The 72,089-nt window shown below is 46.0% G+C and overlaps 2 protein-coding genes across 2 annotated transcripts; both read left to right on the top strand.

Annotated features, from left to right (window-relative positions):
* The first annotated feature begins 42,907 nt into the window (after nt 1-42,907).
* On the top strand, nt 42,908-57,904 carry LOC119455701 (uncharacterized). The gene is made up of 11 exons (XM_037717125.2): nt 42,908-44,232; nt 45,263-45,325; nt 45,408-45,476; nt 45,535-45,621; nt 46,231-46,460; nt 48,967-49,106; nt 49,246-49,396; nt 49,622-49,753; nt 49,875-50,009; nt 50,752-50,916; nt 54,956-57,904. Coding segments are annotated over exons 1-11 (1,479 nt in total). The 5' UTR covers nt 42,908-44,231; the 3' UTR covers nt 55,262-57,904.
* Nucleotides 46,510-48,969, top strand: LOC125946269 (uncharacterized). The gene is made up of 2 exons (XM_049668962.1): nt 46,510-47,286; nt 47,339-48,969. The coding sequence occupies exon 2, from the start codon at nt 47,397-47,399 to the stop codon at nt 48,855-48,857; it is 1,461 nt and encodes a 486-aa protein (XP_049524919.1). The 5' UTR covers nt 46,510-47,286; nt 47,339-47,396; the 3' UTR covers nt 48,858-48,969.
* Nucleotides 57,905-72,089: the final 14,185 nt, after the last annotated feature.

Raw genomic sequence — 72,089 nt, 5'->3', positions numbered from 1 at the left:
TGCTTCAATACTATTGTTAATCGAATAAGTGATGTCTTTTTGATTATAACACTTGTTTCAGTGGCCCGCTAATTGTGACAGTTTATTCTACCACAGTAATGCATGTTCCCTTAGAATCATAGCCAAATTGCCTGAAACCAGTTACCTTTGAATGAGATTTGTTAGTATCTCCTATATTCTGAATGCTTACCCATTCTTATCTGTGTGAACATACGCAAAACTGCTTTTGCCTTTGTGTGAACCTGTTGCATAAGTGAAAAGAAATTGTTGGCTTTTCTTTACTTTTTCAGGTGCCCTGCAAGCTCTCACCAAAGCAACACATTCCACTGGTTTTCTGTCAGAGTACCATTATAGAATTTTGAATAAACTATGCTTGTCAGATGTGCGACATGCCCCGTCTTAAAATCAGAGCGCTTCAGTAATAATGTTTGAATGGGTGTACATAAAAACACACGTATACTTATGTCTTTCTTTTACAAGTCCTCTTCACCCGACGTTTTTCCAACTTAAAATTACGCTTTGCTGTACATTTGTTTTATGCACAAACCATTACAGCAACACAACACTGCAGTAAAATGAGTACAAATGATAAAGCATGCAGTACACCTGCAAGAATTACATTTGCATACTTGTAGTACATATGAAAATGAGCTACCGATCTTTTTCAGGTTGCATACTCTTATAGGTCATACATGTCAAGCGCACTCATAGGTCACACAAAACTCGTTCAAGGCTGATCTCAAATCCATAAGTGCACCAAATAGATTTAAAGAGTGACTTATGTTAAGTGACATCGGACCAGTCTAAAGAAACCTGGCTCAAATAGGGAAATAAATAGGTTCGAACAGGGTCAAACGGGAGTGGACTAAACGGGGACAAACAGGTCTGGGCTAAATGGGTTCAAACGGGGGCAAACAGGTCTGGGCTAAATGGGTTCAAACGGGGACAAACAGGTCTGGGCTAAATGGGTTCAAACGGGGACAAACAGGTCTGGGCTAAATGGGTTCAAACGGGGTCCCGTTCCATAATCCTATTTGATGAAACCCGTTTGAAATCAAATAGGATTTTTTAGTAGGGTAGTGTCCGACAGGCCGCCATGGCGGAAAGAAACTACAGAAGGGAGCGTCACGTGACAATCTTGAAGCCTAGTCATAAAAAATTACAATGCAGAATTCGCGAAAGAAAATGCACAGTAGTCACGTGGCAGACAAGCGGTAGTTCTTTGCGCCCTGCATGATGTGCTGCATACGTGCGTGCATCGGTGCACCTGTTTAGTGCCGTGGAACGTTTACAGAAGGAACGCCGTTCCCTCTGCCATTCCTTCGTAAAAGTAACAAATTACCGTTACAGTTCCACCGACCCTTAAAGCAATGGTGGCATTCCTCCGTTCCTCCCAAAAGCAACTAGTTCCTGAAACGCCGTTCCGTACAACACTGCACCAAAGGGAATATATCGCTTTCGCATACCCACACGTAAACAGTTTGAAATGTGTCTGCCGAATTTCTTCGTTTTTTTTAACAGCGAAGCTGCTTAAGCCAGCCGTAATTTGTGGTGCGTATCAAGAAACTGCCAAGAAATAAAATAAACTTTCTTGCCGAGGTGGGTTTCGAGCCCGCGTACCTCCGGTCCCAAAGCGAGCGTGGTAACCACTAGGCTATAGAGCCACGCTGCCAGAACATGCATTTATGCGAATCATATTGTTACGGAAGAATGGGAGGAAAGAAAAGAAGAAGATCGAGAGACACTGGCTGTTTCTTGTTGTTGCTGGTCAGCTATCTTGACCACACTAACCCTACTTGTGCATATATTGTAAATACATCCAGTCTATACTCCCAACATCCCCGTAACACATTGGTGAGAGGTGCGGCGTACCAAGGCTGGAAACGGAGCTCCGCAGTGGGCGTCGCATCACCATCCCCACCATGACTGACGGTGAGCACGCGGCATCAACGTTGTTGCCACCCCCAACGTCAATGGCACCGTCTCCAGCTACGTCGTCGTCCCAATCGGCTGTGGTTGTACAAGCCAAAGATCCCGGAACTTTCTGTGGGACCGATGACGCCGACGTTGAAGAGTGCCTGGCCATGTACGAACGCGTGAGTGGAGTCAACAGATGGGACCCTACGCTTATGCTAGCTAACGTGTTGTTGTACCTAAGAGGCATGACAAAGGTCTGGTACGAAAACCACGAAGAGGAGCTGACCAGCTGGCACCAATGGAAAGAGAAGCTAAAAGAGTTGTTTGACCAACCAGCCGGCCGTAAGATTGCCGCAAAGCAGGAGCTCGCCTCCCTTGCCCAATCCCCCGCAGAATCCCATGTTTCGTATATCCAGGACGTGCTGGCGCTTTGTCGTAAAGCCGATCACGCCATGACTGAAGCTGAGAAGGTCGGGCACGTGCTGAAGGGAATCGCTGACGACGCCTTTAATCTGCTCATGTGAAAAGGCTGTTGTTCAGTTGATACTATCATTAAAGAGTGCCGACAATTCGAGCAGGCCAAAAGCAGCCGCGTCCTACAACCATTCGCCAGACTCGCCAATACTGCCGCAACGTCGACATGTGAAGATCAGCCCACACAGCAGCATGCATCGCCGTCAGAAGACGTGGTGCGAATCGTTCGGCGTGAACTGGAAGCAATGGCGCCCGCAGCTTTCTGTTCGCCTCGCCCTGAGGCTACCCCTCTTTCAGTTCCTCTCGTTCAAGCCATCGTTCGCCAGGAACTTGAAAGCATTGGTTTACATTCTGTCTGTGCTGTCGCCAACCCCAGAGCCAACGAACTCCCTTCTACTCTGTTTGATCCACCGCGACGCTTCTCACCGCGTTATCGCAACCCGACTGAGTGGAGAACTGCGGACCACCAGTCGATATGTTTCACCTGTAGTCGTATTGGTCATGTCGCCCGATACTGTCGCAACTCGTGGCCCTCAACATCTCGCATGCCGACCAACCTGAACCGTTTTCATGGAAATTCCCGCCGTGTTTTGCCGTCCGCCGAGTCTAACAGTGCCGACAACTCTGCCAGGAACACGTGGTACAGTCGCTCACCATGGCCTCGCGGACACCAGTCTCGTTCATCACAAACACGTCGCCCATCTTCCCATTCGCCGCAGCCACGTCGCCTTTCTACACCTGTGGCGTTCGACCGCGTTCCTTCGGAAAACTAAGAACTGCAGCCCTCGGAGGTGGTGCTGCATTGACAACTACTGCAGCAAATCCTCTTTCTGTGCCCACAAAGAGAAGTATAACTGACGTTAAAGTAGATGGCGTACCTGTCCAAGCACTCGTCGACAGTGGAGCCCACATATCTGTGATGAGTGCTTGCCAACGTAGACGTTTAAAGAAGGTCCTCACCCCAGCAGCTGCACAAGTGCTTCGTGTGGCCGACGGTGGCGTGCTGGTTGTTCTCGGAATGTGTACTGTACGTTTAAGTATAGCCGGCCGCCCTACTTCTGTTCTCTTAGCTGTGATCGACAACTGCGCTCACGACGTTATCCTTGGGTTGGACTTTTTATCCAACCATTATACTCTCATCGACTGCGCAACCGGCGTCCTTCAGTTGGAACTGCCTCAACTCGCTGATGCTCCAAGCACCGCGCCGCCACCGCGCCTGTGCTCGCTTCAAGATGTGCGTCTGTCACCCGAGGCAGTCACTTACGTCTCTTTGACCGCACAGCCACAGGTTCCTGACGGTGAATATGTGCTTCGCCCCATCGTCGACGTGCTTTTGAACCGAAACGTTGCTGTTCCACATACGCTGATCACGGTTACGAATAATGACGTCGTTCTCCCGCTTCTGAACTTCAGCCTGTGCCCTCAAGTGCTTCCGGCCGGCATGTTCTTGGCCAGCGTTTCTAGTACGTCTGAATTTGACATTGAGAGCATGGATGTCGAGAGTGGATTATTAGCACCAATTGCAGCTCACAGCTCTGATTCTTTCATGGATGACTTCGCCAAAATGATTGCAACTGACCTCACCTCTGCTCAGGCCAAGGACCTCCGTCTCCTGCTCGAATCGTACAGCGACATCTTTGATTTTGGCGACCGCCCTTTCGGCCAAACATCTGTTGTTCACCACCGTATAAACACTGGAGACATGAATCCTATTCGTCGGCGTCCCTATCGTGTATCACATGCTGAACGTAGAATAATCCAATCAGAAGTGGACAAAATGCTCTGCAAAGGGATCATCGAACCATCAGCTAGTCCTTGGGCTTTGCCAGTCGTCTTCGTGAAGAAAAAAGATGGTACCTGGCGTTTTTGCGTCGACTATCGCCATTTAAACAAGATCACGCGAAAGGACGTCTACCCATTACCACGCATCGATGACGCCTTGGACTGCTTGCACGGAGCTACACACTTCTCGTCCATTGATCTTCGATCCGGCTACTGGCAGATTTCTGTTGATGAAATGGACCGCGAGAAGACTGCCTTCATAACACCTGATGGTTTATATCAGTTCAAAGTAATGATCTTTGGCCTATGCAATGCTCCTGCGACATTTGAACGAATGATGGACTCTCTTTTGAGAGGCTACAAATGGACCACCTGTCTTTGTTATCTTGACGACGTTATTGTTTTTTCTCCCACGTTCAGCAGCCACCTTACGTGACTCGCTGCAATTCTTGCGGTCTTCCGAAAAGCCGGCCTTCATCTGAACTCTACGAAATGTCAATTCGGGCGCCGTCAGATTACCGTGTTGGGACATCTCGTTAACGCAACCGGTGTACAACCAGATCCGGATAAAGTTCGCGCCGTTCGCAGTTTCCCTGTGCCACGTTCTGCTTCTGACGCGCGCTGCTTCCTCGGCCTGTGTTCTTATTTTCGCCGTTTCGTCAAAAACTTCGCCGACGTTGCTCGCCCTTTCACAGATCTTCTAAAGAAGAACACGCCTTTCTCATGGGGCCTGGAGCAGGCTGACGCGCTCGCCGCTCTCATCGGCTTTCTGACCACCCCTCCCATACTTGCCCACATTGATCCATCTGCACCAACCGAAGTCCACACTGACGCCAGTGGCCACGGCATCGGTGCTGTTCTCGCCCAGCAGCAGAATGGAACCGAGTGCGTAATAGCTTACGCCAGCCGCCTGCTCTCACCTTCTGAGAGGAATTACTCCATCACCGAGCGTGAGTGCTTGGCTTTAGTGTGGGCTGTCGCCAAGTTCCGGCCATTTTTGTACGGCCGCACGTTTTCGGTCATTACAGACCACCATGCCCTCTGCTGGCTGTCTTCCCTCCGGGACCCGACAGGATGGCTGGGTCGCTGGGCTTTGTGGCTACAGGAATTTTCTTTATTGTCATCTACAAGTCTGGACGTCTGCACAAGGACGCTGACTGCCTCTCTCGTCATCCCGTGGATCCTCCTGATCCTGTTGCACATGATCCGGAGACCTGCGTGTTGGCTTTCACTGACATGTGCGACATGCGCGCTGAACAACATCGCGACGAGTCCTTGCAGGCATGCAGGCCATCATCGCCGCGGAGTGCAATCTGGCAGCACCGACGGCCCGTGCCGCGTGTTCGTGCTGCACGACGGCTGCATTGCGTTCGAGCGTCGTCGTATTCGTCCACAGCTGGCGCGTTTGTACGCTCCTGCTCTGCGAGGTGAAGAGGTTTTGCGTGCTATGAGAGCGAGAGAGACAGAGAGAGCGACGCATTCACGGAGCGGGTCTCCTGGAACGCGATGTCGGCATTGGAATGCGGTGTCGGTGTTGCAAGCTGCGCTGTGCAACGCGCAGTGTCGGCCGTAAATCCGAGACGCACGAAAAGAAATTATCATCTACATGAGTGATAAGATGAAAAGTTTGCGCGCACTTCCGGGAAAAGCTGGGCTACGATCACACAGCTTCGCTGTTTCATGCGTTGCGCGGCCGAGTGCAAGGTTTTTTATTAGCAATATGTGTGATATTATCGAACCGGGATAAAATTTTTGTGGATGATTGTGTACTTTGTGCAAGGGCATCTAATGAGTCATTGTTTTTATCGGCGGTCGACTTGAAGCGAGTATTAAAATGGCGTGTCACTAATAGCATGTTCCTAAACATAAATAATTATGTAGACATTAGCTTCGCTACAAAAATGTAACAAAATCAGATATAAGTATTTGTTAAATAGCCAGTTGAAATAAACAAATAATTCACCAGTGAAATATTTAGGTCTTATGCTGTCAGATCGAGGATGGCTAAAAAAATTTAAATTTAAAAAATGTCACAGTTTCGCCCTAAGGGCGAAGCAATGAATGCGATAGCAACACAGCAATGTCATACGAAGTAAGGTGAGCGGCTTTGGTAACAATATGAATTGTAGTAAACATGAGCTGATTAAGTAAGCAGGTGTGCTGCGGCGTAAGTAGACCGACATGAAGAGAGACTCGATGACCACGAGAAGGCGCGTGTGAAACGGTGGTGTTGATGAGAAGCGCTTCCCGTGGGCCGCGCGCGTGCGAAGGGACACACCTGTAGCGCTGCATTGCCGATCCGGGCAGCATTACATGTGTAGCGTGCGTTGGAAAATGTGACCCGACTATTACTAACTGAATGAACAAGCGTGGTGTGAGCGCGCACAAACAAACATGAAAAGATCACACTGAATGACTGCAGACGACTGTCAAAACGCTGGCAGCAAGCATACGCCGCTGCGGGCGAAGGTACGTGCGGTCTATCGCTTCAACAGGAACTGAGCCGCGAATGCACGGCTCATAAAGGTCAGAGCCGTGTGGAGATAAGAGACGGTGCGGCGAGCGACGAGCGCGGTTGTTGGCAGAAGAAAAGTGCGCCCCCCCCCCCTTCCTCCGGCGCTGGCTTCCCGCTTCCTTGCTTGCGCGCGGGAGAGATAAGAGACCGTGCGGCCGAGCGACGAGCGCGGTTGTTGGCACAGTAGAACTGCACCCCCCCCCCCCCCCGCTCCCTCCGGCGCTGGCTTCCCGCTTCGTTGCTTGCGCGTGGGGGATTGAGTGCGTTCGCTCTCAGTGATAGCGTGCGTCCCAGCACGCTTGCGCTCGGGCATACGGCGCGCGGTGAAGATTTTATCTATACGGAACCTCACGGCGACGCCGACGGCAGAAATCCGGTTGAAGTGTCCATCTAATTGCTATCGCAATAAATAATGGGGTTTTATGTGCCAAAACCAGTTCTTATTATGATCGAGGATGGCTCTTGGTCATAACATGTTAATACCGTAGTTAGAAATGCAGGGAATGCCCTTCACTTCTTGCAACAAAGTTTAAAACACAGAAGTATGGGGCTCTTGCGTTGCCCAGGGGGCGCTGCAAAAATGGTGCTAAAAAGCGCCCTCAATCCGAAACTGGGTAGTACCAAGCTCGGTCGTCTGCTTCGGGAAGCACGTTTACAATATGGACCCGCCACTTTCGGTTGTGTTGTACCACGGCTTGCAGCGAATATCGGGCGCCGAAGATTTTTCCATGGGTGGCATGCTGCGTAAAGGCAAGAAATTATGTAACGCCGAATACGTGTACGCCGTTCAAGAAATAAGCGGCGAAATTTTAGCGCGGTGTCAATCGCAAGTGAAGCGAGTCACGCACGTGCGAAGTTGAACTTCAGGCAAGGTTTCCACGCTGCTAGATTCAGCCGCACAAACGCGAGGAAATGCTTTCTATAAATGAATTCACAGCAGCGATAACAGACATGTGTACGGAACTGCTCGAGCGCACGACGGTACGCGCAGCGACGGCAGCGGTCTTTCAGCATGCCGCGGTGTACGAACTGCTCGAGCGCACGATCGTACGCGCCGCGACGGCAGCGGTCTTTCGACATGCCGCGAAACGGCGGTTCTCCTGCAATTTTTGTTGACTGCATGCCGCTAGACAAGTAATTATGCCTGCGCTGTAGTAGCGACCATCTGTCCCTTTAGCAATTGATAAATAACTGATGTAATGCATATGAGCTCGCAGTAACGTACGTACGTGCGAATCACGCTGCAGCGCGAGCTCGTGCGCTGCTCGCTTGATGTAGCTTTTAATGACAGCGCTCGAACATCGATGTGCTGTAATCAATACTACCTTGCTGTGCTGCCTCAACGTGCTGGCTAGAGGTCAAGGATGAGCACATTCAACTCTAACCTGTGCTGCTCGTAGTGGGGTAGTGAATTGTCACCGAATCAGCCCGACCATTTGTGGTCATTTGCACACACCTGGTCACTTCACCACTTCGCATCGGTCGAATTGTTAATTGTCGCTGTGGCCGGGTCTCGAATCGTGAATCACCAGCCATGCCTGCTGCTATGGCGGTCTTCCATTTCGCTTACCCAGCGCGACGAACTGCAGTTATCCAGCGCCCCCGACGCTCCACTTCGTGGGGCCTTGAAGGAAAACGGTAGAATCTGATGTTGGGATTCAGGCCTTCTTGTTCATGGCAGCCCAAGACGCAGCAGTAACGACGGTGACGCTTTTTCGAGGCTGAGCTAGGTCTCTCCGGATCGGCGTCGCCGATGTCTTCTGCTCCCAGCATTACGTCCCACGGCACACGGAGAGTCCGTTTTCGTATAACTATAGGCTGCGGCCAGCTCGCAGCCTGGTTCCCATGGTCTGTGAGAAGTGGCGAGCCTTTTCGCACTCGAAACAGGGCAGAAAAAAGTGCGAATTGACGCAAAACGCGGGCTAGAAACGTGCTTCGCCACAGCCAGGGCTCAATACTATCCAAGCTGGTACTACCCAGATGACGTTTTTCGCCGCCACCAGGCGCCGCTACTATACCTCAAACTCCAGCGCAAGACGCCCATTAACGTAAAAGAGTAGCGTAAAAAACAAGTTTTACCAATGTTGGTGTAGGCATGCCCTGTGTTGAATGTGGTTTCTGATGTGCATATCAATGCAGCATTGGGTGAAACTTAAAGAAACCCACGTGGACTAAATTAATTCGGAGTTCCCCACCCAGGCGTGCCTCATAATCAGATCGTGGTTTTGGCACGTAAAGCCCAACAATAAATTTTTTGCATAATAATGCTCTAGAAAAAGTCTAATCCGTCGCGACACTGTTCGACCTGGGGATATACAACCGCTTTCTAAGTGTAAGAGGAAAAAATAACGACTCGATCCTTTTGCATAAACAGGGAAGCAGGTTACGTCTCAAGCTGCTTTACTCAATCTTTCATAATCATATTGACACGTATACATGTTTATCTTTCACCGGTTACCGCTTTTCACCGGCTAACAAACGTTAAACGTATTCGCTAGGCACAGCACGCGCCTGCATGTATCGGAAGTCTCTCGAACCTTATCGATGCTTCTATCCGTTGTCTCTTGTCACCGACGCTCATGTAATCTGATTGTATGAGCGATGCGAATAATCTAGAACTTTCGGGAAGACACGCGGGTACCAAGGAATATTCTGGCACCTTCGATGACTCATGTATAAAACCCGACGCGTTTCGCCGCTGATCAGATTTCGCCGTTCGCCGTCTGTGTTCGCCGCTTTCGTTGTGCTTCGAGCGTAGCTTGCTTTTGTGGGCCTGCAAGGGTTCGCCGTCAATGCGCCACGTCCACAGCTTGGCGAGTGGCCACGTGACATCGCCGACTGCCTCGCCATGCAGAGCCCAGTGGCAACCACGACGACCATCAGGCTCGCCGTCACCTGGCCGTTACATCTCGCCGCATCGCCGGCTGTATGCCGGCCCAACTTGGGGCCGATCTCCCAGCCCTTACCCGGGAAACTAAAGGCAGCAACCGATGGAGGTGCGGTAGCTGTACGACGCAATGCTGAAGATACTCCACCGCTGACGAACTAGATACACGAATCATCATGACGAGGTATCAGCATAACGCCTGGCAAGAGCCTTGACGACAACACTTCGCCGCCGAAAGTAGACCTACCAACACGACGTAGCCGCAGTGGAGCAAGCCGACGGAGCCGTGATCCGACGCCACGACTTAACCATAACGCCAGAAGATGGTCTACCGATCTAGACGTGCGATTCGATGGTCATAATGTCACCGCTCTGGTCGACACTGGACCAGACTATTCCGTCTGTAGTGGCGAGTTCGCCGCGAAGTTGAAGAAGGTGAAAACGGCCTGGCAAGGACCCGATATCCGGACAGCGGGAGTACACCTAATAACGCCGGCTGGAATCTGCACAGCGCGAGTCACGGTAAACAACCGCACTTATCCGGTGAGCTTCTTAATCCCGCAGCACGGCTACAGGGATGTTCTCCTAGGCATGGACTTTCTAAACCAACATGGTGCAGTCATCGACTTATGGTCCAAGTCGATAACGCTATCAACGCACAATGCGATACCACCGGATACAAACATCAGTTACCATGCCTTGAATGTGCTAGAAGAACAAGTCACCGTTCCGCCTCGCTCCAGCGTAAGGATTTCCGTCCGTGCCGAAGTGCCTGCAGACATGGAGGGCGTCATCGAGGACGATCATCACTTACTGCACGACCGTGAAATTTGCGTTGCTAGAGGCATAGCTGAGCTACGTGAAGGGAAAGCAAGAGTGATGCTCACGAACTTCGGCCACGAATACAAGCACATTAACAAAGGTACCATGGTCGCCTACATCGACGAAATAGTACAAGCCAGTAGTGCTTTCGCCTTCACTGATTCTAGTACACCTGCAACGACGACTGTAGTACCTGAACCAACTTTTGACGTCAATCAGAACCTTCCGAATCATAAGAAAGAACAGCTAAAAGCTCTGCTCCTGCAATACAAGGACTGCTTCTCGTCGTCGTCAAAAGTTCGAAAAACCCCTTGTCACTAAGCAGCGCATCATAACCAACGAATATATCCGCCCACACCGTCAGAGCCTGTACCAAGTTTCGGCGCGCGAACGCGAGGCCATAAGGCAACAAGTCGACGAAATGCTACGGGACGACATCATCTAGCCGTCCAAGAGTCCGTGGGCGTCCCCCGTGGTGTTAATAAAGAAGGATTTAACGCTAAGTTTCTGCGTCGATTATCGTCACCTCAATAAAATCACGAAGAAGGACGTATACCCTCTCCCACGTATTGACGACGCCTTGGATCGACTCAACAACGCAAAGTTTTTTGTCAATGCACCTCAAAACCGGCTACTGGAAAGTCGAAGTCGACGACAGGGACCGGGAGAAAACTGCCTTTTTAACACAAGACGGACTGTTCGAGTTCAATGTCATGCCGTTTGGTCTTTGCTCGGCACCTGTGACTTTCCAACGCATCATGGATAATGTACTGGCAGGCTTGAAGTGGCAGACTTGCCTCGTCAATTTGGTCGACGTCGTTGTGTTTTCCTCAAGCTTCGAGGAACACCTCCGGCGCCTTCAAACAGTTCTTCAAGTAATCAAGACCTCCGGACTCACGTTAAACCCATAAAAGTGCTGCTTTGCATACGAGGAGCTCTTATTTTTGGGCCACGTCATCAACAAGTCTGGAGTGTGCCCTGACCCACAGAAAACTGCGGCCATCGCTGACTTTCCTCCGCCCACCGACAAAAAGGCATTCCGTAGATTCCTTGGACTGCGTGCCTATTACAGGCGCTTCGTTAAGGATTTTTCACGGATTTCTGAGCCACTGACGTACCTCACGAAGGTCGACGTGGAGTTCAAGTGGGAGACGCCGCAAGTCAAAGCATTTGAAGAACTGAAGCGCCGCCTGCAATCGCCGCCGAAACTTGCACATTTCTACGAAAACGCCGATACCGAAGTGCACACCGATGCAACCAGCGTATAGGACTCAGCGCCGTGCTTGTGGTGAGGACTGATGGACTAGAAAGGGTTGTAAGTTACGCTAGCTTGTCGCTCTCGAAGGCGGAAACAAATTATTCCACAACCGAAAAGGAGTGCCTCGCCTTCATCTGGGCTACTTCAAAGTTTCGCCCCTACCTCTAAGGCAGGCCCTTCAAAGTTGTGAGCGACCACCATGCCTTGTGGTGGCTAGCTGACTTGAAGGATCCTTCAGGTCGCCTCGCACGATGGAGTCTGAGACTTCAAGCATTCGACATCACTGTCGTTTACAAGTCAGGGCGAAAGCACTCTAACGCCGACAGCTTGTCTCGTGCCCCCGTCGAACCACCGCCACAGGACGACCAGGATGACGACACTTTGTGGGGACCCATCGGTCCTTGTCTACTTGTCTCGCGCCCCCGTCGAACCGCCGACACAGGACGACCAGGATGACGACACTTTCTTGGGACCTAACAACAGTGAGCTGAACCGGAACTAAGGAGCCTTGTAGACTACCTCGAAGGCAAGACCGTCATTGTGCCCAAGGTGATCAGGCGAGGATTGGCGTCGTTTTCCTAGCAAAACGACATTCTCTTAAAGACGAACTTCTCGCCTCTTCGAACCAACTACCTCCTCGTTGTACACTCAGCATTGCGTCCAGAGGTTCTGCAAGCTCTCTATGACGACCCAACGGCTGGACACCTCGGTTTTTTCCGCAGGCTCGCGAGGATACAAGAAAAATACTACTGGCCTCGCCTCTCTGCCGACGTCGCCCATTACGTAAGTACATACCAAGACTGTCAGCGAGGCAAAACACCGCCGTCAAGGCCAGCCGGACTTCTACAGCCGATCGAGCTACCTCGCCAACCGTTCCAGCTGATCGGGATGGACTTACTGGGGCCTTTTCCGACGTCGACGTCCGGGAATAAATGGATCGTCGTAGCTACGGACTACCTCACCTGCTACGCCAACACAAAAACCTTGCCCAAAGGCAGCGCCGCCGAGATAGCCCGATTCTTCGTTGAGAACACCCTCCTGCGTCACGGAGCCGCAGAAGTCCTCATCACCGACAGAGGTACGGCCTTTACGGCAGAACTATCTCAAGCCATCCTGCGATACAGCCACACAAGTCATCGCCGGACCACCGCCTACCACCCGCAGACGAATGGCCTCACCGAGCGCCTAAATAAGACTATCGCCGACATGCTGGCAATGTGCGTCGACGTCGAACACAAGACGTGGGATGCCATCCTTCCGCACGTGACCTTCGCATACAACACGGCCGTGCAAGAAACGAAGCACGTGGTGCCGTTCAACCTGGTCTACGGAAGGAACCCGGCAACGACGCTTGATGCCATGTGACCGGACGTCACCGACGAAGAAAATCTCGACGTTGCCAGCTATTTGCAGCATGCCGAAGAAGGTCGACAGCTCGCCCGCCTGTGCATCAAGAACCAGCAGACGACCGACAGCCGACACTACAATCTTCGACGACGCTACGTCGCGTACCAGCCCGGCGACCTTGTTTGAGTCTGGACTCCGATACGCCGACGAGGACTTAACGAGAAACTGTTACGTCACTATTTCGGACTATACAAGATAATCCGACGTATTGGCGCACTGGACTGAGGTCGTGCCAAACGCCATTTCGCAATCACAGCGGCGCCGGGCACGACCTGAAGCCATCCACGGGGTGCGTCTTAAGCCTTTCTACGCCCGCTAAAGAACTTTGGTACTTTGTTACTTTGTTATTGTTTGTTGTTTTTTTCTCTCTCTCTGTACACATGGTTTTGTTTTCGCTTTCTTGTTTGTAACATCGGGACGATGCTTTTTAAGGGGAGGGTATTGACACGTATACATGTTTATCTTTCACCGGTGACCGCTTTTCACCGGCTAACAAATGTTAAACGTTATCGCTAGGCACAGGACGCGCCTGCATGTATCGGAAGTTTCTCGAACGTTATCGATGCTTCTATCCTTTGTTTCTTGTCACCGACGCTCATGTAATCTGATTGTATGAGCGACGCGAAGTATCTAGAACTTTCTGGAAGACGTGCGGGTACCAGGGATTATTCTGGGGCCTTCAATGACTCATGTATAAAAGCCGACGCGTTTCGCCGCTGATCAGATTTCAACGATCGCCGACGGTATTCGCCGCTTTCATTCGGCTTCAAGTGTAGCTTGCTTTTGTGGGCACATGTTCGCCCGATAAAGAATCAGTTTCGTCATGCACAGTTTTACGACTGTTCACTTCAGCGTCACTACTACGTGACGGTATGGGCATCTGCTGATCAGACTATCTGAAGTAGAGCACTTCACGGGCCGGTTTTTCAAGTCCGGGCGTTACCCGAGCCCGAAGTAGCATACTTTGGCCGGCCCGGTTCTGTTCGACCCATTAGGCTTTTTGCCTATACGAAGCGACCTCGAGTTCTCGATTATTGTGAAGATACTGCCATGTGATCAATGGCCGCCGGGCGGTCTTCAAGCTGCATCAAAGCAGGTTTTTGCCCTGCATCCCTTCTTGCTGGTTACTTGATAATTTAACTGCGAGAGAAATAAACATTTCATTACTATCTGAACACGCACAGATGATTATGTGAATATTTGGTATGAAAACAAACCATACAATCGACAGTTAAGGAAATAGGGAGGGATCAGACTAACAACAACCGGGAGTGGCAGAACCCCGGCTTACATTTAGGGATTAAGTTGTAGAAAAGCACATCGGTTGATCACCATGCTCATGCTTTAAAGAGTGTGGCAACATAATATTGCGAAGGCATAGGTGAACACTACGGTACACGCCGCGGCCCGCCATTTAATCTCACTTTTGAATCTCATATAGTCATTCAGATACAGTGATGGAACTCGAGCCAATAATTTTGGCGCGAATGTAACTTTAGATACGCTGGTTACTGGCTTTCAGGAATACGATAATACACGGCCCACTAGAAGCTTTTTTTTTCATTAAACAGAAATTGTTGAGCCACAAGGCTAACGCTCATCATATTTTCACACGGAACATGCCATTTTTATTGCTTTATTCGGCTTCATTAAAATTATGTCAAGTGTTTAATCGCCAATTTAGGCATCCTTGTTTAGAAATATATGCAAATTTAGACTCTGTCTAATTGTGTTTCAGTACAGTGCATCTACAACGTAGGCTTTCCTTGTTTTTGTTCTCCGCCCAGATTAAAGTATGATCTGCTTGCTTATTCACGTAAATTCGCAGACAACGCACCTAGTGCTACAAAAACATATACAAGGCTGCAAACACGAGGGTCGAGCCACTTAACGAGTGCAAATAGCATTCAAAATAAAAATTTAATGAGGCAATAAAATGCTCTGCATTTCTATTTTGTTTTTCATATTCCCCTCCCCAATGTTGAGAAATTTTGCAGCATCTGCGTAGACTTAAAGCATTTGTCTAAGAACAATATACACTTGAAAGTCTCAGTTTAATTAGTTCGGCTAATTGTGAATTAACCTACGGCAGAATATTCAACTCGCTTGAAAATATAACGAAGAAAATTAATAGAAACGAGTAGGAAGTTACCCTGTGCCTTAAGATACAAAAAAGTTGCAAATGAACTTTTCAGAATTTATTTGCTACAATTTTCTCGAGGTACTCTGAGTAATTCTTGAAAACTTATTTAATTTTTGTTTTTCCTTTAAAATGATCGCGCCGAAAACCTAGATATTTTGTGCAGCAACAAAATATTGCAGCCGACTCTTCCTCTATGCACGTCTTCCGCTTTTGAAAAATGTAACGAGCTCTATCGAAACTCACTCATTGATTCCCGTTAAGGATAGCTCGAATACCTGAAACAGTCTAATGAATGTTTTTGCAGCGAATCACACACCAATCCAATAGTTTTCCATTTCTTTAGCGCGACTGCAATGCTTATATATTTCTAACTCTTTGTCAGGTTGATTCGAATCTGTGATGCCTAGCAACTCTTGAAGTGTGCCTTTCGCCGCTATTCCCACCCATCCAAATGTGTTTCCCCTTGCCGATAGGCGGCGCCGCTATCGAAATCATACCGCTACCTCCATCAAACTTCGGGTCATCCGTGACTTGCCTGAGCACGATCACCTCTAGGAATTTGAGGTGTTAATAGGCTGGGAACAATGTGGACAAGAGTTCGTTAGTGTCGCGAAGACGAAAGAATTCCTGCAGAACCCATGTTAAGATGACTATCGAAGTTAATGCGATCATTCACACAATCTAGCGAGCTAGAAGCGACACACCGTGTTAGCTAAGACACCTTTATTTAGAATCCGTAGTGTTTCCCCTGATGTTTCAAGTGATTCGGCTATATGCGGCCATGCACTGTCCCCCTGATTGATCCGCTTTGTTATGATCATCACTCGCCAATCTTACCTCACGATGGTAGAACAAGAACCGCAGGCCGACGGTGCATGCAGTGACGACGATGGAATTACGAAGAAGGAATGATGTCGAAAGAACGACGAAGGCATATGAGGACGACGGCATGACCACGATGAGATGATTCTGAAGTGATGGCGATAAATAATTGCGACGGAATACAATGCCATGACGCCGGTGTTCTAATCTCCATTTATTGACAATAATTGCACAATACTAGCGGAATGAAATAGAAATTATGCTGATGGAACCTGAAGTGGTATGACGACCAAATCATTTAGTAATTTTTAGCCAACCAGACACGTTTCTGAATAACCTACCAGCCTTCTCCCTTTGTTTTCTCCTATTCCTTCCCAAGACGCTTTACAAACATACCCTCGGCCGTTGAGCTCAGTACGCCGGTGCTCTAGCTCATTAGGCCACGATCACACGTTTACAAACGTATCTTGCCAACAAGTATATTATTCAAGATCGAACTTAGGGGGAACATTGACCTTGGGGGTTCCTATCGAAATACATGGGAAATCGGCAATAGTTTCTCAGAGCAACCGATGCACCAAATCTGATGAGTTATGTTGAATTTAGGAAAAACTGTTAAAATGTAGTGATTGCAGAAAGGGATATTTTATTATAGGCTGTCTACTTTTTTTTACGCAAAATTTTAAAGAATGCCAAATTTCGAAAAAGAAAACTTGACTTATAGAGCTATGTACCTCAGCAGCTAAAATTATATCGGAATTCTGTAAACTGCACCTAATAATACATCCAAAGCTGATAGCAATCATATATCATACACGATCCTGAAATATACCACTATGTTGTGAATGTTGCATTTGCAAAACCCTTCCATACATTACAACAAATTCATGTAAGTTTTAAGGTATAGCAAAAAAAATTGTTCCTTTTGATGCTCCAAAGGGTGCAGTTTATAGAAATGCCATATTTGTTTTTAATGGCTGAGTTGCGGATTTGGAAACTTCATGTTTCTATTTTTTTCAAATTTACGAACATCCTGCGATTCTTTGAAAACATTACACTATATAAACGAAAGTTCTATTTGCTGCAGTCTCTGCACTTTAACTTTCCCTCTTAATGCAACACATTTCATTCACATCGGTTCAGCGGTTTTCTCATAAAAGCATTCCTGCATTTTACGTGTATTTGAGAATCCGGCATCGAAGATAGGCCCGAGCTAAAGCTTCCTCTTAAACAATGGATCACGCCAGTTTTATAGGAAACCCATGAAACAGAACCCTGACGTATATGCAAGACCGTGGCCACAGTGGTGCACAAAAAGTCTGCTCAAGGAAAAAAATATATATTAAACGGAAGCTTAGCGGGAGCCTTTATCTCGGCCAGACATCTCTCCAGAATGTGGACGAGCTTTCTTGCCAGGTGTCTAGCAAAACCGTCGATTCATTGTCACTATAGAGCAAGTAGCTGGCCGTCTTCGAGATAACGCTGATACACAAGTGAGCTCATTTCCAAGCACCGAGGTGAAGCGACAGCTTCTGGGTGTGTTTCTTTTTATTGCGCTTTCTTTAGTTGTGCGTCATAGCATACGTCATAGCGGGAATTTCGAATTCTTTAAGGCCGATGCGCCACGTGGTGGCGCAAAAAGGAAACTGTACGAAATGTCCCTAATTCCTGGTATTGTGCATCAGCTTGTGCCTCAGTGGGGACTTTTTACCCTCTACAGCCTAGACGGATGCGGGGTCTTACCCCAGACGCGCAGGCACAACAGCCACTGTAATCGTCAACAAAGAACATCAGAGCCGCATTTCGCTCACCCGATACAATCCCCTCCAAGCCGAGGAAGCGTCCATAGCCCTCGCGCTCTCCAAAACACAGGTTGAAGTCATAGTGACGGACTCCCTACAGGCGAGCCGCAACTTCGCTAGTGGCAGAATTCATGCCACTATGCTCAAGATTATCAATCAAAAGCCGCCAACCATATCGGTCATGATCATCTGGGTGCCAGCTCATCACGGCATTCCTGGTAACGAGGTCGCCAACCACGTGGCTCGAGATTTGACCAACCGAGCCGACGCCGAGGAATCTGAACCCGAGCGCATGCACCCGGTAGTCTCATACCAAGACATCACACAACACTACAAGCTAATCCGCAGAACATATGCACCCCCACACAAGTCACTACCTAGAGAGCAGGAGCGATTCCTCCGAGCTCTACAGGTTAATACATTCCCCCACCCAACCAGAAACCACCTCGTAGCCCCTACACAATTCTCTCCGCAATGCTCCCAGCCTTTCCTGTCTTCTATTTCTCTCTCTCTTTCTCCGCATTGCCCTTTCTGCGTAGAGCCCGGGTCCCTCAGGCACATAGTAGGGGGCTGCAGAGAGGCACCACTCAATCCTCCGAACCCTTACCACACCAACGAGCTTTGGGAGAGAGCCTTGGCCAGCTCCGACCTCGAAGATCAGCAACGGCTGATTGCGAGGGCCCAGGATGCAGCCCGAGCTCAAGGCATTCTAGACTGAGGACGCCTCTCCAAAGCTGCATTTACATATTAAAGATGTTTATTCTCTCTGTCTGACTTTTTGTACTGCAACACAGTAATGTCCAACACAAATCGCATAAAAAGATTGCGATGGCTATTTATGAGGACCCAACCTCCGGAAACCGAGGGAGTGTGTCGTAAAGGACCAAGGCAAAAGAAAAAAGAAAAAAGAAAAAGAAAAAAAGTTTTCAGCGCGTCGCGGTTTGTACGGTAAGCCGTTATGTCAAACCATAACTGTTTCAGTTCTTCACGAATGCCGCGCCTAAGTAACGAGCTAGTCGCGCAATGTGTATAAGATTGAGTTTGAACAATCATCAAAGTTAACATCAAAATTTATTGCTTATAGCAGAACCGCACCCACGCTTTTGCAATCGTCGCGTTTGTTTCTTTAGTTCTTATCGCCGCTAAACCACAGCCTAAATGAAGCATATGGTGATTGTTGCAGTAAGTACATATCTGTGAAACGAATATTTACTACGCAACTGAACCAAGGTCGATCCAAATAAGTCGCGAAGCTTCGGGCGAAAAGCGGTTCAGAACGATTTGTCACCTACATCAGCAAGGGTGGTTATGGGAGCAGCGGTTGAAGCGCGACTATGTTTGGAGGGAACAAACATTGGGAATCAGAAGGGTTTGCGTGCGAGCTAGTTGGTACTGATCATACATATTTGAAACAGCCCCAAAAACACGCACGGCGAGAAAAGAAGGGACAAATCTATTTTACTTGATAAGTATCAATAAGTACCTTTTTCCAGCGCCCACCGTAAGAGCGTCCATCGATAGCGGCGGTCGTTGACGCCGCTATCACTTGCAATGCAATGCAGCTGTTGAATTGTCCAGAAATGCGCGCTCGTAAAGTTCACCAGTTACAGTACGCCCCCCTCGCATGTTGTGTTGTTTTGCTTGTCGACGTTTGTCTAAATTTGGTGACGCAGGCAGTTTCATTGTTTCTTAACCTGTTCAGTCAAAAGCAATGAGTCGCGACCACCCGATAATTATTTAATTTATGTTGAATTCCAATGGCGTAGCCGCAGCAGCCAACGGGCTCCGCGAGCGAGCACTCGACTCTAGCGTGGAGCAACGCCTCCAAATCCGCAAGTGGAACACAACCTGCGCCGCCGGAGCCAGACGGGAGCGGAAGTTCTATCCTTCGGGCGCCGATTTACCCAGGATACCTTGCGTGTTGTCAGTCGATCCCTTCAGCTGTTTGCTCCCAGCGCCGCCGCACCCGTCACTTGTCTGTTCAGCGACGTTCCCCTGCTGCTTAAAAGTGCGGAATGGATATCTCGCCAAGCTTGCAGCAGCTTTTGTTTGCTGTGGTGAGCACACTGGATGCGGACAAACATGGTAGGTGTCTAGCTAGCAGACAAGTTTGGACCTCTTCGGGAGAATGCGAAAGATCCTGTCGAATTCCGCGGCAGTTTCAGCGTCGCTGTCACTATCCGAGAAATCGCTCGTGTCGGAACTTGAGCTTTCCAACTCGGAGCTGTCGCTAGCGAGCAGCAGAAGCATTGCCGCACGCTCTGCCGAACTAGACGAGCCGTTCATGTCGCACGCCACTACCACCACAACTCACGAGTCACGACCGGCGGCGCCTCCCAGCAGACAAACGTGGCAAAGGAAATGCGTCACGCAGAGTTCCGGTCCACTCCGCTGATTTTGGCGGAGGATCTTTTCTTGCTCCACGGAGTGACTCCCGCTCTGAATCCACTCCGACTGTCTCATTAGAACACTTCACTCCCATATTAGAAAGATTTTAACTGCGCTATGAACAGGGACAGAGGAGGACGAAAAAGACAACACGTGCGCACGTGTTGTCTTTTTCGTCCTCCTCTACTGCGCACGTGTTGTCTTTTTCGTCCTCCTCTGTCCCTGTTCATAGCGCAGTTAAAATCTTTCTAATATGAACTTCAACCAACTAGCCCAACTTGGTGCACTTCACTCCCGCCCTCACTCTGTCATTGGAACAAACTTGCTGCGAAACGAGCAGAAAAACTTGCTCCGACTCCGCCATTGGAATTCAACATTAGTTGTTATTGTGCGACAGCGCTCACCGACGGGCGTGGCGTCCGACTAAAGGACGAGCACTCTGCGCCCAAAGCGTTCGTCGGCCTCCAAAGAAAGTATGTTCTGTGCAGGGATGTGATTGCGACACCAGTACGGCTGACTTTTTCCTGCATCGCTTTCCGCGCTGAAAGCTCGGAACGCCCATCGAGTCGAATGGCGGGGCATTTGAATATACAGCTGTAATGGCAGGCCTCCGAAAATAAATTTCGCGCCTTTGAGAATAAAATGACGTGACTTCTGTTTTAACGATATGACGTCACATTATTTTTTCATCCACCGGAATTGTTCCCTCCTCACACAGATGGCGCTAAGCTCCATGAAGCGCCGGTGAACCGCCATGTTTTGAATGTATGGGCTTCTATGGAACCTTCGCTACCAGGTATATTTACCTTGACTGAACTCCGAGGCTGAATGTAGGCTCAAAACGAACTTGCATGCATTGCACGGGGTGCTCCATCCGCCTCACTGGAGGCAGAAACACCGGCCACGTCGCATTGAATGACTTCAGTCCGTCTCAAAGAGGCGTTTGCAACGTACTAAACGTCACGTGAAACTAAATCGACCGCGCCAGCACTGAAACAACCACCAGACCACCAGCAACTACTGCCGAACGTATATCTGGCATATAACACAACGCATTTGCCCAAGCTAGTAAGGCGGTGGAACAAACCTACTCGTAGATGCAGCCACTGCCTGCGATTAATGGTGGCCCAGATGTAAAAGAACCATCAATCGCTGTCGCGCTTTGTTGCAGACTCCGCCTGGATCATCCTGCCCAGCCTTGGGCGCGGGGGTGGGGGGGATTAGAACAACCTTTACCATGGCACGTTGCGCAACTTTTTTCAAGTAATGAGAAATCTAGTGCAGGTACGGGATGACGCGTCCCCTCGATTTTCGGCAAGTGGCTTGTGTAATCCTTGTTGTTTTCTTATGAAGAATCATTTTAACCAGCTTTTAGCAACTGACACTTGCCCATGCATTGTGTAGCCTGCTTCCGTTTAATGCCATGAATATTGCCAGGTATTTTTGTCACTTTCTGCTAGCAGGATTTCTCGTATTGAGTATGAAAACACAAGTTACTAATGCTACGCTTCACAAGTTTGGACAACACGGAGTCGAAGGACCCAAGCAGCTTACCGCTATGCGATTGATCCATCCAGCACATACTGTCGCCATACTAGAATAACTTCACATCATAGGATTTTTTTCCCCCAAAGGTTAGTGAAGTCAGGTGGCAACCTTCATGATGGCAGACTGGCCGATGTCTCAGTGAATGGCTCAGAGAACAGAATTTCACTATAATACGCATCGTCTAAGCGTGGCTTTCAGTGAACTGTTAAACACGCAGTTGTTCCCCACCGTTTGATGGAATTGTTTTTTGTTTTGTTCAAGTTTCACGATAGCTTTACGTGCTAGGTGAAGGCGGGAAATATAGCCCGAGAAGGGAGACGCATGCATCAATACCCCTTTCTTTCCCTCTCTGAGAAAGCTTTGGAATCAATTCATGGTATGCCATCAAAAAAATTGAGAAACCTTTGTGCGTACAACGCTAAGGCTTTTGCAGGATATACGTATATGTGTTTGACGAAACGTGCTTCCCGCAGCAACTGTAAATGCATATTGCGCTTAGTGTGATGATATTTATAGTTTAAATGAAATTAAATTCGGAGGTGTTACGCGCCAAATCTACGATATGATTATATAAAGCAATCGGTAGTGTGGGATTCCTGAATATAATTTTGTCCACGTGGAGTTATTTAACGTGCACCCAGTGGACGGTATATAGCATTTTTGAACTTAGCCCTCTTGAAAATATGGCCGCCAAAGCCGGGATTTAATGCTGTGACCTCGGGCTTTTAGCAGAGAAACGCCAACGTTACTACAGTACTACGCCTGGTATCTTGTGACGTTAGTGAATGTGCATGCACAGATTTCGAGTTCGTGACAGTTCACAATGTCCCTTAGAAAGTTTAAACTGAAATTGTCATATGGTAATTGATAAAGGGAATACATTATCGTGTCTGGTAAATGAATTATAAGAATTATTCTGTGCTGCTGGGAACGCAAATAACGCCCGCACTTACGTTGCACTCTTTTTTTACAAGCCGTGAGTTTATAGCCATCAGCTGTAGACCTGAACAATTCGTTTTTCTCGCAGGGGATATGGCGTCTAACGTGCATACCCGCTCCACCACCACGTATTCCATTTTCGTTGACGAGATAGTGGTGAACCACCGAATGCACTGTGTTGCTTTGAAGGCCGCCCTTTGAGCATGCGTGTTACATATCAAGTATGTTTCCTAAGCCTATCGTTGGCACACTGGCCAGTCTGCTAAACAAACTTCAGAGCATGACAGTACAATATAGTAGACAACATTTTCCGAACATCCCATATACTTGCTCCGTTTCAATGGGCGAGGGCGAAGTCGGGCAACAAGCGCGTGGCGAGCCTTCCCTTCTTTCATACGTATGAGAGGAGGTGCGGTGCTGCTTGAATATGTTGTCATCGCGTGGTTTAAAATGTGAGGCTTGGGCTGGGCGCAGGAAGACTCGCATGGTAGGGAAACGGTTTAATGCGGGTAATTGTTACATACACATAACACACCGACTGAGCACTCCAGCGCCTTTGGCTTGACTAACTCGCCAATCGCGGGCACACAACAAAAAAGTCAAGGCTCCCGGAAACGGAAGCAGGCAAGGTAGGTGACGATGTAGGCGCGGCTACTTGCTGTGCAGGACACGTTGCACCATCTGTAGCAGCCCAGACCAACTGGGCGAAGCACATCACATCACTCACATTCCACCCCCGTCCGGGTAACCAAGTCCTTTGGTCTAACTTGGCGTCCACAGTCACTCTTGTACGAAGTCTCGCAAGTGACGGGGAAGGTGACGCACACGTTGTTGGCGCTGAGGCTGGGTCTGGTCGATGTAAGTTTCATCATCAGGGACTGTAGTGGAGGATGTCTCCCCTTCAAGGCTGAACGAAATGTGTTCCACAGGAGATGACGGAGGCACATACAACTTAATTTGCGAAACATGCAGAGTTATTGGCTGATTAAGCCGCGAGCTGTCACTCCTGACACACTCAAAGCCTTAAATGTGGATGCAGTCAACTTCTCAGTGAGACGGTATATCCCTCTGAAGCGTGGTACCATTTTTTCGTGGGGCGCTGGCACTTGACGTTTGATCCATACTAGGTCACCTACTGTGAAGCTATGCGAGCGATGGGTACTATCATAGTGGCGTTTGCGGGAGGCTTGAGCTGCTTCTAAATTGGCAGATGCCTATGAACGTTGCGCTGTTACGTGGAGGACGCGCTCACCAAGGCCGATTTGTTGTTGTTGGTGGTGGTGGTGAAAACATTTATTTCGCTATGGAGGAATAGTAAGTATGCTTGGACCAGCCCGTAAGGGACTGGTCCTTACATATACTGGGTGCAGGTCCCTAGTTCGGGACCCCTGTGGGGGTATAGGCGCCGCCCGGGCGCGCCCAACTAAGGCTTGTTGGGCCTGTAAGTCGTGGCAGCCGAGCAGGGTCGCCTCCCAGTCTTCCCGGGTTGTGTTGGGGATGGGGGGGGATGGCCGGGTTGGAAGGGCAGGCCCACACCATATGATAGGTGTCTGAATACATCGCACTACAGTGTGGGCAGTTGCTACTAAAGGAGGGGTCAAAATGTTTTAGAACTGCCGGGCACAGCAAAGTATTGGTTAGAAGGCGGAGAAAGAGCCGCTCATCCTCCTTCCTAAGGCCTTTACATGGGCTGGAGTAAAGGCGATGACTATCTTGATAGTATATTGTAATATCTTTAAAGGTATACACTGGATTAAAATCGGTTTCATGATCGGGTGGGGAGGAGAAAACAGCCCGGTGAAAGAGCGCGCGGGCGGCTGCGTCTGCTGCCTCGTTTCCTGCTAACCCCCGATGAGCATGTTGGATCGACCGTCGTTCCTGGAAAGGAACCTTAGGCACGTAGCTGAAGAGCAAGGGGAATGGCGAAAAGCTTGTGCTAGAGTTCACCGAAGGGTTGACCGCAAAGGCTGCTTCATGGAGCTTTGCAGACTGTGATAAAGGTTCTAAAGCACATATTTTTCGTAACACTGTAAGTAATGTCCCATTGCTACGTTCAACGAGGCCGTTCCCTTCAGGTCGGTAGGCTGTTGAAAAGTGCAGCTCAACGTTATGTAGATGCATGAACCGATTAAACTCTGCCGACTCAAAGGTCGACCCTTGGTCAGAGAGGCAGTGGTCAGGTGCACCATAGCAGTAAAGTACTTAATGCAAACTATATATCTTCGCGTGCCGAGGTTGAGGAAACGGCTGCTGGAGCAAAAGCGAGTCGCAAAATAAATCACGTTCAGTATGTACCGTGATGAGTGGCTCGGAGGCATAGTTATGTGGCCGATAGCAATGCTTGAGAATGGAACATCTGAAGTGGGCATTTTGCCAAGAAAACGAACACTTCTTGACATTGGGCGGTTATACTGCTGGCAGCACTGGCAGGATGACATGTAGCTCTTGACTGCTTTTTTCGTATCTGGCCACCAGTAGCGGTCTTGCGCTTTGTGTAAAGTCCGCTTAACGTCGAAGTGACCTGCACCATCATGTAGTGCCTGGATAATGGCGGGGCGCAATGACGATGACGCTACAAGAGCATAGGTTCCTGACGGTGTCCAATGATATAAAATGCTGTCGACTAGATTGAACTCGGCCGGGGCATCTCCATTAGCAAGACTTTGAAGAATTGCACTGCATTCAGGGTCTTTTTCTTGAGCGGTAGCCAGCGTTTGGGCGGAGTATGTGACTGCACACGAAAGTGGAGACAAATGGCCATCTACAACATTCTGCCGTCCAGGCAAATATCTGAGAGAAGTCAAATCCAACCAAGTCCATGAGCATGGACGCAAATCTGCGAGATGGTTTCACACACTTGTCCAAGCAAGCAACAGTCCAGTTATGTGTAACTAGGACGAACTTCATTCCGATTAGATACTGACGAAATTTCACTGTTATCGCCCAATGTTTTGCGATGTCTTCCCACACGTTACTGTGAAGCTTGCGTTCGTCTAGTGTCAGGGATCGGCTAGCATAGGCAATAACACGTCCTTACCACCCTGAAATTGTGACAACACTGCTCCAATAGCTTCAGAAGCGTCAGTGGTTACTATTGTTGCTGAAGATTGATTGAAATGAGCAAGTAGTGTGGCTCTGTGAGGGCTGAGCGAATAGTCTGGAAGGCACTTTCGCATTCTGAGGACCACAGAAATGTAGACGACTTGACGAGGGCTTGAAGAGGGGCGACCAATTTAGCGAATCTCTTGATGAATCGACGGTCAAAGCTGGCTGTCTGTATCCAGGAAAGGACTTCCTTTTGGTTTCGTGGAGTTGCGATACGGCACCTGGCAGGAGCTCTTTCTGAATCCGGGCAATGGGCTTAGCTCGATATGATGAACCCAAGAAATTTATTGCAAGCGAGACCCAAGGAACATTTGTAAAGTGAGGCCTTAAGTCCACTGGTATGCAGCAACTGGAGGGCCTCTTGCATAAGGTCTGCGAATGTGGCGAATGACTCTGCGTAGATAAGGATGTCAGCAAGACATACTCGTATGCCGCATTTGTCCGGGCGAGGCTGAAGGTCTTGGGATACCAATTGCATGGCTCGCTGAAATGTGGACGATGCATTCTTTAATCCGAATGGCATTCGGGTTGGGATACCAATTCTCCATTATGCTGCATGTGGGTTCCGTGGTGAGTGATGAATGCTGTTTTCTCATAGTCGTGGACTCTCAGGCCCTCTTGCCAGTAGGCACACTTAATGCCCATTGTGGCGAAGTAGACACAGCCAGCGATGTCCTGAATGATGTCATCCACCAGTGGTAGGGGGTGCACAACCTTGATCGTACGTTCATTAAGTGGAATGTAATTCACACAAAAGCGGTTCTTTCCACTGCGAGACGCCACAACGACTGGGAATGCCCACGGGCCCGAAGCAGGGAGGATTATATTTTGAGCAAGGAGCTTTTTGATTTGCCTTTCGAGGAATTGCCTGTCTTCTAGCGTATATCTGTATTGGCTGCGGCTGTACGGCACAGTATTGGGCAGCAAATCAATGCGATGTTGAATGTCTGTAAAATGATCAATGTCATCTTTATGGCGAGAAAATACGGCATTGTTCTTGGCCAGTAAGTCAGCAATGACAGACTGCTGTTCAGGGGAGAGCTGGCTGCCTAGGCTGGCTGGTGGAAGTTCCGGCTGGATGGTTACAGGCACCGTAGTGCAGACTTGTAGTGCGGCAGTGCTGCTATCCAACGACACTGTCTTCGCCACCAAAGCTTGCCAGCGAGGCTCTTCTGATGAAGGTAAGGGTTATCGTTGTAGACAGTCTTGTGATGTTGCTTCTGCCGGCGCAAAAAGCTTTGAGCGGTCTAAAATGAAGGCATTGGCCATTCGCGGGACAAGACGCTGAGTGGGCAGAAGCGTTACACCCGTGGCTGGATGTTGTAGCTGAGTGGGCTCTGGTGGCTAGAAGATCAAACGAGCTGGCGCTGCCAAAAACCAGTCTTCCCCCAGAATAAGGGGTAGGACGTTCTTCTCCAAAACTGCTGCCTCAAGGTATGTCACCACCTTTGAAAAGGCACTTTTTAAGAAAAATATACATTTTTCCTTTATTAGATTTTGAGAATTCCCAAACATTCAAAAATGTTCTGCAGAAAGAATTATGTTCTTATCTTATTTAGTTCAAAAGTTATAGCCAACTTACTAACAGCTGGCGAACGGTTCTGAAACCGAAACGAATGTGGTGTGGTAACAGAAACTGATAACTCAGCGAAAATCAACGGCGAATATTGAGATTTTTCTGTTATGTTTTAGATTGATACGTAAAATATTATTCAAAGACAATTTGTAAGGCTTCCTTTTTTTAAACATTGCCCAAATTTCCGTGAGGGGGATGCCTGACGCTACAAGCGTTAAAAGTGCGTCTCTGTTGTTCACGTTGCGCGCGCTTTATGCTGCCGCTGTGAATGCTACCGGGATCGTCGTTTTTATAGCTATTATTTTTAGTAGCAACAGTAATAATATAGGCTGAACGTTTTTATAGGAGGGAATGGCCAAGTTCAAGGTAAAAAGGCGATTGAAACAAAAGCTTCAATCAAAACTTTCGAAAAAATAGAAAACATTCGAACAAAGATTCAAACGAAAGTGAAGCCGGTTTATGCTAACCTTTGTACGGATTTAAAGAAGTGCCTGCACGGAAAATCCCAAAATGTAACGAGAGTTTCAACGGTATGATATGGCAACGGGTGCCAAAGACGTCCGCGTGAGCCTGCCCTTTTATTATGTGGCCTGCCCATCCTCCTTTTTCGTTTATATGATGCTGTGTGCCACTTCAATGATAGCAACAGAAGTACAACAGATATTTTGAGGCAAGAAGGCATTGAACCTGGCCATCACACGCTCGTAGCATGTTGCACCAGTGACCAGTACCGTGTAAAGAAGGCCCAGCGTCAATCAACGGGTGAGGCAAAACATCTCCGCAAGAAAATGTGGGCTGCAACAAAAGCCAAAACAGAGCTCGTGGCAGCTAATAAGGGCCCTAGCTATGAACCTAGTGGATTTTAACTTATTAGGGCGTGATGATCTTGTTTGTGCAAGGATTGGAAAACTTTAATCTTGTTTTTCTCAAAACTTGATTTCTTGCACTTTCCTGTTGCGCAAACAGTTGTAACTTCAAAATCAATGAATAGATTTCAACGAAACTTTGCATGCTTGTTTCTTTATTACTAGGCTGTGCAATGAACTAGGATTAATGAAAACGACTGATAAGTTTTGATGTTCTCAAGTTTTATTCCAAGCAATGCAGACAAAAATGACACATTTTTTGTTTTCTTTGGTATTTTTACTATATCTTGATTCCCAATCATCGGATGGCAAATATCCTAGTTTGTTGCACATTCTGGTTAGTTGGCTACCTCTGTGCCAAAAAGTTTACGATTCCTGCACTCCATTCGCTAGTTATGAATGTTCACGTAACAGCCAAGTTTGGGCAATGATTTGTCAATAACAAATGCCAGTATAATTTTTTCACTCTTTCTTGCTTTTGAATATCATTTAAAAGGGTCCTTTATAAGGTCAATGTGAAATAAAAATTTAATGGCCAAAACTAAAACTTTTAAGGTGGTGACACCCACCAAATGCAAGCCCGAAGCATCTGAGCAGCAATCGTTGGGGTATTTGAGTGTGTCAGTGGTATGGTTATCCCGTACTTCAAATCTGCGACGCGGTGTCTATTTACGTAGAGCTTCCTTTATGAGGCCGATGACGAGGATAAACACAGAGATCACTGCCGCTGGTAAGCCGCCATGATGCATCAATTTGTGCCTCAGTACGGACTTTTTGTACTGCAACACAGTAATATCTAACACAAGTCGCATAAAAGGCTGCGATGGCTATTTATGAAGACACAATCTCCAGAAAACGGGGGATTGTGTCGTAAAGACGGCTCGAACACGACAAGAAAAAAAAATGTCGCAGTTTAGCCCGAAAGGCGAAGCATCAATTGCGATAGCAAATTAGTAGAGAGCTATACGGAGTAGGGATAGTAGTTTTATGTATTGCATAAACTTGGACACATTCGCTTACTAACTGAATTAAAGACCGTGGTGTCAGCGCACACAAGCAAACATGAATAGATCCCACTCGATGACCGCACGCAAGCACTGTCAAAACGCTGGCGCAAACGAGCGCGGCCGCTACAAAGCGCATACAAAGGTCAGAACCGTCTGGAGATCGCTTTCAAGATAAGGTGCGTGCGACAGCCCGCCGCACATACGGCGCGCGGCGACGATTTTATCGCCCTTGGACTTTATACGGAAGCTCACGGCGGCGATGGCGACGGCAGAAATCCGCTTGAAGTGTCCATGTAATTGTTAGTGCAATAAAAAAAAGACTGTTTTCATCGCCTCGCGGTTTGTACGGTAAGCCGGCAAACGATAATTGTTTCATTTGTTGGCGAATGCCGCGCCTAAGTGGCGAGATAGTATGGCAATGTGTATAAGAAGAATAAGTTTGAACGATCTTCAAAGTTAACAGTAGAATTTTTTGCTTATAGCAGAGCGGCAGCCAAGCTTTTGCAATCGTCACGTTTGTTTCTTAAGTTCTCATCGCAGCTACACCACAGCCTAAATGAAGCATATGGTGTGTTTGCAATAAGGACAGATCTGCGAAACGAATATTTACTACGCAGCTGAACTCCGAGGCTGAATGCAGGCCCAAAAAGACCATGCAGGCATTGCACGGGGCACTCCATCCGCCTCACCAGGGGCAGAAACACCGGCCACGTCGCGTTGAATCACTTCAGTACGTCTCAAAGAGCCGTTTACAACGTAGAAGACGTCACGTCAAACTAAGACGACCGCGCCAGCACGAAAACAACCACCAGCAATAAGCCCGCTCTTAGATGGCGCCACTGCCGGCGATTCATGGTGGCTCCTATGAAAAAGCAGCATCTATCGATGTTGCGCGTGGTTGCAGACTCTGCCTGGATCATCCTGCACAGCCCTGGGGGGGGGGGGGGGGGGGGAGATAGAACAACCTTTACCATGGCTTTTTCAAGTAATGAGAAATGTAGTGCAGGTACGGGATGACGGCTACCCTTACATTTTCGTCAAGTGGTCCCAAGCGGCTTTTTGCTGTGTGAACGATATACCCGGCACATACCTATCGCCATACTAGAAGAACTTCACATCAAAGGATGTTTTTTTTTGTTTTTCACAAACTTCAGTGAACTTAGGCGGCAAGCTTCATGATGGCAGACTAGCCGATGTCTCAACGAATGGCTTAGAGAACAGAATTTCACTATAACACGCGTTGTCGAAGCGCGGCTTTCAGTGAACTGTCAAACACGCAGTTTTCCCCCACTGTTTGATGGATGTGTTATTTTGTTCAAGTTTCACGATGGTTTTACGTCCAAGGTGGAGGCGGGAAGTATAGCCCGAGAAGGGAGACGCATGCGTCAATACCCTTTCCTTTCCTTCTCTGAGAAAGCTGTATAATCAATTCATGGTAGGCTATCAAAAAATTGAGAAACCTTTGTGCGTACAATGCTAAGGCTTCTGCAGGATATACGTATATGTGTTTGACGAAACGTGTTTGCGCAGCAACTGTAAATGCGCATTTAGTTTGCGCTTAGTGTGATGATATTTATCGTTAACATAAAAATAAATTTGGGTGTTTTACGCGTTACTCACCATATAATTAAGGGGCACGCAGTAGTGTGGTACTCCGGACAAATTTTTACAACCTGGGGCTGTATAACTTGCACCCAATGCACGGTACACGGGAGTTTTTGCATTTGGCCACATCGATATGCTGCGGCTGCGGCCAGGATTTGTTACTGCGACCTTGTGATTAGGAGCGTAACGCCAAAGCCCCTACACCACCGCGCCTGGTTCGCAATGTTTGTTTTGAACCATAACGAAATCAATATGAGCCTCTTTCTTGCCACAGAATTCGCATGATCCTGCGTGCGATTTACGTACAAAATTTTCACCGTTGCTTCTCCACGCGTACTTCCGCTCATACCCATGTCGTGTTGCAATCGATGGCAAACACTCGATTGCAACACGAAGTTGGATTCATTGCAGGGGCCAGATTGTTGTTTCGCAATAAAATGAACCACCATTCAAAACACTTCTACATTATGAAACTTGCCACGAACCTTTTAATAAAGGATATCCCCTTTCCGCCCGTTGCTGAACAGAAGATTTGACTTATTGACTCATGAGCCGCACAATACGGCAAGCGTCAATATATTTTTCAGATGAGCCGATGAAGAACACTGCCTAGGATGCTGACGAGATCAAAAATATTGCTGTCCATTTGGCTCTAGACTTTCTTCCGACTGCATTTCCGTGAATGTATTGTGCGCACTGAGGCACTCTTTTTTAAGATCTTCTTTTACTGGGCACAGCAGGCCAACGACACCATGCTGATGAAAGAACCAGACGACGATAGTGGGTTTTCTGAGATGTTCGCTCGTCCATCAGTTTGACTGCCATTTTATGGAGTACCCGCCGGGGTGGCTCAGTCAGCTGAGGCGTTGCGCTGCTGAGCACGAGATCGCGGAATCGAGTCCCGACCGCGCCGGCCGCATTTCGGTGGAGGCGAAATGCAAAAATGCCCGTGTACTTGCGTTGTAATGCACGTTAAAGACCCTCAGGTGGTGAAAATTAATCCGGAGCCCTCCACTACCGCATGCCTCATAATCAGAACTGGTTTTGGCACGTAAAACCACAGAAAGAAGAAGACGAGGAACATTTTATGAAGTGTGGCGAAGATGGGTTGAGAAGCGGTAGCAGGCAAACAATTCTGATGATGATTATAATAATGATGATGATGTGCCTTTGTGGTGATGATGAACACGCAGTACCCACAAATGGAGATGCTCAACGAATCGGGTGGTTTTATTCGCAGTTATTATCTTCGTAAACTTAACTTGAAAATGTACAACTGCGACTAAAAGAGTATTGTGTAAATGAGAAGTGAGACCAGATGATGATCATAAAGCTTTCACATGGCTCGTACACACTAAGGGGGATAGGCCAAGAATCGGGAGGTAGGTGGTGGCTCAAGAAAATGCTTATTTGAAAACGAGATAAATGGACGGGTAAATGTGCAAGAAAGAGAAAGAAGATTCATCGCAGAATATATATAGGGGAAGGCGTTTATAATAGGACCAGCGAGAAAAAATATATTAAAAGGTAGGAGGGGGGGTGGTACACGCCTTTATTGAAGTCTTCCACCGCGTCGAACACGTTCCTGTGACTAACACCCAATACCGAAGAACCAAAAAAGAGAAATATTCTATCAGCCAAATTTAAACCAAGTTTACAAAGAAGCGCTTTAAGAAATCCTTTTTTTATTTTAAACCAGTGACAAAATAAAAATATAACCATTTAGATTCTATTTTCTCGCAGAATTTAAATATGGGCGACGTCACCAGACCACACCTTTGTAATGTATGTTTACCGGGGGAAGACGGCAATGTAACGTCATAATCATAACCTCTATTTCACGTGATGGGAACCATTTATTTATCCGGGAAAAGCGCAGATGTTGGACTACTTTCTATGATATTATCGATAATTCTATAGAATCTCTGCGTATTTAAAGTTTCAAGTACCTAATTGATTTGATGTACGGGTATACTGGGAGAATACAAATTATTATTGCATTCACCAATGCTGAACAAGCCAGGCATTTGCTTTAAATCGATGACACAGACGCTTTTTTGCGGCCAGTTTGGGTTTCAAGGTGCCTGCCAAGGGGAACTGATTGTTCGCGTAGCTCCCACATGAACTCCGCTATTCAAAATTTGTTGGTTAGGATAGGTAGTGTCGAGGACGGGCCCCAAAGTACTCATTTTTTGATCATTGAGTACTTTGGAGCCCGTCCTTGATTTGTTGGTCACCCATTGTTGATCATTAGAAAGTTAATTACCGTAAATTCGGTATTTACGCACGTAAGTGCGAAAATTGCTCTGTATCTGGAGGCCGCCAATCCGTACCCTCGAATGTTAAACATAACGTGACAAAGATATATATTTTTGTAATGTTAAAAATTTGGTGCAGCTAAAAAAAACACCCTGCATATCTGGGACATGTACATTTAATAGTTCTATTAGCCTCTGTACAATAACGATCTGTGGATCGTGATATCATGGACAATAAGCAAGTATAAATGAGCTTGGTTCAGTAATAAAAGCATATTCAGGTCATCTGCGCGAGAAGTCATGAAGTTTTAAAATGTTTACAGTGTTATTTTCCGAATCTACATGGTTATGTCGGGTTGACGGGATCATATATCTTTACTTACTCGGCTCTAACCTCCTTTACATTGCCTATCGCGTGCGTCCTAATATGCAGGGCGATGATAGGAAGCCTTGGCGCCAGCCTTTCTAAATGTCAACCGTCACGCCGCTAGTGGGCTCTTGAGGTGCTTTGTAAACTGTATTATTTTTGCATATTTCATATAGTAGCGTTGTCTTTCCCCTCAGAAGCATATGCTAAGCGAGACGGGCCAGCTGGCGTATACAAGAGAAAAGAACGTATGGCGTCGCAGCAAAGTATCAGCTCTCAACACAAGCGGCTGCAGCATGGTGGCAGCCCGACAACTCATTACCGACGACTATGCAAAATACCTAAATAGGCCGCCGAGGAATACTTCAAATTAAAATGTATTTACGACCACCATAGCAAACTAGTGCCACTCTTAACACTGAATGTGTTGTTGACAGCTATGCAAGATTTACTATATCAACAAGGTAATCACTACGACAACTCTTAGCTTAAAAGATATGCTCGTAGACAAAAATTCATTGTAATTTTGCTATACTGTACAATTGCAACCGTTATTATTGGTGGCCCCAACGTTCTGCATTGGCGACGTTTTTTATTTTCTGCATATTTATTTATTTTATTTATTCATTCAGATATTGCTGACCCATCAAGGCAGGAGAAGCACAATACAAGTACAAAAGAAACAAGCAGCACAGTAAACTTAAACATGGGAAGCAAAATTATTATGGGGTACACAAAATCACTCCGGTGCCTCTAAAAACGTGAGAAATCTCACAGTGGCTGTTCACAGACATAGCCAGGCCTCTCGCTGCTACAATAGACAACTTCGGAGAAAAAAAATTTCGTCGGCCATTCCACTCCGTGAGGTTGGATGATAAGCGAAGTTTGTCCCTTTGTAAACCTAACCGTCCCTTTTGCCATCAATTTCATGTTTATTGGAATGTACCCTTGTTCTTCATCCTGCCTTAGATTTTCTTCATTCATTCATACTTGTGTCGCTGTTAGTCGGAGCGGATCACACTGATGAGGGGAGTTGTTTTCGAACGACGAACGCTTGCATTCGATGTCTCGAGTTTGCTCGGCGGCGTGGTTAGCAGCATCTGCCAGCCATTGCCACCTGCGATTCTTCGAAATTAAACCTCTCCATCACGTACGACAATGAATGGGGCATACCCAAGTAAACGTGGCTTCCCCGTTACGAAGACACAAGAGAATTGAAATTTTACGCTGCAATGATGAGCGGCCACGGAGTCAGCTGTGGAAGAAGACGAACTTGGGAGCAATGTCACGACCGCGATCGCGCGGTCGCGACGAGGGGCGCCAACGTGCCAGCTGTGGAAGAAAACGACGACGCTTGAGCCATTGCTGATAATAGTTTTTTGCGTGCATGGACGACACCGCAATCGAATCCCGGCTGCGGCTGTCGCATTTCGATGGAGGAGAAATGCAAGAACGTCCGTGTGCTTGCGTTGCAGTGCACGTTAAAGAACCCCAGGTGGTCCAAATTAATTTGGAGCCCCCCACTACGGCGTGCCTCATAATCAGAATTGGTTTTGGTACTTTAAACTCCAAAAAGAAGAAGAAGAAAGTGTTATTTTAGAAGTAAAAAGCCTCACTAATGCTAGTTAAGCTTCAACATATCGAGAGAAAGATGAGGGATTAATGTTGTGTAGTATTTTTATCAATTCAACGTGTCCCATAGCGTGTAGTAGGCGCAATTTCAAGGAAGTTCGGGCGGACGAGGGTGAGAAATCCCGATTGTAGCGATTGCAAATAAAATGAGCCATTTTCTTTGGTGCAAGTTTAAATTTATGGCTGTCACACTGCTTATACAACGTGTCCCAGCTAACGTGTGCCAAACTTTTTAAAAACAAGGACTACGAGATACGACAAACAGAATTTTGTGCGCAGTCGAGTTGCGCATAGTGGTGGATTTTTCTACTATCATTGATAACCTAATTAGTCAAAATTTTGTACCAAAATTATTTATTTCTGTGGGAAAGCTGAAAAGGAGAAGCCGAGGACGAAGAAGTGAGCGTAAAACAGGCCAATTTTAGTATTAACAGCAATTTGCTAATATTATCCAAATCTTCGATCGCCAATCCACCTCAGTGGGAAACCAAACCAAACCAGACAGGCGTTCTCGCGTATGGCCTGCTGTCGATTTTCATTCCAACGGCGCAGTCGCAAATCGTTCATCAACGCCCACAGATACTCTCGGGTTCCCAACGCAAGTACCCGATGCACAGCCCGGGGATAGTGTCCAAGCCTCCTCCGTGGCTTCCGTCCCCGCACGTGCTCTTGAAACCGTCCAGCATATCTCTCCACACTTGCAAAACAGCTGCATGACATGTTCAGCTCCATTGCTTGAGTCATCCAAAGCTCCGCGATTCTAAGCAAAGCTAGGGCATTCTATACCGGAGTTTAACGGGTTCGAAGACGACCCCGTCGCGTGTGTATGTACCGTGGACTCCGTTGCCATTTCTCACGCATGGTGAGAACACGTGAGACGTACCACCGCAGAAATACGTCTCCCCAGCGCATCTAGAGCATGGTATCTTAAAAAAAACATAGCTATTCTTTTTTTGCGAGCTGAAGTGCGGCGCTGCTATCTGTGTTCAGGCTCTGTGTTTAGGCCTTAAGTTTAGCACAGAGAAATCACGAATTATGATCTTTAATGAACACACGAGTAACTTCGTGGTGTCAATTCAACAGCAAGTAATACCCATAGTGAAGCAATATAAGTACCTCGGCGTACACATAAACGAAGGAAAGAATTACTCAAACAACCACCAAGATAATCTGAAAATAAAGGGGAAGCGGAATGCAGCAATAATGAAACACAGAGCACTGTGGGGCCACAATAAGTATGAGGTGGTGCGTGGAATCTTGAAAGGAGTAATGGTGCCAGCGCTAACATTCGCAAATGCCATTATATGCTTAAAATCGCATATATTGGCGGGTTTGGAAGTTAATCAAAGATTAGTAGGCCGGTTGGCTTTGGGAGCCCACGGTAATACCACAAATAAGGCAGTGCAGGGTGACATGGGTTGGGCCTCTTTTGAAGTCAGAGAAGCACAGAGCAAAATTAGTTTTGAAGAAAGGCTCAGGAATATCGATGAAAATAAATGGGCGGCAAAAGTGCACAAGTATCTCTACATGAAAAGCGTAGACACAGAATGGAGGAAGAGGTCAAGGAAGTTGGCAACCGAGTACAGGATAATCGAAACTGCAAATAGACAACCAGTTGTCATCATAAAGAAAGCGAGAGAAATAGAGACCGTGAATCGGATGCAAAGAATGGAAACAAAAAGGACAATGGAGATTTACAAGAAGGAGAAGAAAGAAATTAGAAGGGAAAATCTGTACGATAACACAAAGGGCAGTGCCTTGCTATTTGAGGCTCCAGCCGGTTGCCTAAGAACGAAAACATATCGGAACAAACATTCGGAACTAGATGAGACATGTGCATGCTGCAGTAAAGATCCAGAAACCACTCAGCACATCCTGATGGAATGCGACGGGATCCACCCAGCGAGAACCGTAGGGAACGTGCAACTCCCAGAAGCGCTTGGTTTCAAAGTGGAAGGAAACATAAACAGATCAGCCGTAGAGATCAGCAAGAGACGATTGGAGTACTAGTGGAAAAAAGCAGGGAAAAGATGGATACGACCTGATCTCTTAAAATCATAGGCAGCGGCACAAGGTAAATTTTTGAAATAGAAAAATAATGATGAGAGGTATACAAAAATGCTAGATAAAGAACATGTATAGTATACCTGATTAAATCAAGCAGGCTAGGTGACTATTTGTCGCCGCCCCGTTTCAAAGGGGATGCCAATAAATCATCATCATCATCATCACTTCGTACACATGAGAGCACGCCGGGAAGGCCCGGATGAAGACGTGGCGGTGTATATTTATCAGGAAATACGACTTTAGGATGCTTGTAGCTTGACCTGGCTCTCACCAATAGCCATGCAAAACGTCAGCGATGGCATTTATGACCCCATTTATGCCGCTATCTGGATAAAGCTGTCATCGGAAACTGCACCGCATACTTTCGTTCGCGCAGAAGCGCACTTGGTAAATATCAGAACTCGCCCTATGACAATTGCTGTGTTCGAGCCTGACATTTACGAGGCTTCTGGACGGCAACGTGCAAATTTCTTCCTTGAACACCTTTGTCACTGTTTCAATGACACTTCGAAAGCTTCACGACAACGCAGGCAGTAGGAGACACGCCCGCTTCCAATGCTGCTCTTCTGCGTCGATGGAATCGGGGACTTAAAGGGCCCCTAAACCACCTCCGATATTTTTTATTATTTCAAGTAAACACGCGCATCGAGTTCAGAATGCCATCACGATCAACGATGCTAAATGCTGTAGCGCTACGCGCCGCGGGTGCGCTACGAAATAAAAAAAAAACAATGCCATGCTCCTCTCCGAGCCTTTCTGGCATCCCCAGTGGTCGTCGTGATGTCACCAGAGTGCATCTGGTGATGTCAATGGGCACGACGATATCGATTGCTCGAGTAAGAACCTACCACTTCCGGTTAGTCTGCTAGAAGGTACGCGCACTCCCTGCTCTTCCTCGTCGTGTTGCTCGCTTGTGAGAACTTGCGAATCGGTAATTACAGTCCGCAACGCAAGAGCCAAATCGTTCGCGGTCCAACAAAGTCGTGCTAAGCGGTCTGATTAGCCTCGTGAACAGAGTGCGACAGTGTTGGCATTTGTAGACGTGCGCGCAACACAGGATCCATAGCGGCACGCTTCGCATGGGCACGGCCGGCACGGCAGCAACAGCGGTATCGCCGAGAAGCGCTGAGTCGCGGCCACGGACTGGTCGCGGCTAAGGCCCGTCCACGTTACCGGCACGGTAACTCGCCGCACGCCGTTTCCCATTCGCGGGCCCCCGTTCGACGGCGGTTTTGCTCGCGGACGGCGAGATTTACTTGACGTATAGAGGATGAGACCGGGACCCATTTGTGCGGCAGCCTCACCGCTGCTATTCGCTACATGGCGCCGATATCGTCGCTAGGCCTTTTCCAGTTCAGTTTAAAGCTATTAAGGGGACGGCACTTAGGAATGAATTACCGACGGTCACAAGCAGCAATATTTTCTTATCGTTGTTGTCGCTCTTCGCAATAATTGTACACAAAGAAGAAAAATACGCTCATATTAGCGGCGCCGTTTGCTGCGATGTGAGCACAGCCGAGCCGGTAGTCACCCGTTGGTAGCCGTGCATTGCAGCTGAGTTCGACAAGTATCGGAACTCTCGTTCATGTTAAAAGTTTGTCAGTAGATATCGTTTTTCATAAAATGTAGAATTTATGCATCGCTTTATCTAGCAAAAATTATTTTGCTTGGAACAGAAGCTGCAGCCGATGTTTTCGTCGCTGGTGGCGGAGGCGCGCAGCTTCGCGGTCGTCGCAACCCACCACCCCGTTTCAAAGGGGACGCTCATAGCATCCTCACATCCATCCATCCGTAGATTGGCCCGTTGATCGTGCTGCCCACTACCGTCTACTTTGGACACCTCTCGCGCGGCAGACGTTCTACGGCACTGGGGCCGGTTCGCCGTCGGTATATTTGCCGCTAGCGTGGACGTGCCTTTACCGGAAGTGAAAAGTGTTTTCAGAAGCGCGTTGGGGATGGCGTATGTCACGTGACATTTGGAGGAGCACCCGGCGACGAGGAGAGACCAGCCAACGAGGAAAGTAGCGAAATAAAGAGCGAAACGAGCGAGGGCCGTGTTTCACTCATCAAACGCGTGTAACTCCGCTATTACGGCACCATTTCGAAACATTCTCGCGGCTACACTCTAATCTTGGTAACCTATATGTATACCTAGAAACATCAGTAACTAATAAAACAACGGTTACATCGTCAGTCCTTTTGATGTTTTCATTATATTGCTCATGCTAAGAGTTACAATAATGAAACTGAGTGCGACGGGAGCTGTTTATTAGTTACATTGATCTGCTGCCAGCATGTAACCTCTATATTGTAACCTATAGAATTTTAAGTAACCTTTAACCGAGACCCGACGGAGACATTATATAGGGAGTGGAAGTTCGCAATTTACACAGTATAACAAAGCGCAGGATAAGTAACCTGCATGCACACGTTGTTGATCCACTTGATAAGCACGTGTACGGGTGTTCAGTCACAAATTTCGCATGAGATAAAATTACTCATTGAGCCGGCAGAGCCACATATCGGAAGTATACGCCGCGGGAAAAGAATGTTATGCAAGAATAATGACGATTCTTGCCGGAAGTACAATCACCGAATGAGCAAATATTATATACAATTAGCGCTTTTCACAGGCCCTACATGTGTCCTGCAGAAAGCAATCTCGTTGCCACCGCATGCCGCTGCCGACACACGCCGCCGCAAGTGTTTTTCTTTGTTATGAGTCTCACATTCACGGATTGGGGAGCACTTTTGACGTATGTTTAGTTTATCTCGTGGCAAAATAATGCTCCTCTGGCACTTCTGCCTTCTTCATGAGGCGAGGAAAAAGAAGCATGATTATCATTATATGGTAGGAACCTGGAAGGCCCTTTTGCCGTGTTTACTCAGTGCGAATTTGCTTGGGCGCATTCATGGAGCAAGCTCAATCGCAGACTGATGTACCAACGTTTTCCTCATATTACAACCATCTAGAGCAATGCGTCGTTGCCTAGAAAGCGCCCAAAGAATTTAGTGAGTGTTGCCCCAACGGAATGTATCTTAATTGACCATTTTTAGCAAACCATCTCTGCAGCCGAGGTGCGAAATTGGAGCAAACAAAATGCAATTATTAAAAGGCTTGACACGTTTCTCCCATTATTATTTATGCACTCAGCACCGGTGCGAGTAAATGTCTGGAACACGCCACATTTTGCTATATTGTACAGCAGCAACACGGTTGGTCCAACGGGCCCAATGCATGTCAGCGCAGCAAACCCAGCACGGAAAAGCCGCATACAGCCACTCCACTACCGCGGAGCCGTGTAGACTGATGAAAGATACAGTTGTCTGAAGTTCTACCACCATGATGGCAATAAAGAATGATTGTGTTCAATGCGGCAACATTGTTTCCAAGAGCGCACTATGTCCATAAGTTTGTGTTTTTGTTTTACCCTCAACGAACCCGTTTTTGTTTGAATATGTGCAGCCGGATCTGAATGTCCGAATCGTGCTTCAGTTACTGTACTTCACTGCAGAAGCAGCGGCCATGTTCTTATGCCATCTATCCGCGTTTCCTTATATAGTTCCAGCATTGCATGACGGGACGTAGATGCAAACATGGCGTTGTGAGCTGTGCATGTGTGTTTTGTTGCTGTTTTCGCGCCAATTTTGTCGGGGACAATGGCAGTGACGAACCGGGACTTATTTGGGATTGCGCGCGGTCGCTGCAAGGAGTCATTTTGTGACTGTGAGCGATACAGTGTTCTGAGGTCGGCGAACATTCGCTGTGACTACTGTGATCACTGCCCCGGATCGCATGGAAAATTACACGAACTTAGTAAGTGTTCTTGCATTGTGCTGGTTTGTCTGTATTCAGTATATAACTAGGCTGCAGCTTTTCTTTCATTAGAGGGGAAGGACGTGAAAAAGAGAAAGCAAAGGGGTAAGCAGCGATTTGCGCGGAAACGCATCCGTGTTATGCTAAAAAAAAGCTTTAAGGCTCGTTCACGTTACCGGCACGGCAGCCCGCTGCGCGTTCGCGGGCCGCCGTTCGATGGCGGCTTTCCTCGCGAACGGCGAGATTTACTTGCCGTAGAGAGGATGTGACCATAGGATGTGACCGGGACCCATTTGTGCGGCAGCCGTACAGCGAAGTGATCAATCGCGACCGAGGAGTGGTCGTTCTGGCAACGACGGCAGCCTATATACCGCTGCTCATCGTTCGGCGGCGCCGATATCGTCGCTAGGCCTTTTCCGGTTCACCTCAAAGCTAAAGCTGATGGCGCTTCGGAATGAATCACCGACGCTCACAAGCCGCAATATTTCATACCGCTGCTGTCGCTCTTCGCAATAATTATAGACAATGCAGAAAATACGCTAATATTAGCGGCGCCGTCGGCAGCGATGCGAGCACAGCCGCGCCCGTCGTCTCCCGTCGGTAAGCCGTGCAGTGCAGCTGAGCTGGACAGGTATCGGAGCTCTCGTTCGTGTTTAACGTTTGACAGTGGATATCGTTTTTCGTAACGTGTACAATGTATGCATCACTTTACGTAGTGGAAATTATTTTGCGGGGATTTGCGTGGAACAGAAGCTGCAGCCGATGTTTGCGTTGCCGGTGGCGGGGGCGCGCAGGTTCGCGGTCGTCGATTGGCCCGTCGGTCGGGCGGCGGCAAGGTGGCTTTGGCGGCGGCCGGGGCCCCGGCCGAATTTCCGTCTACAATTGGACACCTCTCGCGCGGCAGACGTTCTACGGCACTGGAGGCCGGTTTGCCGTTAAGGGATATTTACCGCTAACGTGAACGTGCCTTTACTTGATTTTACTCTCAAGTGGCTTGCACGCGGTGTTGCCGATCGCTGCCTGTGGCGTTCGCTTTTAATGCGTGAGCATTGTTCGGCTACTTCCCCAACAAATATGTCCGTAACTTAACGCCTTTCCCATAGGAATACACAGAGCTTCATAGGAAATACATAGGATACATACAGGGTGTTTTTTTTAGCTGCTCCAAATTTTTTAGGTTAGAAAAATATAAATATTGGTCACGTTATGTTTACCATTCGAGTGTACGGATTGGCGGCCTCTAGATACAGAGCAATTTCCGCACTTACGTGCGTAATTAGCGAAGTTACGATAAGTAACTTTCTAATTATGAACAATAGGTGGCTACAGCAAATGAGTATACTTTGGGGCCCGTCCTCGACACTACCTATCCCAATGATCAAATTTGGAATAGCGGAGTTCATGTGGGAGCTACGCGAACAATTATTTCCCCTTGGCAGGCTCCTTGAAACCGAAACTGGCCGCGAAAAGAGCGTCTGTGTCGACGATGTCGCCGCCCCCCAGCCTTTCGTCACGTCTCCGAAGTCAGCGCCGGTCCGGCCGCGCGAGCAGGTTGCGTAATCTCTTTGCTGTCTGCGGCGTTGGCCTGGCGCTTCAATGCCCGCGGGCCGCCAAATTTACTTCGTCATTCCGTCGGGCGCCACGTTGCGCTGTAGCGCCAACCCCGCTCCTTGGGCTTTTAGATACTGCAGGCACAACGTCATATCAGTCTGTAGCGTCGACTGCGAACGCCGCAGACAGCAAAGAGCTAACGCAAGCTGCTCGCGGGGCCGGACCAGCGCTGACTTCGGAGACGTGACGAAAGGCTGGGGGGCGGCGACATCGTCGACACAGACGCTCTTTTCGCGGCCAGTTTCGGTTTCAAGGAGCCTGCCAAGGGGAAATAATTGTTCGCGTAGCTCCCACATGAACTCCGCTATTCCAAATTTGATCATTGGGATAGGTAGTGTCGAGGACGGGCCCCAAGGTACTCATTTGCTGTAGCCACCTATTGTTGATAATTAGAAAGTTAATTATCGTAACTTCGCTAATTACGCACGTAAGTGCGGTAACTGCTCTGTATCTAGAGGCCGCCAATCCGTACACTCGAATGGTAAACATAACGTGACCAAGATTTATATTTTTCTAATTTAAAAAGTTTGGTGAAGCTAAAAAAAAAAACACCCTGTATAGTGGTATATAGTAAATAACGACTCATGCACACAACCTACAAAGCATGTCGGGGCTCGAACCCTCAACCTTCCAAGTACGCAGGCTGTCGAACCCTTGACCTCCGAAGCAGAAAAAAACTGGTACCCCAAACCTTCCAAGCATGCAGGGTATCGAACTCTCGACCTCCGATGCATATAGTGTTTGAACCCCGATATTTTCCGTGTGGCGTATTGAACCAATGGTCAGTACTGATTAAGCAAAGCTCAAGTGATGGTCAGTTGTAGTCAAGCGATGGTCAGTAGAGCACAATGAGGATGAGCAAGTGGCACCATGCTTCCAAATGCCTAAACTCCAGTGAAGTTCCTACAGAATTCTTTTTAGTTGAGTTGTACGGATGCACGTCATTTTGCAAAATCGCAGAACGTCGCCCTTTTATTATATTGGTTTATTTGTATTGCAGTACAATAACTTTTTGCAGATGGTAGGTAAATTCATGACCGCAACATTGTATATTACCATGGGCATGCTTGTAATCACTTGGACGCTTACAAAACATGTTAACAAAAGCTTTGTTGACAAAGTAATTGTGCTTATGAATACCTGTAAAATCCTATACCAGCGTACTAACCACACTTCTGCATTATATTCTAATTGCCTTGCATGTAGTGCTCACAGATTGAAATGCGACATAGCGAGCTTGTGGCCGCCGGTACATGCAGCGCAACCCCTGGAAGGAACACGTTGCATTGTGGTATTTACCATGAGAGTGAGCGTGGTTTGAGCGTGGGCTTACTGCTTCCGGTTGCCAATGAGCGGGACTGTGGTTTTCCGCAGCGCCAACGTACAGTGTAGCGGTATACCGCAATGCAAGATCGTGCTTCCACAGGCAACGCTGCATACATGAGCGGCCATGCGCTTGCAGTGTCGCATTTTAATCCGTGAGCACTGTACATGCCCTTCTGTGTGAAGAAATAAGCAGATAAATTTAATGTTTGACAGGGTCTGTGGAACCAGCTGTAGCTGGTAATGATGTTTCTAATGTGCCAAACTCCAGCCAAGCGGTGACTATCGATACCAGTGAGTATATGAAGCCAATTTTGTCCAAAATAAATATATACTAATACACATAGAAAAGCTGTTTCCTGTGTGTTTTACAGCATCTGTTATAATAGGCAACGTTCATGCTTTTTGGGCTGAGCAGTGTTTCTACAGGCTGATTTCAGTGGGTCTGGCATTTAATGAAAAAGTGAACGTGCGATACGACTCTGAGCATCGTCGATAACTTGGATTTCATAGTGCACATTAAGCAAGCATTGAATGACAATACTTAGTTGCCTAATAATGTAAATTTCATTTACATTTTATAATGTTTATTTGCGGGCGACGTTTTGCTGAGATAATTGGAGCGCAGTCCTAGTGCAAGCTAGATCCGAGGTTCAATATCGGCTGTGAAAGCTTACTGGCCGCAGCAGACATGCCATCGGCGTTTTTTTTGCACTAAGTTTTGGCTTACAGGCACGCCTAACAGAACGCTTACTAGGCACCTGGCACCCAGTATAAAAGTTATAGCTGAAATTTAACCATTGGGCCAGCATGTGATGGGACTATATATGTTGAAATGCTCTAAACACAGAAAAAAAGTGAGCAGTTTATTACTAGTTCCATTTTTAATTCCTGCTTAGTGTCCACAATGCTCCCGAATTTATCAGCGATGCTTGGAAATTCTTGAAAGCATCCTGAATTCTTGACAAAATTCGAGTCCCATTAAAAACACTGTATATCACCAACGTGCTGCCGCCAAGATTCTCGGGGAGCAGTCGCTCGTAGCAGAATGTGGGATAAGGTGGCACTGTCTTTCGGAATTACTGGAAACAAATATGTTAAACTTCCAAAATTCTCCCGAGGCGTTTTACAAGTAAAAATCGTTACAGAAAGAAATTGTATAGTACACAGTGACCTCAAAGTATTAAAAAAATGCTGTAATGTCGATCAGAAGGGCTGTCGCAACGTCGTATACAGTTGCTGCTGGTATGTCGCATTTTTGGTTTCCATATGCTCACAATCTCTTACGAGTAACTGATGTTGGTATTTTCTTGCCTTACTATAGTGACCACACAAGAGACATATGCAAAAACAGAAAATCACAGTGGTTCTTGGGAAGAACATAATGGTTAGTGCACTAGAAATTTATACCCAAATCTTTGCTCTGTCTTTGGTGTTTAATGAAGCATGAATTCTGAAATTTTCTTCAGGTCAGGTTGCTCATGGTGTGCGGGGCCACTACGAGATGGCAAATTCCTCGCTACCTGGTTGCTCAAAAGGTTGGACAGCTGTCAAATATAAACATGTATTATCACTCACTGTCAAATTTTCTTTCAGATAGCACTCCTTGGACTGGGGACTGGCATGTTCGCGGCACAGATGCTTCTGAAGCTTCTGAACCACAAGATTCTGGAGGAAACTGTGGTATGAATATGGAAATATCTTGACTAGTTCTTACTGTGTGAATGCAATGGCAGATGGGTTAAACTGAAAATAACTTAAACATATTTTTCTGATGATATATATCTTTTAGAAATGCCTCACTGTTTAAGTTAGTTCAATTTTTGTTTGTTAGAACTCCTGCTTTGGCTCACCTCAAAGTTTTCTGATTGCTGTTCAACAAGTGAGCAATATGCTTGTTTGTTGTACAGTTTGTTGCTGTTGACTGTGTCCCAGTGCTGTGCTGTTGTTGGACATATGCACCACTTTCCAGTCTTGATGTATGTTATATGACTCCATATAAAAGGGAGCGGGGTAGTGTGCTCTTAGTGGACAGGTATGAATTTTGAAGAAAGCTTGAGGGTTAGCCTACCTCAACAACCTAATGGTTTGATGAGCCAAGTATACTTGATGCATTAAATTTGCTGACGTTTAATTAAATGTAGCTGTACCTGGCTCTTTAGTGATATTTGTTATTCTTAATCAGTAAACTGGCGCTTTATCCATATTTTTAACATGTACGTATTGTTACATTTTGTTCAAGTAGTCTGAAACCAGCATATGCATTTAAATAACCTACTTTGTTGTTTACAGCAAATGCAGACTTATGTACCACAGCTCCTGGTGAAACAGTTGAGAGCAGCAGCTTACAACGCGCCAATGACTTGTCCCTTCTGCCTACAAGAAGCACAAATGATCCGTCGCTGCTGCCTAATACAAGCACCAGGGACCTGTCCTTGCTGCCTTCGAGAAGCGCCAATGACCTGTCCTTGCCACCTACAAGAAGCACCAATGATCTGCCACTGCTACCTACGAAAAGCCAGGTTAGGAAGCACGTCTGCAGTGCGTGCCAATTCACCACAAGATACCTCTATGGCTTTCTACGTCACACGAAATATGTACACATGAACAAAGTCACACTAAAATGTACCATATGTCACATGCGGTATGCCCACGTGAAACACTACAAGGATCACATAGAAAAATCTTGCTCATCATCTGCTGTTGATAACAGATTAATACCTGTAAATACGCTTGACTTGGAAATGTCTAGTACTCAGGCTAGTAGCCAGTCTTTGTGTGCCTCATACGTGATGGATGCGAAAACTAGTTCAGTTAATCAATTGACCGTCGAGGCTAACACAGACATTAGTACTGCAGAGACACAGGCTTCAAGCCCTCAATTGATTACCAAACTGTCATGCTTGGCTCGGCAACTGGAGTCACAACATCGCTGTACGAAAGTAGCTGTAGACGCAGTAGTACATGGAGTTGCAAATATCTTGGCAGCTGCCGGCGTTGCGCTTGATGTTTCAGCTCTTCATAATTCCAGTGCAAGGAAGGCACTTTATTGTTCCGAAGGAATATATGTGGCTCCAGTAGAGGTAACTCTTGATTGTGGGAGTAAAGGCTATATTATTCCTCTTAAAAGCCTGCTTGAAAATCTGCTGCACCACCCATATTTTCTCCATTGCTTCAAGTCCAAATTGGACATCTCAAGCAGTGACCTCCTCAAGGATTTCACTGATGGCACGAGATTTCAGACACATCCCGTTGGCAGTTCCCATGATGAAAATTTAATTGTGATGTTACTTTACTGTGACGATATCGAGTTGGCCAATCCGATTGGCATGAAAAGAGGCTCTAGAGGTAAACTAACAGTTTTTTATGTGTCATTTGTAAATATTAAGGCATCGGAGAGGTCGAAACTGAGTAATATTTTTTTACTGGCTGTAGGAAACTCAAAGGACTTGAAGTCAATGGATGCAAAGGCAAAGCTCCTTAGTGACTTTTTTTCTACTGTGAATAAGCTACAAACTGGCTGTGACCTTCAAACAATGCATAGCAAAGAAACATTTTTTGGGTACCTGTTGGCATACTCTGGAGACTCCCTGGCATGCCACAACATAGCAGGATTCAAGGAATCTTTCAGCAAGAATGTCCGCTTCGCATGTAGGACTTGTATGGTTGCAACATCTGAATTTTCTCGCTTCCACTATGAGATAGAGTGTTCTTTGCGTACCCAGTGTCAATATGAAAAGCAGTTGTTGCAACTTGAAAAATCGGATTCAAAGAAAAGCTTCACTGAGCATTCAGCACAATGTGGTATCAATTCTAGGTCTGTGCTGTCCAAAATCAACCACTTCTCGATCTTGACAGACCTGCTTTATGATCCGATGCACGTCCTGCTAGAAGGGGTTGTTCCGTTTGAACTGCAACTCTTTGCAAAATTCATTGTGAGAGAAGCTTCATGGATCAGTTTAAGCCAACTCAATGCTGCCCTGTCTCAATTTTCTTTCCACAAGTTTGTGAGCAAAAGTGACTATCCCAGGCCTTTTGAATCTGATTTCAGTTTTCCTTCTTCAGCAAGTTCTACTTATGTACTTATGCTGCATTTTTTGTTCATAATAGATAATTTTGTGCCCAGAAACAATGTGCAAGAGCCACACTGTGAGTGTTTTTTGTTGTTGTGCATAATCACGCAGCTGTTACTTTCTCCTGTGTTATCTCCTGATGTGCTTTGGGATGTTGAGCACCTTATTGCACGTCATAATGAACTTATTGTGAGGCTGTATGGCTCAGATGCATTTAAGCCGAAGCACCACATGCTGCTGCACATGAGCACACAGATAAGACGCTTTGGTCCTTCTCATCATCACTGGACAATGCGTTTTGAAGGCAAAAATGCCCTTCCAAAATCCAAGAAATTCTGGAATTTCAAAAACATTCCCTTATCAGTTGCTGACTTTTTTCAAACACAAATGTCCAGTGATCTTTGGGAAGCACCAGGTCACCCTAAACTTAAAGAAGCTCAACGTGGCATGCCAGATGTTGGAATGCCATTCATCCTGACGTCTGATTTCCTACATTGTGGTTTAGAGACCAGGAACATTGGCGAAGTAGCTTCTTCTGTATCGTATGCCAATGTTGCTAATGTAAAGATCTCCATTTCTGATGTTGTTGTGTTTTCAAGAAGCGATGGTCCACTGTTTGGAGAGGTACAGGCAATTGTATCCTGGTGCAGCAACATTTTTTTTGTTGTGCATGTGCTTGTTCAAGCCAGATACGCAAAGCATGTAAATGCCTTTGTTTTGCTGAAGACAACGCATACAATGGCAATGAGGTCTGAATCGCTGTTGTACCCATGGCCCCTGTTTGTGTACTCAAAGGATGACAATATTTATGGGATCACAAAGTGTCTCCATGAGTGTCCTCTCTGAATAAAGTTGTCATTTTTTCAACATTGGTGTAAAGCCCACCAAGCCCAGAGAATGTTTTTATTATATATGTGCAGTGGTGTCTTACAATGAAGTACTGTTCTTATTCCAGGAATTCTTTGAGTGGCTTCTTGAGAACTTGCCTACATTTTCTCCGTGTGTGCAACCGCTCCTTGAGGGGAAAGTGCTTTCACAAAGACAGCACAAACAGCTATGTCGCCAGCTCCGGACAGAAATCGCACTCTTCTTAGAGTGAGTTTTTCCTTCCTCAAGAACACTAAACCATCCCTTATATCATTCACCAGCTTTTCATGCAAAAGCAATTCTTTGCTGTTTGATGCGGAAATAGAATGAGTGCTTCAAAACATTATTTTTGCTGAACTATCTGCAGTGAGAATGATATAATCACCAGCAGCAACACTGCCCAATGTCGTTGGATGTACAAGGCCCTTGGAGATGCTCTTGTAAAGATGTACCCACACCTGATGTGGGATGAACCAAAGCCTGAAAGCCGGCTGCAGAAAACAAGAAGCCAGGTTTACGTGAGTCAGTGCTTATGTTTATAACAGGTAATGAGTGTGCAATAGATTGAAAGCATTGTATGCTGGGTCTTGACTCTACTGAATTCAGAAGCCAAATATTCAATCATGTCAAGGAAGTTGTCCAGCTTTGTCCTATACAAATAACAGGCGGCACATTTGCTTCTTATATATTGGCATTCTTTGAAGGATTGAGCATTTGTACATTTGAATGCTGTCTTTTTGTAGAGTGCGTTCATAAGGAGGCTGTCAGTGGCAAGAAAGGTCCGGAAGCACCGGGCAAGGAAAAGTGCTGTATTAGTTGTGTCGCCGGCACCCCGAGCAACTATCACAAATGAGAACGCTGCTTCTGAACTACAGGTTTGTTCCTTAACATCTTTAATCAGCATTAGAAGCAACATTATGCCAAGTCTATTTCTCTGTATACATTCTGGCCAGAGAGGGGCGCTGCCATTTATGCCTATAATTAAATTCCTTCCAGGCCCTAAGCTCTTCAAGTATGAGTGCTGCATCACTTGATATGCAAAGAATGAGAATCCTGCTGACGGTGACGCTCCCAGACCGCCGCAATACACACATGGACCCTCTCCCACAGTACTTTTTGGTGGAGGAAATAGTAAGTTAACATTACTAATATTTTAAGGTTGTGTGAAGACAAAACATAGTTGAATGATAGAAGTCAGGTGGAGATTGGATGAGAGTGTTTTAGCTAAAAAGCCAACATTCCTTATGGGGACTTGCATAGCGCAGGCAAATTTCTGACTTAAAACGTGAGCTCTTTAGATTATGCACGCCTGTTCAACCTATAGTCTGTTACTAATGTTACTTTATGGGCTGAATATCATAAAAGCTGCTGCAGATTTGTTTCTTTGAAGAAAACTTATTGCAGGTTGTAGTGCTTATTTCGTGAAATGCCACACATGACACATGAAGCAATCATTATGCAAATGTTATTGACATAAGTTAAAACTTTGAGTTCAGCTGACAGAACAGGAAATGTAGCAGGAATAAAAGCATGTGAGCCTAAAGAAAACAGAAAAGCAAATAGGTTAGCAGCGTTCACTGAACGCACGTACTTGGCAGTCTGTCAGGAATTTTTTTTGAAATGTGCAAGAATGTCATCTTGAAAACTTTAAAGTAAGTTTAGAAAATGCATTCATTAAAATCGGCCAGTAAACATGATAGTAGTTTTAATGGTGAACAATCTCAAGTTGTTCTCAGCGAATGAGCCAGTGCACCTAATTATTAAGTGTTATCATCTCTACAGCTTATTTTTATGATGTCAAACATTGTTTATTATTTGAAGCCCATTTCGCGAACACTTATTCATCCTAACTTTCTAAATTTCTGTGTTGCAGCTGTGCATTGAGGTGGAACTTCGGTTTGGATCGAAGATAACAGAACTTGAGAACAAACTTGCTGCTGTGGTGCGAGTCTTCTCGGAAAATGAAGAACGGGAATGCACGCTGGTAGATGTTATGAAGCACATACAAGGCAATGTTGGGCACAGTCTCATATGTGAGGTAGGTGGACATGCTCTCTTGAACACTTTGCTGCTCAAATCCTCTTATAGATGTGTGAACAGGGTTCGTTGCGAGACTGAAAAACCTAGTTCAAAATATTTGCATCTCTAGCTGGCTAACACTTCTAAAGTGTGATGTACGTTATTGTGTGGTTGGGATCTGTTTTTATGTGCCTCTGCTTGTTTAAAATACATTTAATAAAGTACTTAGGGGCAGTATCATCAATAAAATAATATTGGGGCTTTGAATTAGCAAGGATAGCACTAAGCCACGAATGAAGTCCCTTCTCTGCTTTGCACAGCAGTATAGATTTTTATCCTTAGATAAACCTGCCTACTTTTGTGTTTCTTGCAATGTTTGCAATGATTCAGGGTTTATTGAGCAGATTGACTTGGGAGTAGGAAAGTATTGTAGCAGGTCAAGTAGCGCGCTTTTAAAAGGACGAACTGACTGGCATGTGAGATCCATTGTAGAGAATTGAGGACGAAATAGGATTGAACGTCAGATGATTATCTCATTTGGCTGAGAGCGTCGTGCCGGAACGCGCTGTTCGTCTTTAGAATAATATTCAATTAGTCTCAGTGATATGCACTTTGTGCCCTAAGCAGGCGAGTTTCTTGTGCTGCATATAAGTGGCCACAAAGGGCTGCAGCGTGGACATTCCGTGTCTTGTGGTGGGGCATCCAGGTGCCCATAGGCATATTTACCATGGGATAGGGGGAGCACTTGCCCCTCCACATTCAAAAGAGGGAGGATAAGCCCCCCCCCCCCTCCACCCACTTTTTATTTGGTCATTGTTGGCAGGCATAAAATGAAATAAGCTTGGACAAAACAGGGTAAATTGTAGATTATTGGAGATGCTTTCGTCCTGCAGTGGACATAGCATATGCTGATGATGAGGACGATTGGCAGCACATTGGCAAATTCAACAATTCAGGCTAACTTTTCTTTCAGCGTAGCAATTATGTAATTAACGGACCTTTATTACACATTCCGTCCTTGAACTGCAGTGAGCATTGCCTTTCATTCCCCACCACAACGCATAACAGGTTCTGTCGGTGCAAGCCAGCATTGCCAAGGAGGCTACCGCTGCACAGACCTCTCCTCATAGCAAGAGTAGAACTTGTTGCTGGGCGAGTTGGTTGACATGTGAGGAAAGCATGGTTGCGCGAACTGGAAAAGAAAGTCTTGGAAAGGAAAGTAGGAAACGATAGGTCAAGCGCTGAACTTCCACTGTTTTATTCTTACAGCAGAGCAAGATGGATTTAACAAATGCGCATGCGTGTTTTAGTGTCGTGTAAGGCGATTACAGTGACGTTTTTAACAGCTGCATCTCGTCAAACAGAAAAACGGACGTATCACTAATACAACTCGTGCCTCTCTTTTTTATGTGGCACGCCTCCAAAAGTTCTCTAGCTAACGTATCACCACTCTTGCCAATTATCTTAATGTCACGCATTAGTGGCTCACATGTGCCGGCCAGGTCGCGCAGGTCGCGGTCAAATGACGCCTTTGAACGACGACCTGTATTTCAGCGACAGGGAATATGCATTGGTTCCTGCGTCGCACGCGTGATCCGTGACATTTTCCTGGCGTGACCGCGACGTGTACTGTTCCTTTGACGATAGGTTCTACCTTAAGGCTTTTAGATACGTTGATGATTTTTAATTTGTTTGAAAAGCAACCATGATTTTACCGTTGACCAGTGTATTAACGAAGTTTTACGTGATTTTAGGCTACATAGGAAGGGCATGCTATTTACACATGAACTCCCTTCCCATGGCAGTTTTTAGATCTGATTTTAGTTTTTGACAAAAACCACGTCTGTTGGCGGTATAGCCCCCGTGCACAGAAGGAATTGCTGCCATACGATTCGGCACATTCGAAGTTAGTAAAAAGAGGAATAGCCACTCTATGCCTTGAGTCTGCTCTCATGAAGTCATGCTCTCATGCGATGCAGGCTAGCTTTGACAACCAATTGGCGAGGCTACAGACAGCTAGCTACCAAGCTTGGTCGTAGGGGCCATCTTAAAAACATTGCTCCAGAAGGCGAAGGGCAAAAAGCATATGCCTAACCCTAACCAAAAAGGATGGAAGCCCGCAGTGGTGCCATATGTCCAGAAACTTCCCACAATTTGAAGAAAGTCGCAAGTAGGTTTAGTGTACGTGTTTTCTCAGCGCCACGCAAGTTGGCTAGACTGTGGCCACGCATTAGCCGCGTTGACAAAAAAAGTCAGGGTGCCAGAAAAACCACACCAGACCTTACGTGAAATGTGCGACTGGCGTTATTATGAGATACCGCTGAAATATGGGAAATCCTACGTGGGCCAAACGGGGAGAATGAATTGTCAATCATGAACAGAGGTAATGCGCACTTACCTGCGCATTGGGCCGGCACATGTGAGCCACTACTGCGTGACATTAAGATAATTGGCAAGAGTGGTGATACGTTAGCTGGAGAACTTTTGGAGGCCTATCACAAAAAAAAGAGAGGCACAAGTTGCATTAGTGATACGTCCGTTTTTCTGTTTGATGAGATGCAGCTGTTAAAAACGTCACTGTAATCGCCTTACACGACACTAAAACACGCATGCGCATTTGTTAAATCCATCTTGCTCTGCTGTAGGAATAAAACAGTTAAGTTCAGCGCCTGACCTATCGTTTCCTACTTTTCTTTTGAAGTCTTTCTTTTCCGGTTCCCGCAACCATGCTTTCCTCTTCATAGCAAGTTTGAGCTTGTACTACTTGCATAGGTGTATTCACCAGGGCCGGGGGAAAGGGGGACCATACTTTCTCCCCTACACTTCTGAAAGCGGGCATTGTCGGCTGCATGCATGCAGTCGAGTGCAGTAAAAATCTGGTGTGGTTGAGATGCATCTCTGCTAAAAAGAATCCAGACGTAGACCAAAGTGAACACAATATTTCAGAATAAGCTGAGGTGTGCTCGTACAATGCAGGTGTCCCGAGAAATGAAAGGAATTTGAATTAGTACAACTGCAACAACGTTGAAACCAAACGACAGAAATATCTCAATTGATGCACTGTAATTTAGTTCATGCATATATAATGGATTTTATTGTATATTCAAGGTTCATCTTTCTATTATACTTGAACTCGGTATGAAAATTTCACTGCTTGAACAGCCCTGCTTTTTTACAATTCTCTTCAGCTTTCAGATGCAATCATGTGTCCTAATGTGTATTAAATGAAATTGATCTAATTGGCTTCTATAGTGAATTTGTTGCTTAGGCTTTCTTGCTAGTAATGTTCGTGTGGACAAATAGTTTATTGTAGTGACGTCAGTATAGTGAACGTGAGTGCGTGTAAAGAAAAAAGAAAGTGCGACATACGTTTTGGCTGGTGGACCAGCCTTTGTCAAAGCGAAACGTTGGGAAAATGCACTGTGCAATAACAGTGTGCGGCGTACTATCTTTTTTAGTTAATATACTACCAGTGTCAGCGCGATATATATATAGTGTTTGTTATGCCATAGCTGGTGCCCGTATGGGGTTTAGACCTATGCCGTGGGAGAACTTGTGCATTGTCTCGCTTGTTGTGCGACCTCTTGCCTTTCACTTACGAGCATAAAGGTCTACAGATTTCGGAAGATAAATAAGTTCTGCTTATATCCTGGGCTAAATATGATTTTTTTAAATATATAGGAAGGCAATTTATTCATTCTTTTTGTGCAGATATTTCTTCCATGAAAACTTTGGTAAGAGATGCGAACTTTTAAGAGAACAATACAGGGGAATTGGCTCAGCCTATACACTAGGCTACAGATGCAAGTTTTCATCATTAGTTGTCAGTTAATTGGGAAATCCAAACTACTAAGGCACAATCAATGTATGTTGACTGTGAGTAACACACCGGTCTGGTTTACTAGTGCCAGCATTCCTAGCTGACTTCTCTCCTTTTGCCCTTGTTCGTACATCTGTTTGCTTTATTATGTGGGGAAATGAGGCATGCATGCCGTGCTCTAAACTACATAAATAAATTTTGGGCAGTGGTTTATGTCATCTGTAATTTCTTTCCATAGATGGCATTGCCAGCTGAGGACCTCCAAGTAACAGCACCCCACATTTACTGCACTCCTGAGAAGATTTGTGTTTTTGCTGGCAGCCAAGCCGAACTGATAACAGTCTCCAAGTCTGGATTAGGACGGGCACTTATTTTTTGCCTTTTGACTTACTATATTAAGAACTTAGAATATCCATTTGCATTTTTCCAAATGCTTGCTCTCGTGCAAAAAGTTGTGCTGCCAGGAGACAAGCTTGTGAAAGGACTGCTTTCTCCTCGTCTGAAGCGTCTCTGTGCGCTCTTAAGCAAGAAAAATGTAATCTAGACTTTCCATGTTTTTTTACCAACTGTGAGGGGAAAGAAAAAAACAACAAACAGTAGAACCCCACTGATACGTTTTTCACGGGACCCTAAAAAGTAAATGTAAGAGCCGGGAAACGCAAGAGCCGAGAAACAGGAAAAATTGAGAAATGAGAGTAGTGTTGAATTGCACACAATATTATTTTAATTCTTACATTTGAAAAAAAAAGTCATAGCCCGAACGCCGAAGCATCGATTGCGATAGCAAATTAGTAGACAGCTATACAAAGTAAGGATAGTAGTTTTATCGGCAGTATAAACTTGTAAACATTTACTTATTACCTATATTAACAACCATGGTGTCAGCGCCCACAACAAACATGAAAACATCACACTCGATGAGCGTGGACACGCGCTGTCAAACGCTGGCGTGAAGAAGCGCTGCTGCAGCAGCGAGCGAAGTGACCTTTGTGCTGTTGTCTATCGCTTCAACGCAAACCGAGCGCCGAGAACACGCACAAAGCTACAAGCCGCTGACGCACCTACACTGCCTAGACTCTGTCGTCTGCTACCCTCGCAGGCTTTTACTCGTGCGGCGACGGCGTTATTGCCCTTGGACTTTATACGGAGCATCTATATATGCGCCAAAACCAATTTGAGGGCCACAACGCGTCATAGACAGCATCTTTTGATAGCAAATATGGATCTCAAAGGCCATGCCTTTGCTGGCGGAAACCGAAAATACGTCATAGGTGTCGCCCCGGCACTTTGGGTGGCCAATCCCATCATCAAGCTATGCGACATGAAAAGTCAAAATGGCCGCTCTGGCCAGTGCGGGGTGGCAGTTCACAACGTATGAAGCGGGAACGGTCCAACAGTTGTGACGCAACAGCGGGGTGACGAATGCATTGGGTTCTATGGGAGCTCTGCCTGGACCGGCCGAAAACGACAAAACCAATTCGCAGCATCCGGGAACGCAGCACCCGGGAACATAACAGCGGGCTTCTACTGTATGTGATTTAGTTCAAAGCTGTTGGTTAGCTCCAAAGGTGGGAGAGGCTTATTCCATAAGCAGCTGTTTTTTTGTTTTTTTCACGTCATTCCTTGTTTACTTCTAGTCACAAGCAGTGCATTTAATTGCTCTAGTCATTTGTTCGTCTCCCTTCTGGTGGAGGATGGTTAATTTTGTTTTACTTGCGTATTTATAGGCCTCAGAATTTCTTATAAACATAGTTTAAGCATTTAATTCACCCACGTAGATGGTTCTGTTTTGCAAAGAGTAATGCACTCTATTTGCCCTTCTTTGCTCAGTACTAGTAGATCGGTATATATCTGCACCTGTGCAGAAATCTAGTATTGTAGTTATTAAATAGCATCAATTGTGATATGTTTGTCATTTCACACAGTTGTGCTTCGCTGACTGTATATGGTAGGTCTCATGGATGGTATTTTTGTATCAGATCTTGTTGAAGAATAAACTTGTAATAATTTCGCACCTGAGAGTACTCCAACTTATTTCGCGAGAACGTTCACAGAATGGTAAACGGAACAGCTTATTACAAAGGCTCAGGTGCATAGTTAGGAAGTGAAATATGACATTGCCTTCAAGTACATCAAAGAAACTCATTGTCACCATATCATTGCCAGCAGCGCTTTGCAGTATGCTTTTGCTCACCTGAACTAGATTATTATAGCCAACCTGTAGATGTTGCTTCCCCAAAGTGTTCTTCATTGAGTGTGTACTTCAAGTAATTTTGTGCCTTTGGAAGATGCATTTTTTATAAATTGTAGCTTTTGTGCACAAGTAATACTCTAGGAACTGGGGATATTTTTGGCTTTCACATATATTGGAGGGACATTAACTAAGAGGCAGTATATGTTAGAGACCTACAGCTGAGTTATAATGGCAATCAAGCAGGAACTGTACCCAAAAGGCTATGTTAAATTTAGGGGTTACTTCAGCTATTTATTCATATGTCCTTATTGTGATTGCGATGTATTTTTATAGCTAGCCTATAAAATCTATCACCGCGTCATGATTAAAAATGTTCTGCATCTCGAATGGGGCCAACAGTGTGATACCTGTCAGTTGCCTCTGATTTCTTTTCACCACAGATTGTCATGCAGAAGTTTGCATTATGGGAGTGAAAGAAAAATGTTTGGGTCAATACCAATTCAAGAAAGTTACGTGCTGTCTTCAAGGCTTCAATGAAATGCATTTACAGTGGAAGTCTTCTTTATAGTCCCACAATTTAAACACCAGCATAATTATATAATCTGAGGTAAGAACATATATCACTCAACTGGCAGGCATGACAATATCGGCCCAATTCGAGATGCAAATACCTTGTCGTGGAGCATTGTTTATTTTCTAGGTTGGCTATAAAAATAGAATGCAAGCAAAAAGAAAAATATCCATATATATATAAATTGCTGAAGTAACCCATAAATTTAACATGTCCTTTAGAGGTTACATTTGCTTTTAGAAAATAAAAGTCTACGGCGTAACCTCTAAAGCTGCATGTTTGTCAAGGGTAACAATGTAACCTATACTATATTGGTTACAATGTACCTTATATTTTGTATTAGTTACAATGTACCTTATAATATATTAGTTACAATGTACCTTATAAATGTGAATTTGTGCACCTATACTAAGGGTTACCCAGCTAAGGGTTCTATAGAACCCTTCGTCCTGTAGTGGACACAAATACAGTCTGATGATGATGAAGACGATTAGAGCGCTAAGAAAAGATCGAGTACACAACGTGAGAGGTGCCGATAAACGCCAAAATAGGGCCCACCAGAGAAAATCCGCTCGACCTTACAAGGTTCAGTCAGGGCGGGGCAATAGCCCAAGCTGCTGCCCTTTTAAGTCAAATTAAATAGGGGAACATATAGATGGAACAGAGTGCAACGGAAGATAGAGATAAAACAGAGCGCAATGCCATCCCGGAGAACGCCCACCAATTAAAGGAGCGCCCTCGTCGCTGGAAAGGAGGTCCGCCGTAAGGAAGAGAACCGAAGACGACGAAAAAAAAAACAACATTTACATACTTACACGACACATGGCAGAAACACGCCATCTTCGCTAAGGCGCGAATATTTCAACGTATAATGGCCGCCGTAGTGGTGTGCTAAGTCTGGGAGCCACCCTTCCAATCTGCGGATGCGAACGCTCCGCGCGGCGCAGCTACCTTCTCAACGTTCCACAGCCCCTAACAAAAAGAAAAAAAAAAGAACCAAACTGGAGAAACCTGGCGGAAGGAGAAAATAGGTCTTTAGAAATATACAACGTGGGGCGGAACCACCTCGGAGCTCGCCAATATCGTGTAACTGCGCACATACGAAAAGAGAGTGTGGAGAAGGAACGGGTACGTCACTGACATGACGGGACAGAAATACGACAATGTACAGATATGACAGTGACACTTAAAGGGGTAAAGTGATTCTATGTCATTAAAAAGAAAAAAAAAACATGGCGCATACCACGACGTTACGTATTCTGTGAATTAGAACTTTGTACTCCAATATCTAGAAGCGAAGTTAAAGCAGAAGTGAGGCGAAGTCATTCGAAGTCACCACGAAAACTGATTCAGACAAAAAGATAAAAAACAACGAAGAAAAGATCAAGGAATGGTCAAAAGAAATAAAAGACACAACGTTTGGCAAATGATTCTTATGTTACCTTGCTGCACAAATAATGTTCCCAGCGACGCTCTTCAAATATTTGTCCACGGGTGCCTCTCCACATTACCAGTTTCCGCATATTTCGATCGAGCGAAAACGTACTAAAGAGTACGCGCAGAGAGACATGAATATATCGCCAGCAAGCGAATACCCATGAGTTCTGTGTTGCCGGGGTTTTTCTCCGCAAAAGGCGGTTCCACGAAGAAGCATGCCAAGCCTAGAGGGTCACAGGAATATTTCACTATAATGAACGCACAATTGGTGGCGAACAAGCGCCAGTGGTTCGAGCATCCCTAGGAATTCGCGAGCACGCACCAAAGCGCAGCAAACTGTTTGCCGCGAGGAACTGAAATGCGGAGCTCCTTCTTTTCATTGCGCCAACGTGGAGGCGCCTTATTAAAAATGTCAGCGAAGGAGACAAGACACCCCGGAATTCCGCCAAAGAACCCTAAACATGCCGATCCTGCGTCGCGCAGTTCACATTGCAGCCGTCGTCATTGATTTGAATCCTGAGCATGGGAGAAGGGCACAACGGTAGCACGAAAGAGTGCATGAAAAGCAAAAGCCACAGAAAACGATGCCGGAGTCGATTCCACTGAGAAGTAGGAGAAAAGAAAACTTTGAAGTGAATTTTTAAGGTGCCCTCGATGAAGCGCACCTTCGCGCGCCTTTTAAATGGAATTCGGTAGTGCGGAGCAGTGTTCTAATCGTTGATTTTCTGACACGTGAGCTCTGGCACTTCTGAGCTCGATCTGTGTGTTTTGGCGTTCCACTAACTTATTTTGCGTTCGTATATCTTTAGCATGGTGAAACAATGGGTTTGTACTCGAGGAAAGGAGGTAGTTACATCTGAGAAGTTGTGCACAATGCAAATATCTAGTCCAATGGGATTCCTCCATGCATGAAGTTGTCCTATTATTTATTTATTTATTTACCTACTTATTTATTTATTCCTGGCTGGTTTTCGGTTTTCCTCCTCGATAATAACAAAATTTAAGAAGAGCCGAACCTGCAAGGTTTTTACCAGACGCCTCCCCCCCCCCCCCCCGTTACTTCAATATATCAGGCAATTAAAAAGTTGACTTAACTATATTAGTGCCAGGCGGAGAGTGGTCAGTATAATTCATGGAGTGTGTTCAATATAATTCAGAATATACACGCACCTACAACAACCTGTACGGGGTGGTATTCTATGTGCTGTAGAATGTCAAGTTGTCGCTGAAGATAGAACTGCCAAAAGTGCGAGGTAAAAATGTGACTCTTTATTGCGCGAATTTGTGCCGAGCCAAACAAGCAACACTCAAAGCACAAGAAAAACAAATTAAGCGGGACCTGACTGAACGGGTACTTTCCAAGATATGCGTAGCATTATACTTCTGTCGGCGTAGTGCATAATGTGTTGTGTGTGGTAATCATGTGTGTGTGTGTGTTTGTGTGTGTGTGTGTGTGGGGGGGGGGGGGTTATACTTATGTACTGTGCGTCATTTATTTGCAAATGTGTGAGGAGTACCAATCAAGAGATGCACATATTCACATTGCCGAAGATATACATGAAGCACAACGCTGACCACTTATATTGAACCGTTCCCATTCAGAGAGGTTTCGCTTAATTTTCTGCATACGCTTCGGCATTTATGGCCTAGGTTTAGGGTCTCCTTTCTACGTATGGCGTATGGGGAATGGCGAAAGGTGGATGGCCTCGTAGAATGTTTTGCGTCTGGGCGTCTGTTGTTATCGCGGACAATGGGTCATTTATCACTGTACTCCGAGTGGTGCCTATCAACAGAGCCCACAATGGGCTTAAACTGTGTTTTGTCGCCCTTTTCTGAGAAAAAAAAGGTTTTCTGGCTTCAAACGGCCTTTGTAGACTGGCTTCCATATAATGTTACGCAATAATAGTGGTGAGTAAAGTCGTCGATCATAGAGATCTGGGTCCATATTCGTGTAAACGCCTTACGCTAGAATTGTTCCTAAGAAAAAAATTCAGCCTAATCCTGATGCTGGACTTATAATTAGGGAAGCCCGCTAGCCAATGGCAAATAGCACTTACGAAGGAAAAGCTTTTTGAATTCGACCCCTCATGCATCGATCAAATGCATCGGCTATTTATACGAGAGGTATCGTGCATTCAAGCGTACTAACCGGTGCTTGTGTACGTTCTAGAATGTACACCACTATTTACACCGCGCACACTATAAGACTAGACAAGATTCTTTCTCTTCTGAATTGGCGACAACAGTCGCAGAAAATTCTACTACCTGGAGGCGTATTCTACAGTGAGTGGTAACTTTGTAACAGTGATTAGCCGGTGAAAAACTGTCGCCCGAAAAAGACAAACAATTTATATGTGTGAATATAAAGTTATCCGGCAATAAGGAGTTCAACGCATGTCAAGCTTGAGAGATTGTCACTAATTCAACTCGGTAAGCACTGAAGTATGGCCTTTATAAAAGTTTACTTAAGAATATGCTATGTTGCCAGCGAAGTACTTAATTTGAATTGTACGGTATAAATCAGGATATAGAATTGTGGTTCCATCCACGTGGTGCATTAAGGGAAAAAAAACATGCAATTTTCGACACTTATAGTTTCGTATCCGCAATGCCCGATCAGAGTTAATGTTCCAAACATGTATAGCAGGGTGAAGCACGGAAATAGCAGACCATAATTTTTTGCCCCAAAAGAAAGAACACTGAGCTTAATAAGGAGCTGCTTTATTTACAACTGCCAATGCAGAGGGATTAGATGATTATTTTAGAGTGACGTCCTTGAAAGCAGGCCAGCCAGTTTCTTTTGATACGGGGGGGGAACGAATAACGATAGGATTCGGGCGTAGGAATATAAAACAAAAAATATACAACAAATGTGGCCAGGCTGGGTCGCGTTCAAGCCTAATAAAAGGAGTCTTGGCTGCTTTAAGGAGCCAGACTGTACAATGTAAATTGCTTGCAAAATATATATGAAAATGATTTGCTTCTGCAAACGAAGCCACTGTTTTCCTTAGTCAAGAACACCGGAGGCGGCTTTGGGGGAGGAACCACGCAGCAGAAACACAAGTATGAAAATGCAGGAGGCGCCGAGGTCAAGTTGGAGAGCACTTGAATTTAGGCCTGTCAGACACTCTTGCCTCAGTCTACTACTTTGTGTATAAGATTGCATGACGTACAAATATCGGCAATGGACGGTAATCAGTGGTTGGGTACGCTGATACGTGCTTACTTTCCGGGACAATGGGAAGGCATTCTGGCAGAATAAATAAGGTTATGTAAACTTAGACCACCAAGCTTGTACAGCGACCGAACGTGTTCATACGAAAAAAAAAACGGAACGCCTACGTACTAAAATCTTTTGTACTAAAAAGTTTACGTACTAAAATATAAATAAATTAGGTACTAAAATCTAGTGTACTGATTACGCTTTCATGTAGCTGCATTCGCATCATATAGCAAAACGTAACGCAGAACATGCGCCGAATGCAACTTTCCATTTCACAATCAGTCATCAAGTTACAATAACAGTAATAATAAAAAAGGCTGCCTATGGTCTCACTTGTGCAGAACAAGCCGAAGGCAGAGCATTTCCTGGCAATTAGAAGCATCTCTTGAAGGATTCAGGACCAGCCCGATTTGTAAATCAGTCATTTACTGCTGGGTTAACTGAAAAGCAATTAGTGTCCTTGCGTGCTGTATTGTTGTTTTTCTTTTTTCTCTGCACTCAGAACTGCCTGGTTATGGTGATTGGAATCTTTACCTCATTAACCGCCTAATGACGAATGTTTAAAGAAGGTTGAATATGACCAATTTCGTCGTCTTATTGCGGAGATCTCTGTCTCTGCATTTCGTGTTGTATAAGCACCCTTCCTGATGACACTGAGCTGATAGTCTCAGAATTTGGCCTATAATATATGAATGTAACCGCTACATCCTAGCCACTAATAAGAAAGACATCGAACAGCTCAGGCTACACGCGCACGCGCGCTAGCGAAGAACATTGTTCGCTAGTGATTTCAAACGCAGGAAGGTGGGACAGGGTAGGACAGGATAGGAAACCGGTGCTGCACGGTAGTTGAACCCAATGTCTCAGTTTGAAGCCTGTGTAATATTTGAGCTCTCTGCATGCTGGTGGTGTGGTGCCTCTTGTCCTTTCGGGGCATTGTTGGTTGTTCGGCTGGTCTCTGCGACATCGATCTCTAACAGATAAGTTAGAAAATGATTGAGGCGCTTTCTGCAGCGAGATATGTTTATGTACGCAGTGCGGACAAAATGAAGGTTGTACATAACATAAACCGGTAAATGACGGAATCGACGCTGTGCTCCTTTAATGGTAGACAGAAAGTTCAGAATGAAAGCGCAATTCTTGCAACAACGAGAGAACGGATGCGTAGAGTCAATGATACGGACCTTCGAATCAGTTAGGAAAAGGCGAATGGTCACATCTCTGTAGAATTGAGATGAGAAGGGGCCGCGAACAGGCCGAGGAATGTTCAAATATGGAATGCCTGAGGAAGGGACCGCATATTGTGGCGATGCAATAACTCGTATTAGTGAACTCAATAAACATACTCTCCTTCTACAGGTATTGCCAAAACATGTTTGTTTGTTCGGCGGCTTCCCATTGTAAGGTAGTCACTATATGGAAGGTAGTCACTTTGGCCATCTCTGGCCCTTGTGCCAATAAACCCCATTTAACATCATCATCATCATCAGCAATACCATGCAAATAAATTCTTAGATATATAGATATATTTGTACACCTTACACTGCATGTATGACATGGAAGTGGCTAACCTACCGTCATCGCTGTCATTGTTAACATTATGTCATTACAGTGGTCATCATATTCATTGTCGTTGCCGCACCTGCAGCGACTATTTCCTGTGACATTTGATGGTTGCTTTCTGTATGGTCCTACAGTTTCTTTTAATCAATTAATCTTAGGCGCGAAAGCACGTTTTCAAGTAGCGCAATTGAAAACATATGTCACCTGGGTGCCACGGGCTATAGGGGAACACAGTTTGGTGTGAAACGCCATTGTTAAACAACACCATTGGCTAATGAAGAAGAAATAGGTATACATCAGCTAATAACATATTGCGTAAAGCACCAACCACACAATTTTTTACGGATTTTCCTCGTTGGCGCCGGCCGTCGCATTGTCAATGACAATGCGACGCTGAGGGCGACGCTCGCTTTATATCCTAGGCTGCCCATGCTAGGGCACTTGCATATAAGCATCCTGCCCATGCCAGCGCCCACTCGCGAAGTGCTAGCAAAGCATGAAAGCCGGCCGAAGTCGGCTCACGCCACACGACGCCGGCCGGCGCACAGGCTGAAAATCCCCCGGAAACTTGTTCCTTGTGGTTGGGCTTTAACACCTGTGGGTTCCGTAAACTGTAGCTACAGAAAAGATCCCATATCAAAGGAGTGCCGGCCTAATTAAGTTGGCATGCTAATTTAATTTTGTTGCATGAATCAGCAAAAAGAAGTGCTGCCTAGTGCGCGTTTCTGAAATACAAGAAAGCCGCATCCGTGCTATTTTTGTTTATTCATTGCTTTGCGTCTTTGATCGCGGTCTTAATTCCGCTGTGCGAGTCGTTGCCTTGCGCGCTTTCATTTGTTTATGTATGTTTTTTCTTTCCATGTTCCTTCCAGTCCTGGGTTTCTTGAGCACTTGTCCGGCCATCCCCTTTGTCCTGTGTTTGCTGAGCCTCGCGTAGCATGTCCAAATGTTGAGCCGCCCAGGAAAGTCAGCATTCTTGAGAAGGCCGGAAATAAGTCGGTGGCTCCCACGCTGCTCTGTTTGCACTCGGCATCAGCCCGAGACGCACAACACAACACAGGAGGCTGTGCCTGCACTTCTGGCTTTGCTTTGCGTTTATTTCATTACAGAAACTAGTTCTCTGTTGCGGGCGTCTTGACCCAAGTGCTGCTTTTGGAAACTTGACAAACGAGATTGAACGGAGGGAGAGGAGAAAAACCACTCTGTCGTAGTTGATGCATCGTGTTTGTTCTGCGGTCCCGTCCCTAAGGTTTCTGAGCGCACTATTGTTTCCTAGGACAACTGGCTCGAAAGAAAAGGCTACGGTATGGCTTCAAATGTGGTTCCGTGCGTATTCGTGCCTTCTTTATACAGACTCGCGTGTCATTTATAAGATTTCATAGAAGGAATGACCAGCTGTAAGTGGCAACTGGCGTCGAATCATGAAGAAAAACATTTAATGCGAAAATAACTGTTTGCGTATGTTAGCGAGTAGGTACGTTGTAGAGAAGGTAAGTGAAATTCCTCTATACCATGTTATTGATGCAATCATTCCTTCTGTTACCTTTTTTTTTTCGTCCCGACAATCATCGGTTTTGGCTGTTTGTGCATCTGCTGCGTCCCCACGGCATGCTAATTGTTGCAGAGCAACTGGGGTTCCCCCCGTTATTGCTGGCGACATGAGTGAGGAAACTATTTCCCAAATCTGAAAAGGATAAATAGCAGGTGTATAACGTCTTATATGAGTGTCAAGGAGACTATTATAATGCGATAATCATTCTTAGGGTATTTCTCCGGGGGCTGCCTATTGATCTGGCTGTCTACCTGTCTCTCTAACCATCTTCCCACCAACTTGGGCCACTGGGTAGTCCATTGTTTAATGCTTAGAACATCGGGCTGCTGTGATGAAAGAACCAGGTTGGAAACCAATCATCATGGGCCAACTTAGCTCACAGAGGAGGAGGAGGAGGAGGAGGAGGAAAAAGAAGAAAGAAAAGGCCGGGAGGTTAACCAGGTGCACGGGTATGTGACATTGTGTATGTGCTGCTCACCAGTTGACCCTTTTCACGCCAACTTGTGTTGCTGGGTAGGTGCCACTGCCTACGTGTCACTGCCTCCATTGAACGTCTTTTTCCCAAAAATTCATCACTGGGTATGTGAAAATAGGTGTGCCACACTTCAATCAACCTGTTTGATGTCAATTTGTGTAATTGGGCATGTGCAAATGGTTAAGTGCCGCTACTGAGTTAACCTTTTTAACGCTAACTTAGGTAACTGGGTATTTGCCACAAGGTATATGCCGATGTTCAGTAAACCTGCTCCATGCCAACTTGCCTCACGGGTATGTGCCGCTCTATGTGCTGGGCGGAGTCGAACACCGGTCATATAGATTCAGGCAATCTTATCGGAAGATACATTCACAAACGCGCCACGCGAGGACTTCAATGGGGCGGCACCAGATGGCTCAGTGTGTACAGAGGACCACACGAAAGAGCAGCGCGGCTGTATGCACGCTTCTTACATGACGCGTTTCGGCGGTGGTGTTATTGTGTGTCGATACATTGCTTCAATGGCGTTCGCATTAACGTCCACATTCATCATGAGATGTGTTCAGTCGTATTTTTTTTTTACTTGTCACTGTCAATAGATGGCTTAGTGTACATCCTAGCTACGTGTCACATCACGGTAGAAATCCTGCTTAGGCAATTATCTCTTCTCGATGAACGTACGCAAACGGGGTCACAGTACAATGCCGTATGAGCATTGAACGACAAAACAATTCGAAGGTGGGTTATTAAATACCCTGCTTATATTTTTTTCTAAGAGAAGGAGGAGGTGGGGGGGGGGGAAGTTGCAGCTTTGTCCGTATAATCTGCGCTACTTTTCTGGAATTGTGGAGCGCTATCACTCCAGCGTGGTCGCGGTACTTTCAATCCGTACTTGCACACAGTCTCCCCAAAGCAAGGAATAAACTGAGAAGCAAGGAATAAACTGAACGTCTTTACTCTTTGCTAATAATATGTCGAACATCACGATTGGCATTATCTGCTGTTTTGCTTGAGAGTGACATTGTGAATATCTGCACGAGAAGGAGTTCACACTCCCATCAAGGTCAGATGCCTTCAGAAAATTTTGAGTGCTTACACGAGACACCACGTTTTTCACGTGGAAAACTTCAAGTTTTTAATACAACCGGCTTCAGCATCTGGACACTTTGCTACGGTTTCGTATTCAAACTGGACTCTGCCACCGAGACGCCAGCTTGGTTTGTCGGCAATGGCTATAGGACTGGCCCTTGTATATTTTTTTTTTGCCTTTCAAATTCGAATGGACGACAACGCTAGATGTGAGGACTGTGGTCGCAAAGAGACGCTTCAGCACGTTCTGTGTAGCAGTCCTAGCTACAAAGAACAAATGCTATTGCTCGTAATTGCGCTAGCTCACTTTGATCACAAACAATTATTATAGCAAACCATTTCGGAAGGCTGGCCTCTTAAGCCATGACGACAGAGTGCACGCCATCGAAGGCTCTGCTACAGTTTTAAGTACAAGAGACCTGCGCGAACGACTGTAGCCTAAACTGGTGTTCATTGTGCTTTACGTGATCATTTTCTCGCGCGTGCGTGCCGGCACCCCTACCTCTCTCTCTAGATTCTTCTTGTGTTTCTACCCCCTTCATTGTTTCCCTTTCTCTGCTTGTATAGCAGTGCCATTTTCTTATTGCTACTTGGCGGAGGATATCAGGATAGAGGAACATCACTTCATACCTTTTTAAATGCGTAAGCAATACTATACCTGCCTATCGAGGAAACCCGTCCGTCCATCGCGTATGTCGAATGCAATGGCTCATATTCCCGTAAGCAAGTAAAAATGCAATGGCTCATACCACCGTAAGGCTGAGGCTGCAAGCGCTAAGCAAAGGGAAGTGAACAGTGCATACTTTTAAATCCCCCATACAACACACATAATAGCACACGTTTCAATAAAAAAAACAAGCTCAAAACAACAATCCGAGCAATCAATAAAGCATTACATGCTCCCCCCCCCCCCCCCCCCCCCAGCAGTTGTAATGGTGGTTTTGCAACAGCTTCACTGGAGATGCGCTTCAGCAGGTGATGACCGATGTAGGTTGATAAGGGTCGAATGTAGTCCGATAAGGTTGATAATTACTGATAAAAAATAAGTTTGATAAGTGTTTATGCTGGTCGGATCAAGCTTGATAAGATTAATAATAACACCACGCTGCGTGGAGATGAGCGAGGGGCAGAATGCTTACGCATACTTAAACAACTCCAGTGGAGCTTCTGCTTAAACTTTCGTAATGACGTTTCTATCCCTTTTTAATTAGTTATTCTAGAGTAAATATTTACAGTGTAATAATGTCCCTCTTTACCTTTACCGACATGCAACGCGGTTCGAAATATCTGAAACATTCTATGCGCTGACGAACCCCACATGGTTCTATGAGTGCTTGTACACGCGCCAATTTTCGTTCGTACAAACACGTAAACACGGGTAGGATACACATATATATTGTAGAGATCGTAAAACACACAAATTCTTCGTGTAGGAAGAGATTCATTGTTTAGGCTTCACAGCGTTCGGCAGAATAATGTAAAACCAGAGCGTCGATTACAACCCCCATGTTTGCCTAAGAATATCGCCAGTAATATATACTAACTCTCTACGTAGGAAATATTTGCTTTGGACCAAACGAGGACGCTAAAATAAACTAGATAAAGGATGAATATATATCCGAACAAGTGCATCGAGGCTTATGCAAATGTCTTAATTTAAGCAAGTGAAAGTGATTGCTAAATATAATTCAGAGCTTATCATTTCCTAGGCTTTCAGATGTCACTAGCTGTAGTAACCTTTACGAGATGGCATTCCCTTCATCATTCTTCCACTCCAGTGTACGTGACATCCCATTTACATTCCTAACCAAAGTTTTTTTTTTTTTTTTTTTTTTGAGGCGATGAGCCGGGATCATGTGTGAGCCGTATGTCATTGTAATGTATACAGCCTTCCTGGTGCGTTCTTGCTCTGTCATATCAACTCAAAAAGTTAAACAAACTACACATACAAAAAGTGCATACTCTGATCTCGAATAAAAGGGTGACATTGTCTGAAGTATTCTCAGAGTGCCTTTTACAATAAAGGAATACTAGATAGAAGACGTATTACGTCACTGCTAATGACATTTGGGTACTGAAGACTATTAAGCTTCAGCATATCGCATTCGGCCTTCAAGAGCGAAAAAAAAAAAAAAAGGCACGCACCAAACGCCAACGCGCTGCTACATTAAAAAAGAAACTATTGCTTTCAGAGTGCAGACTTTGCTCAAAGGCCCGATAATCGGTAATTTAATCACGAGAATTAATTGCTGTTTCTTTTCATCTGTAGTCCGAAGTGGCACTTGTTTGCTCTTTAATTACATCTGCTTTGTCTCGACCTCGTTCAAAATCGGAAGGTTAATTGCGCACGCTATTCCTCCAGCATCGATCGTCTGATTCTGCAAAATGACTGCAGCGATCGATAGAAAAGCCAAAAACAAATGAAATGCGAAGTCCGATGCGTACGCAATGACAACTTTTATTCCAAGTGGCACGAAGCTGATTTGCTTGTTGCCACTTTGCGTGCCTAATCGAGGTTCACCACACTACATGTGGTAAGCCCAAAGAGCGCTGCAAACGAGAGCGAGAGGTGTAGGCTCAGAGAGCACGGGAAAATGATATGAGAGGACGAGAGCAGACATGGATTTTTAGTGGAAACCATTTCCTAAAGGAATTCATTTGATCTTCGGCACGCAAGGTGGCTGCTGACTTTTACCTTCCTCTTAATGTCTAATCTCCTGCATTGTTCCTCAAAGAAGAGAAAAAAAGCGAGAGCTTTTATTGTAGGCGAACCGGACGCCAGTGGTTCGCTAACCTATTACTTTCCGGCATCGGGCTCAGGATATGCTCATTCCGAATTGCGATATTTTAAATGCGTAAGCTTTTCTCTGGTTACCCAACGAGAAAACTGTCCGAGCATCCCTCTGTCCTCCACGTAAGGCGATCGCTTTCAAGTTGTTGTTGTTGTTGCCTCAAAACATGGCTCGTACCTTTCAAGTTCGCCAGCTGTGGAAGAAGACGACGACGAACGTGCGAGCAGTGGCACGAGCGCGTCTCTGTGACCACGTGATGTGTGCAATCAGGCACGCACTAGGCACACCTTTATAGCCTTTATTGAGCCAGAACTGTGGAGCAGCCATGGCTTCGGATCGGAACGTCATTAGCGCACCTGGCGCCAACACCTGTAGTAGTTGGCTTGCCTCATCAGTTCACGTTGCGCCGCCTTCCGCCGCAGTTCGTGTCGTCGCAGCGCTGTCGCATTTATGGTAATGGCGCCAAGACGACCGCAGGCGCTGAGCAGTGCTAGCGTTACCGGCATTGTTGAATGGGAGCACTCAACACCACCTCGTTACTACGAAATGCTTACGCATCATTGAGATAACTCCCTGAGAGATTCTACGTAGTTTTCTTTTTTATTGGTGGGGCCACAAGAACGAGTCCAACGATAGCGTTATGTTTGTTGGAGGGATTGTGCTGAGAAGGCGCCCTGTTGTACCGCTAATTGCGCCTAGAACGTGCAGCCGAATGTTGTGTGATTGTATCAGCGTTGAAACACTTGTATCACCGTTCGTGTACCCTATGGTGTAGACGATTTGCCTGAGTCGCTGGCAATGCGAGTGTAGATAATACAATTTCCACCGTGGTTGCTTAGTGCCTTTGGCGTTGCGCTCCTATAAGCACGAGGTTGCGGGATCGAATCCTGACCGCGGCGGCCGCATCTCTATAGGGGCAAAATGCAAAAAATAAACGAAAAAAAAAGCCTGTGTACCGTGCATTGGGTGCACGTTAAAGAAGTGGTCGAAATTATTCCGGAGTCCCTCACTACGGCGTGCCACCTAATCAGCTCGTTGTTTTGGCACGTAAAATCCCAGAATTAGATTTTTTCTTTACAGCATACAAGGAGGAGGAGGATAAAAAAAACCGCTATGCTGCATTGAAAAAAAAAAGTACCGCCACTTCCACGAAGTGAAATCTGTCGAAACAGCGGAGCTGTGGCCCTAGCGCGATGAAAATAGCCTATGTATTTCTTCCTTTCTTTTTTGAAAATCCGCTATTTCAGTATTTTGGTCGATTTTGCCTCGGCAGAAAGAACGCTCAAACCATCTTTCGCGCTTGATTAACATGTTCTGCCACTTCTGAAGTGCTCGACGCGAATACGTCAAGTGTCGTAGATCGGTTATACAGAAGGCGTGTTTCGTGTCACAACATAGGTTGCCAAAATAATGGCTGCCATCCTAAATTAACATGCCTGTATGAAAAGCACATAATTCCTTCAAAAGCCTTATTTTGTTCCCTCCTTGCTCCCGTGAATGTTCCGAGCTATTGGGAAAGCTCGCGTTGATAGTGAATACAACAGAATGTGATAAGATATTATTTCATTTCTTCTTGTGGTAACAACTTGTACATTTACAAAGCCCCTAAAAGAGAATTTTTATATTTGTGAAATGGGTTTCCCGCATACAAATCTGTTTACTTGGAGATTCAAAACAAAGAAGCGAATTCTGCGTTATTTACAGAAGCCTTCATCATCGCATAATGGAAATCTCAACCGAGCAAAAATAAAAAAAAAAAAAAAAAACAGCTCGTTGCACAAGCAAGTACAAGATTGGTACACGGACAAATAGATTGGTCCTCGAAAAGCGAACTTTCTAGTTGAGAAAAATTCGTTTTAGCTGCGCTTTCACACTTCGGAAACACGGTTATGAAAAGCACGTAGGCTGATAACGCACTGAGGAGGCGACCCTTACGCCGTGCACAGCGTGACATATTGACTTCTCTCCGCTAAGTTAATTTCCGTCACGTGCGGCTCCAGTGGCCTTGAACCCTGGCCATGTTCTTTGTGGTAAAGAATGGAGCGTGGTCGACTTCAGTGCGAGTGCAATCCGCACGCTCTTCACGTCGGAGGCATTGCGAGACGTTCTTTCTATAACAACAGCCCAGCCAGGGAACGGTGCCGCCGCTCTGAGGTCTTTATCAGGAAAAGGAGAAGAGATGTAGATTTCAATTGAGGCCCTGCAGTTGCCGAGTGAAGAATAAAAAAAGAACGAAAAAGCAGGGCAGTCCCTGAACACAATGAAAGACAGCGCAAATATAGGAGTGAGAATAGACGGGAACACCAGCACGGGTCGCCAACTAAAACATGTTTTGGGTTGTTCGCGAAAGGCACACCAGACGAGAGAGACAAAACAAAATCAAGGCCATTCCACCCTGCGAAGGTGGATGGTCAGCGGAGCTGTAAACGTCGTGGTAAGAAAACTTGCGGGAAAGACTTTATTGGATCTCTCACTA

The sequence above is a fragment of the Dermacentor silvarum genome, chromosome 6, assembly GCF_013339745.2.
Source record: "Dermacentor silvarum isolate Dsil-2018 chromosome 6, BIME_Dsil_1.4, whole genome shotgun sequence".
Lineage (NCBI taxonomy): Eukaryota > Metazoa > Arthropoda > Arachnida > Ixodida > Ixodidae > Dermacentor > Dermacentor silvarum.
The sequence above is the reverse complement of the archived record's forward strand: the minus strand, read 5'-3'. Positions and strand labels throughout refer to the sequence as shown.

What these genes read in the sequence shown, in the direction of transcription:
- LOC119455701 (XM_037717125.2), top strand. An exon ending in ACGCTGCTTCTGAACTACAG is followed by an intron (nt 49,754 to 49,874) that starts GTTTGTTCCTTA and finishes AATTCCTTCCAG; the next exon opens with GCCCTAAGCTCTTCAAGTAT. An exon ending in ACTTTTTGGTGGAGGAAATA is followed by an intron (nt 50,010 to 50,751) that starts GTAAGTTAACAT and finishes TCTGTGTTGCAG; the next exon opens with CTGTGCATTGAGGTGGAACT.
- LOC125946269 (XM_049668962.1), top strand. Translation starts at nt 47,397, where the DNA reads ATGGATGCAAAGGCAAAGCTCCTTAGTGACTTTTTTTCTACTGTGAAT.